This window comes from Leopardus geoffroyi, chromosome E3 (assembly GCF_018350155.1).
Source record: "Leopardus geoffroyi isolate Oge1 chromosome E3, O.geoffroyi_Oge1_pat1.0, whole genome shotgun sequence".
Taxonomy (NCBI): Eukaryota; Metazoa; Chordata; class Mammalia; order Carnivora; family Felidae; genus Leopardus; species Leopardus geoffroyi.
This window is the reverse complement of record NC_059340.1, coordinates 6802901-6871323: the sequence shown is the minus strand read 5'-3', so window position 1 is coordinate 6871323 and position 68423 is coordinate 6802901. Positions and strand designations below refer to the sequence as shown.

General features: G+C 40.5%; 1 protein-coding gene across 1 annotated transcript; it reads right to left on the bottom strand.

Moving 5' to 3' along the window:
• Positions 1 to 22580: 22580 nt before the first annotated feature.
• Positions 22581 to 58448, bottom strand: LOC123589194 (cytochrome P450 3A12-like). Its single transcript, XM_045460943.1, has 13 exons — positions 58269 to 58448; positions 53949 to 54042; positions 51854 to 51906; positions 49516 to 49615; positions 46082 to 46195; positions 45736 to 45824; positions 44261 to 44409; positions 35351 to 35478; positions 34225 to 34291; positions 30880 to 31040; positions 29255 to 29481; positions 26893 to 27055; positions 22581 to 23111 (listed from the first exon to the last, which is right to left on the bottom strand). Exons 1-13 carry the CDS (start codon positions 58337 to 58339, stop codon positions 23016 to 23018), a joined length of 1512 nt encoding a protein of 503 aa, XP_045316899.1. The 5' UTR covers positions 58340 to 58448; the 3' UTR covers positions 22581 to 23015.
• Between the last annotated feature and the right edge of the window lie 9975 nt (positions 58449 to 68423).

Here is a 68423-nt window from a genome sequence, read left to right as displayed (position 1 = left end):
TGATATGTCATTTGCAAATATCTTTTTCCATTCCGTTGGTTGCCTTTTAGTTTTGTTGACTGTTTCCTTTGCTGTGCAGAAGCTTTTTATCTTCATAAGGTCCCAGTAGTTCATTTTTGCTTTTAATTCACTTTCCTTTGGGGATGTGTCAAGTAAGAAATTGCTGCGGCTGAGGTCAGAGAAGTTTTTTCCTGCTTTTTCCTCTAGGGTTTTGATGGTTTCCTGTCTCACATTCAGGTCCTTTATCCATTTTGAGTTTATTTTTGTGAATGGTGTAAGAAAGTGGTCTAGTTTCATCCTTCTGCATGTTGCTGTCCAGTTCTCCCAGCACCATTTGTTAAAGAGACTGTCTTTTTTCCATTGGATGTTCTTTCCTGCTTTGTCAAAGATTAGTTGGCCATATGTTTGTGGGTCTAGTTCTGGGGTTTCTATTCTATTCCATTGGTCTATGTGTCTGTTTTTGTGCCAATACCATGCTGTCTTGATGATGACAGCTTTGTAGTAGAGGCTAAAGTCTGGGATTGTGATGACTCCTGCTTTGGTCTTCTTCTTCAAAATTCCTTTAGCTATTCGGGGCCTTTTGTGGTTCCATATGAATTTTAAGATTGCTTGTTCTAGCTTCGAGAAGAATGCTGGTACAATTTTGATTGGGATTGCATTGAATGTGTAGATAGCTTTGGGTAGTATTGACATTTTGACAATATTTATTCTTCCAATCCATGAGCAGGGAATGTTTTTCCATTTCTTTATATCTTCTTTAATTTCCTTCATAAGCTTTTTATAGTTTTCAGCATACAGATCTTTTACATCTTTGGTCAGGTTTATTCCTAGGTATTTTATGCTTCTTGGTGCAATTGTGAATGGGATCAGTTTCTTTATTTGTCTTTCTGTTGCTAGTGTATAAGAATGCAACTGATTTCTGTACATTGATTATGTATCCTGCGACTTTGCTGAATTCATGTATCAGCTCTAGCAGACTTTTGGTGGAGTCTGTTGGGTTTTCCATTTATAATATCATGTCACCTGCAAAAAGTAAAAGCTTGACTTCATCTTTGCCAATTTGGATGCCTTTGATTTCCTTTTGATGTCTGATTGCTGATGCTAGAACTTCCAACACTATGTTAAACAACAGTGGTGAGAGTGGACATCCTTGTCATGTTCCTGATCTCGGGGGGAAAGCTCTCAGTTTTTCCCCATTGAGGATGATATTAGCTGTGGGCTTTTCATAAATGGCTTTTATCACGTTCAAGTGTGTTCCTTCTGTCCTGACTTTCTCGAGGGTTTTTATTAAGAAAGGATGGTGAATTTTGTCAAATGCCTTTTCTGCATCGATTGACAGGATCATATGGTTCTTATCTTTTCTTTTATTAATGTGATGTATCACGTTGATTGATTTGCGAATGTTGAACCACCCCTGCAGCCCAGGAATGAATCCCACTTGATCATGGTGAATAATTCTTTTTATATGCTGTTGAATTCGATTTGCTAGTATCTTATTGAGAATTTTTGCCTCCATATTCATCAGGGATATTGGCTTGCAGTTCTCTTTTTTTTTACTGGGTCTCTGTCTGGTTTAGGAATCAAAGTAATGGTGGCTTCATAGAATGAGTCTGGAAGTTTTCCTTCCCTTTCTATGTTTTGGAATAGCTTGAGAAGGATAGGTATTATCTCTGTGTTAAATGTCTGGTAGAATTCCCCTGGGAAGCCATCTGGTCCTGGACTCTTATTTGTTGGGAGATTTTTGATAACTGATTCAATTTCTTCGCTGGTTATGGGTCTGTTCAAGCTTTCTATTTCTTCTTATTTGAGTTTTGGAAGCATGTGGGTGCTTAGGAATTTGTCCATTTCTTCCGGGTTGTCCAGTTTGTTGGTATATAATTTTTCATAGTATTCCCTGATAATTGCTTGTATTTCTGAGGGATTGGTTGTAATAATTCCATTTTCATTCATGATTTTATCTATTTGGGTCATCTCCCTTTTCTTTTTGAGAAGCTTGGCTAGAGGTTTGTCAGTTTTGTGTATTTTTTCAAAAAACCAACTCTTGGTTTCATTGATCTGCTCTACACTTTTTTTGATTCTATATTGTTTATTTCTGCTCTGATCTTCATTGTTTCTCTTCTTCTGCTGGGTTTGGGGTGTCTTTGCTGTTCTGCTTCTATTTCCTTTAGGTGTGCTGTTAGATTTTGTATTGGGGATTTTTCTTGTTTCTTGAGATAGGCCTGGATTGCAATGTATTTCCCTCTCAGGACTGCCTTCGCTGCATCCCAAAGCATTTGGATTGTTGTATTTTCATTTTTGTTTGTTTCCATATATTTTTAAATGTCTTCTCTAATTGCTTGGTTGACCCATTCATTCTTTAGTAGGGTGTTCTTTAACCTCCGTGCTTTTGGAGGTTTTCCAGACTTTTTCCTGTGGTTGATTTCAAGCTTCATAGCATTATGGTCTGAAAGTGTGCATGGTATAATTTCAATTCTTGTATACTTATGAAGGGCTGTTTTGTGACCCAGTATGTGATATATCTTGGAGAATGTTTCATGTGCACTCAAGAAGAAAGTATATTCTGTGGCTTTGGGATGCAGAGTTCTAAATATATCTGTCAAGTCCATCTGACCCAATGTATCATTCAGGGCCCTTGCTTCTTTATTGATCCTGTGTCTAGATGATCTATCCATTGCTGTAAGTGGAGTATTAAAGTCCCCTGCAATTACCACATTCCTATCAATAAGGTTGCTTATGTTTGTGAGTAATTGTTTTATATATTTGGGGGCTCCTGTATTCGGCACATAGACATTTATAATTGTTAGCACTTCCTGATGGATAGACTCTGTAATTATCATATAATGCCCTTCTTCATCTCTTGTTACAGCCTTTAATTTAAAGTCTAGTTTGTCTGATATAAGTATGGCTACTCCAGCTTTCTTTTGACTTCCAGTAGCATGATAGGTAGTTCTCCATCCTCTCACTTTCAATCTGAAGGTGTCCTCAGGCCTAAAATGAGTCTCTTGTAGACAACAAATAGATGGGTCTTGTTTTCTTATCCATTCTGATACCCTATGTCTTTTGGTTGGCGCATTTAGTCCATTTACATTCAGTGTTATTATAGGAAGATATGGGTTTAGAGTCATTGTGATGTCTGTAGGTTTCATGCTTGTAGTGATGTTTCTTGTACTTTGTCTCTCAGGATCCCCCTTAGGATCTCTTGTAGGGCTGGTTTAGTGGTGACGAATTCCTTCAGTTTTTGTTTGTTTGGGAAGACCTTTATCCTTCTATTCTAAATGACAGACTTGCTGGATAAAGGATTCTCGGATGCATATTTTTTCTGTTCATCACATTGAAGATTTTCCGCCATTCCTTTCTGGCCTGCCAAGTTTCAGCAGATAGGTCTGCCAGTAGTCTTATGTGTCTACATTTAGAGCCTGTTTATCCCTAGCTGCTTTCAGAATTTTCTCTTTATCCTTGTATTTTGCCAGTTTCACTATGATATATCATGCAGGAGATCGATTCAAGTTACGCCTGAAGGGAGTTCTCTGTGCCTCTTGGATTTCAATGCCGTTTTCCTTCCCCAGATCTGGGAAGTTCTCAGCTATGATTTGTTCAAGTACACCTTCAGCCCTTTTCTCTCTCTCATCTTCTTCTTCTGGAATACCAATGATACGGATATGATTCTGTTTGATTACATCACTTAGTTCTCTAATTCTCCCCTCATACTCCTCGATTTTTTTCTCTCTCTTTTTCTCAGCTTCCTCTTTTTCCATAATTTTGTCTTCTAATTCACCTATTCTCTCCTCTGCCTCTTCAATCCGAGCTGTGGTCCCCTCTATTTTATTTTGCAGCTCATTTATCCCATTTTTTAGGTCCTCCTATTTCTTAGTCTCTTGATCTCTGTAGTAATATATTCTCTGCTGTCCTCTATACTTTTTTCAAGCCCAGCGATTAATTTTATGACTATTATTTTAAATTCATTTTCTGCTATATTGCTTAAATCGTTTTTGATTGGTTTGTTAGATGTCGCTACTTCCTGGAGTTTCTTTTGAGGAGAATTCTTCGGTTTCATCATTTTGGATAGTCCCTGGAGTAGTGGGGAACTGCAGGGCTCTTCCTCTGTGCTGTCTGGAGTAACTTCTGTTGGTGGGTGGGGCCGCAGTCAGACCTGATGTCTGCCCCCAGCCCACCAATGGAGCCAAGTCAGACTGGTGTGTACCTTAAATTCCCCTCTCCAGTGGCAGGACTCACTGTGGAGTGGTGTGGCCTCTGTCTGGGCTACTTGCACACTGCCAGTCTTGTGGTACTGCTTCAATGGGATCTGGTGTATTAGCAGGGGTGGATCCGCAAGGTGCACAGGGGCAGGAGGGGTAGGCTCAGCCCACTTTGCCTTTGGTGATCCGCTTTGGGAGGGGCCCTGTGGCACCGGGTGGGAGGCAGACCTGTGGGAGGGATGGATCCGCAGAAGCACAGTGTTGGGTGTTTGTGCAGTGCAAGCAAGTTCCGTGACGGGAATTGGTTCCCTCTGGGATTTTGGCTGGGGGATGGGCGAGGGAGATGGCGCTTCCCAGCACCTTTGTTCCCCGCCAAGCTGAGCTCTGGCCTCTGGGGCTCAACAACTTCCCCTCCCGCTCTCTGAGCAGAGTTGTCGACTTATAATATTCCAGATGTTAAGTCCCACTGGCTGTCAGAACACACTCCGTCCAGCCCCTCTGCTTTTGCAAGCCAGACTCGGGGCCTCTGCCTTGCCAGGTGGGCTGGCTGCCCCTCCACCGCCCTGACTCCCTCCCGCCAGTCCATGTAGCGCACACTGCCTCTCCACCCTTCCTACCCTCTTCCGTGGGCCTCTCGTCTACACTTGGCTCCAGAGAGTCCGTTCTGCTAGTCTTCTGGTGGTTATCTGGGTAAATTAGGCAGATGTGGGTGGAATCTAAGCAATCAGTAGGACGTGGTGAGCCCAGCGCCCTCCTACGCCACCATCTTCCTACCTATTATGTTTAAATGGCTCTTTTTATCACTTGGTCTGTGAGGAGTCTGAGAACATAAATGTTTAGAGACTTCATTTCCTGTATTCTAATTGGAGCCTGTAGTATCTTTCAGCTGTGTAAATACAGAGCGGGGAACAAGACTACCACACCTCACTTTTCCCTACCCTTGCAGGATGTAAACCTCCACTAGGATGAGATCCCTCTTGTCTTCTTTCTCCTAGTGGGCATAATTTGTCTCTAAACAGTTCCCTAAGTAGAGTGCATGATAGGTCAATAAAAGCTAAACTCTGGGAGGAGCCAAGACAGTGCAACAGCATGGAAATTTTTTTTGCATCTCTCAGCCCTGAAATGCAGCCAGATCAACACTAAACCATCTTGCACACCTAGAAAACTGACTTGAGGATTAACACAACAATCTGCACAACGTGAACCACAGAACTTGGCAGGTATGTGGTGCAAAGAGGTGAGCTGGGGAAGAGAGAAGCTGTGGAGGGCAGGGAGCTGTTTTTGCTTGCAGAGAGGACAGAGCCAGGGGGTAGAGTACAGGAAAGCATCCACACACACACCGCTCCTGAAAGCAAATGGAGAGAAAAGAAAGTATGCAAGGGACTGAACAAAAAAGGGAGAAAGGAGAAAGAAGAGGTTTAAATTCCATTAAGACTATAAACAGGAGAGCACAGAGTCTGAAACTCCACAGCTTGATACCTGGTGGTGCTGTGGTGGAAAGGGAAAATCCTGGGAGCAGAAAGAAGGTTCCAAAGGGTCTTTGGGCCACACAGTGAGAGGTGGTTCCCTGCTGGGAGGACAACTGGTAGAGGCTGTGTGGCCACCGGCAAAGGTCCCAGTGGACCCTGGAGAACAACCACATTTGCTAGTGCTGGAACAAGGAAGTTAAGGGGGAAGCCTGGTGCCAGATGTGTGTTGTGATTTACCATAATCCCTGAAACAGTCCTGTTACATGATCGCGTGCACTTTTTCTGGGGCAGGCTGGCACCCAACCATTGCTCAGTGAGACCCGCCCCTAGAGGGTCAGAACAGGTTAAAGCCACAGTCCCTCAGAAGTGAGGAGTTGGGAAACACAGACACATCTGAGATAAAACTTAGGAGGGAGGTGATGCCTGGCAACTTGATGGCTTGGTCACAGACAGTATAACAGCATGGAGTGGATGGAAGCTGGAGACAAAGGATGGGTGTGTGATTGCTGATTGGGGAAAACAGAGTTCTGATACTAGAGACTGGGTAGCTGGGTGACGCCATTTTAACCATTCCTGCGCATGCACATACACACCTACGGGTGCCACAACAATCCACCCCAGTAAGCTAAGCAGCTCCATCTGGTGAAGAACAGAGCCGTTACACTAAGCCCCACCCACTGGGCCAACCTCGCTCTTCAGGAAAACTACAAGTCTTTTTGCCTGCTTAGTTTACAGATTATAAAGTGCTTCATAGTTTGACGTCAGGTGGAAAACCATGTAATTTCAATATATTTCAGTCTGTTCGCTGGTCCATCTATTCAATTTTTTTCTTTTCTTTCATTCTTGAATACAGAAAGAGAAAAATTTTTTTCCCATTTTTATTAAAAATAATTTCCTTTATTTTTTTCTACTATATTTTTTACTTTTTTGTAAATTTTGTAAATTCTATTTTGCTTCCATCATTTCATTTTATTCTATTTTAGTGTATTCATTTTTTCAAATTTTCAAATGTTTTCCTTTTTTTCTTTTCTTAGCTTTCCCCTTTTTCTCTAATCTCTCAACCTCCTTTCAACACCAGACCACCCTCTTCTCTGGGCCTCTAGTCTACGCTTGGCTCCAGAGAGTCTGTTCTTCTAGTCTTCTGGTGGTTTTCTGGGCTATTTAGGCAGACGTGGGTGGAATCTAACTCATCAGCCGGACGAGGTGAGCCCAGTGTCCTATACTGCCATCTTCCACCTGTCTCTGTGTAAATTTTTTCAAAGTCTATTTTACTCCCATCATTTCATTTTAGTCTACTTCAGTGTATTCATTTTTTCAAATTCTCAAGTGATTTCCCACCCCCCCCCCCTTTTTTCTCTAATCTATCAAACACTTTAAACACCCAGACCAAAACACACCTAGGATTTGGCATCATTTATTCAATTTGTGTGTGTGTGTGTGTGTGTGTGTGTGTGTGTTTAATTTTTTAATTTTAATTTTTTAAAATTTTTTAATTTTAATTTTTCTGCCTCATTAATTCCTCTTCTCCCTTCAAAATGATGAAATGAAGGAATTCACCCCAAAAGAAAGAGCACGAAGAAATGACAGCCAGGGATTTAACCAACACAGATACAAGCAAAATGTCTGAACCAGAATTTAGAATCATGATAATAGGAATACTAGCTGGAGTTGAAAATAGATTAGAATCCCTTTCTGCAGAGATAAAAGAAGTAAAAACTAGTCAGGATGAAATAAAAAATGCTATAACTGAGCTGCAATTTTGAATGGATGCCACGGTGGCAAGGATGGATGAGGTAGAACAGAGAATCAGTGATATAGAGGACAAACTTATGGAGAATAATGAAACAGAAAAACAGAGGGAGATAAAGGCAAAAGAGCACAATTTAAGAATTGGAGAAATCAGTGACTCATTAAAAAGTAACAACATCAGAATCATAGGGGTCCCAGAAGAGGAAGAGAGGTAAAAGGGGTAGAAGGGTTATGCAAGCAAATCATAGTGGAAAACTTTCCTAATGTGGGGAAAGACACAGACATCAAAATCCAGGAAACACAGAGGACTCCATTAGATTCAACAAAAACTGACCATAAACAAGGCATATCATAGTCAAATTCACACAATACTCAGGCAAGGAGAGAATCATGAAAGCAGCAAGGAAAAAAAAAGTCCTTAACCAACAAGGGAAGACAGATCAGGTTTGCCACAGACCTAACCACAGAAACTTGGCAGGCCAGAAAGGAGTGGCAGGATATATTCAATGTGCTGAATCGGAAAAACATGCAGCCAAGAATTCTTTATCCAGCAAGGCTGTCATTCAAAATAGAAGGAGAGATAAAAAGTTTCCCAGACAAACAAAACTTAAAGGACCACTAACCCAGCCCTGCAAAAAATGTTAAGGGGGACTCTCTGAGGGGAGAAGAGATGGAAAAAAAAGACCAAAAGCAAGAAAGACTAGGAAGGACCAGAGAACACCACCAGAAACTCCAATTCTACAGGCAACATAATGGCGATAAACTCATATCTTTTAGTACTCATTATAAAAGTCAATGGACTCAATGCTCCAATCAAGGTACCAGGGTACCAGAATGTAAAAGAAAACAATATCCATCTATATGCTGTTTACAAGAGACTCACTTTAGACCTAAAAACACCTTCAGAGAGAAAGTAAGGGAATGGGGGGACACTTGTGGGGATGAGCACTGGGTGTTGTATGGAAGCCAATTTGACAATAAATTATATTAGATAAACAAACAAACAAACAAAGAAAGTAAGGGGATGAAGAACGATCTATTGTGCTAATGCTAGCCAAAAGAAAGTTGGAGTAGCCATACTTACATCAGACAATCTAGACTTTAAAATAAAGACTGTAATGAGAGATGAAGAAGGGCATTATATCATAATTAAGGGGTCTATCCACCAAGAAGACCTAACAATTGTAAACATGTATGCTCCAAACGTGAAAGCACCCAAATATATAGATCAATTAATCAGAAACACAAAGAAACTAACTGATAATAATACCATAATAGTAGAGGACTTCAACACCCCAGTTACAACAATGGACAGATCATCAAAACAGAAAATCAACAAGGAAACAGTGGCTTTGAATGACACATTGGACCAGATGGACTTAACGGATATATTCAGAACATTTCATCCAAAAGCAGCAGAATACACATTCTTCTCCAGTGCACATGGAACGTTCTCCACAAGAGATCACATACTGGGACACAAATCATCTCTCAACAAGTACAAAAAAAATCGAGATCATGCCATGCATATTTTCAGGCCACAATGCTATGAAACTCAAAATCAACCAGAAGAAATTTTGAAAAGGTAAAAAATATTTGGAGACTAAAGAACATCCTACTAAAAATGAATGGGCTAACCAAGAAATTAAAAAGGAAATTAAAAAGTACATGGAAGCCAATGAAAATGATAACACCACAGCCCCAAACCTCTGGGATGCAGCAAAGGTGGTCATAAGAGGAAAGTATATAGCAATCCAGGCCTTCCTAAAGAAGTAAGAAAGGTCTCAGATACACAACCTAACCTTACACCTTAAAGAGCTGGAAAAAGAACAGCAAATAAAACCCCAAACTAGCAGAAGACAGGAAATAATAAAGACTAGAGCAGAAACTAATGCTATCAAAACCCAAACAAACAAGCAAACAAACAAACAGACAAACAAACCAGAACAGATCAATGAAACCAGAAGCTGGTTCTTTGAAAGAATTAACAAAATCTATAAGCCACTAGCCAGTTTGATCAAAAAGACAAGGAAAGGACCCAAATAAATAAAATCAAGAATGAAAGAGGGGAGATCACAACCAACACAGCAGAAATAAGACCAATAATAAGAGAATATTATGAGCAATTATATGCCAATAAAATGGGCAATCTGGAAGAAACGGACAAATTCCTAGAAATATATACACTACCAAAACTGAAACAGGAAGAAATAGAAAATTTGAACAGACCCATAACCAGTAAGGAACTCGAATTAGTAGTCAAAATTCTCCCAAAAAACAAGAGTCCAGGGATAGATGGCTTTCCAGGGGAATTCTACCAAACATTTAAGGAAGAGTTAACACCTAGTCTCTTGAAGCTGTTCCAAAAAATAGAAATGGAAGGAAAACTTCCAAACTCTTTCTATGAAGCCAGCATTACCTTGATTCCAAAACCACACAGAGACCCCACTAAAAGGGAGAACTATAGACCAATTTCCCTGATGAATATGGATGCAAAAAAATCCTCAAGATGATACTAGCCAACTGGATCCAACAATACGTTAACAGACTTATTCACCATGACCAAGTGGGATTTATACCTGGGATGCAGGGCTGGTTCAAAATCTGCAAAACAATCAATGTGATTCATCACATCAATAGAAAAAAGGACAAGAACCACACGATTCTCTCAAAAGATGCAGAGAAAGCATTTCACAAAATCCAGCATCCTTTCTTGATAAAAACCCGCAAGAAAGTAGGGATAGAAGGATCATACCTGGAGATCATAAAAGCCATATGTGAAAGATCCACCTCTAATATCATCCTCAATGGGGAAAAACTGAGAGCTCTCCCCCTAAGGTCAGGAACAATACAGGGATGTCCACTCTCGCCACTGTTATTCAACATAGTATTGGAAGTCTTAGCCTCAAGCAGTAAGACTACACAAAGAAATAAAGGCAGCCAAAGCATCCAGGAGGAAGTCAAAATACACTCTTTGCATATGACATGATACTCTAAAACCCAAAAGGCTTCACCAAATCCCTGCTAGAACTGATCCATAAATTCAGCAAAGTTGTACAATATAAGATCAATGCACAGAAATCGGTTGCATTCCCATACACCAACAATGAAGCAACAGAAAATCAAGGAATTGATCTCATTTATAATTGCACCAAAAACCATAAAATACCTAAGAATAAACCTAAGCAAAAAGATGAAAAATCACACACTGAAAACTATAGAAAGCTTATGAAAGAAATTGAAGAAGACACAAAAAAGTGGAAAAATATTCCATGCTCCTGGATAGGAAGAACAAATATTGTTAAAATGTCAATACTACCCAAAGCAATCTACATATTCAACGCAATCCCTATCAAAATGACACCAGGATTCTTTAAAGAGCTAGAACAAACAATCCTAAAATTTGTATGGAACCAGAAAAGACCCCAAATAGCCAAAGCAATCTTGAAAAAGAAAACCAAAGCAGGAGGCATCACAATCCCAGACTTCAAGCTGTAATACAAAGCTATAATCATCAGGACAGTATGCTACTGGCACAAAAACAGACACTCAGATCAATGGAACAGAATAGAAACTCCAGAAATGGACCCATAAACGTATGGCCAACTAATCTTTGACAAAGCAGGAAAGAATATCCAATGGAATAAAGACAGTCTCTTTAGCAAGTGGTGCTGGGAAAACTGGACAGTGACATGCAGAAGAATGAACCTGAACCACTTTCTTACACCATACACAAAAAACAAACTCAAAATGGGTGAAAGACCTAAATGTAAGACAGGAAGCCATCAAAATCCTCCAGGAGAAAGCAGGCAAAAACTTCTTTGAACTTGGCTGCAGCAACTTCTTACTCAACACGTCTCCGGAGGCAAGGGAAACAAAAGCAAAAATGAACTATTGGGACTTCAACAAAATAAAAAGTTTTTATACGGTGAAGGAAACAATCAGCAAAACTAAAAGGCAACCGATGGAATGGGAGTAGATATTTGCAAATGACATATCAGATAAAGGGTTAGTATCCAAAATCTATAAAGAGCTTATCAAAGTTAACACCCAAAAAACAAGTAATCCAGTGAAGAAATGGGCAAAAGACATGAATAGACACTTCTCCAAAGAAGACATCCAGATGGCCAACCGACACATGAAAAAATGCTCCACATCACTCATCACCAGGGAAATACAAATCAAGACCACAATGAGATGCCACCTCACACCTGTCAGAATGGCTAACATTAACAACTCAGGCAAAAACAGATGTTGATGAGGATGCAGAGCAGAGGATTTCTTTTGCATTGTTGGTGGGAATGCAAGCTGGTGCAGCCACTCTGGATAACAGTATGGAGGTTCCACAAAAAATTAAAATAGAACCACCCTACGACCCAGTAATTGCACACTAGGCATTTATCCAAGGGATACAAGTGTGCTGTTTCGAAGGGACACATGCACCCCCATGTTTATAGCAGCACTATCAACAATAGCCAAAGGATGGAAAGAGCCCAAATGTCCATCGATGGATGAATGGATAAAGAAGATGTGGTCTATATATACAATGGAGTATTACTCGGCAATAAAAATGAATGAAATCTTGCCATTTGCAACTACGTGGATGGAACTGGAGGGTATTATGCTAAATGAAATTAGTCAGTCAGAGAAAGACAAATGTCATATGACTTCACTCATATGAGAACTTTAAGAGAAAAAACAGATGAACATAAGGGCAGGGAAACAAAAATAATGTAAAAACAGGGAGGGGGACAAAAACTCATAAATATGGAGAACAAACATAGAGTTACTGTAGGGTGTGTGTGAGGAGGGATGGGCTAAATGGGTAAGGGGCACTAAGGAATCTACTCCTGAAATCATTGTTGTACTATAAAGTAACCAATTTGGATGTAAATTTAAAAATATATAATTTAAAAAAGAAAGAAAAAACAAAAACAAAGAATAGCCAAATTATGGAAAAAGCCCAAGTACCCATCCACTGGTGGATGGATAATCAAGAGGTGGTATATATATACACAATAGAATATTACTTGGTGATCACAAAGAATGAAATCTTGTCATTTGCAAAATGTGGATGTAACTAGAGTGTATTATGCTACGTGAAATAAGTCAGTAGATAAAGACAAATATATGATTTCACTCATAGGTGGAATTAGGGATCAAAACATGAACATAGAGTAAGGGAAGGAAAAATAAGATAAAAACAGAGAGGGAGGCAAACCAGAAGATACTCTTAATACAGAGAACAAACTGAGAGTTGCTGGAGGGGAAGTGCAGAGGGGATGGGCTAAAAGGCTGAGTGGCATTAAGGAGGGCATTTGTTGTGATGAGCACCGGGTGTCATATGTAAGTGATGAATCACTAAATTCTACTCCTGACACCACTACTATACTATATGTTAACTAACTAGAATTTAAATAAATGAAATAAAAACATAAAATCAATATTAATGCAAAGAAATCAATAAAGGATAAAATAACGTAATTTAAAATAAAGACATGTTCACTAGGTTAATTTTTTTTAATGTTTATTTATTTTTGAGAGAGAGAGACAGAGTGCGATCAGGGGAGGGGCAGAGAGAGGGAGACACAGAATCCAAAGCAGGTTCCAGGCTCTGAGCTGTCAGAGCCTGATGCAGGGCTTGAACCCACAAACTGAGATCATGAACTGAGCTGAAGTTGGATGCTAAACTGACTGAGCCACCCAAGTGCTCCCTCCTTTTTTTTCACTAGGTTAATTTTGTGTAAGTAATTGGCCCCAACAAATGGGAGAGAAAAAATAAGAAAACCAGAGAATAATGTCAGGAATTCTACCATCTGACCAATAGAGGTTTCAGAACAGAGAATACATACAATGAAATAATTCAAGAAAATTTCCCACAACTGAAGAGCAAAAGTTTCCAGATTGAAAGTCCAATGCACTGCACCACTCACTACAGCCTTTGAACACAATGTAGTGAGTTAGATTTCAGTGCACCCCCATGTGACTGGAGGCAACCATATTGGACAACACGGATACAGAACATTTGCATCATTGCAGAATGGTCTGTTGGACAACTCTGCCTAGAATAATGGATGACAGCAGATCCACGAAGGCACACCATTATGAAATTTCTGTATACCAAGGACAAAAAGAAAACCCCAAATTCTTGCAGAAAGAATGAGGGGAGCAAGACATAGGTTGCATACAATGAATCAGAAACCAGAAGGGCAGGAATATTCTCAGCAGCGATAGTACAGACAAGTCTCTATGCCTACAAGTTCATGGAGAAACATCTAGCCCACCTAGAATTCTATGCTCAAATCATCCATCAAGCATGAGGGTAGAGCAGAGATATATTCAGACATGCACATTCTTAAAAAAATTTCACTCTTCTTCATCATTCTTCTAAAGGCTACAAGGAGATGGTCTCTACAGAAATGAGGGAGAAAACCAAGAAAGATCAGGCTGAGAAAACCAGTTTTGTTAAAACTACCACAGTACTGTTCAACTTTTTAAAGCATGTACATCTATAAATTTGAGTTTTGAATAAGATAAATTTTTAGAAGCCTCCATCAAGTATCAGCTCCTCCCAACCACCACTGGGGACAAGTGCTCCTTCTCTTGAATTAAAGCACTGAGACTGACCTTCTGCCACATTAAATCTGTCTACTCAAGGGTCTAACTTTTCCCCACCAATAGGGCACATCTTGGACTGATCCAGAGCCGTGTCTAGGAAATGTTTGTGTATCTAAAGAAAAGCCAGGACCAGTCCTTCCTGCTGACCTTCTAGGCATGTTTGAGGTTCAGACAAACCTCCTGATAGCAGGTGTTGGGAAATCCCCAAATGACAAAAAAAAAAAAAAAAAAAAGAAAAAAGAAAAAAAAAAAAATGAGAGGTACTGGTGGAGCCCATGTGCTGTTTCCAATACGTGTTTCCCAAACAGCCTCAAGATATTTTACTGAAGGCCTACTGTGTGCTCAGCAGTGTGTAGGCCCTGAGAGGAAGGCAATGGGGCCAACATTATCCTCACAGTCATCTTTGCCTTTTGTGGGCCGGGGGTTCCATCTTATCAGTGGGACTAATGAGCTTGTCTGGATGCAGCACAGCATAAGGAGTGAGGCCACAGGTCATAGGGCTCCACCTTTTCCACCCTCTCATCTTGAGGAAGTCATTAACCTCTCTGTACGTCAGTTTACTCAGAGGGATGTTAAGAAGATTAATGAGAAATCTGTAAAACTAAAGCCTTGGACTCCAACAGTGACAGTCTTTCCATTTCATCTTTGTTAATCAATAGATTGTGTTATGGTTCCAACTGCAGATGTGAGAGACACAGTGCTTTTGAAAATACACAATGCTCAAAGAAAATGTAACTTTTTAATTTTTCAGAGATGACAGCATCAACACCATGAGACCCTTCCTGGAGTAAGATTGGGGAGGGAGAATTTCTTGCCACCATAAAACAACTTCTTGGTCACTTGAGTAACAAGTTTTCTGAGTTCAGTCTCTGACCCTGCTCCCCATAGCCCTTTCTCTGCTCCTCCCAGAATGTGCTCAGGATGTTTGGGGGTGTGACTTCTGGGCTGGGAAAGTAGGCCTCAAACCCTCTCTCTGCCTGGGACTTACCGGTGACACCTGCTCCCTGCCCTGGTTCTACAGAGGGTCCTTGATGGTCTGCAGCTGTGTCCATGCTTCTATCAGGCCTGGGAGTTGCCCCTGATGACCTGGGCCCTTCTCACTGACACCTAGGACCCAGCCCCACCCTCAACCCAGCTTTAATGAGAGTGTACGTTCACTGCTTTCAGCCCGTAGCCCTCCTGTGACAAGCACCTGCAGGCCCACAGGCTCTGTCCACAGATCCTGGTATAGGCTGAATTGTATCCCCTCCAACTCTGTATGTTGAAGTCGTAACTGCCAGCAATTAAAAACATGACCATAGTTGGAAATGTCTTTAAAAAGGAAAAGAATGTTAAATGAGGTCACCAGCATGGGCCTTAATCCAACATGACTGGTGCCCTTATAAGAAGAGGAAATCAGGACACAGACATCCATAGAGGGAAGACAATGTGAAGACACAGGGAGAAGTTGACCATCTGCAATCCATGGAGAGAGGCTGCAGAAGGAACCAAACTTGCTGACCCCTTGATCTTGTATTCCCGGCTTCCTGAATTGTGGAAGAATAAATTTCTGTTGTTGAAGCTCCCCAATCTGTGGTACTTTGGTGCAACAGCCCAGCAAATTAATACTGATCCAATCTCATTGGGCTTGAACAAGGAATCTGGGGCACACTGATTATACAGTAATTATGTTTCTGTCTCTATGTCCAATGCAATTATGAGATCCTCCTGAACGGGAGCCATAACTTCCTTATTTCTATATTTTTGGAGGCTAAGAGGGCTATAGCTGGAGTGATTTTGAAGCAACACAAGAATGATGGAATAATCTTTTTGAACAAACACCTTCAAATTTCAGTAAGGTGGAGAGTGCAAAGTTCATATTACTCTGTAAATAGACCAATTAATTAATCGTGAGCACCAGTTGTTGTGGCATAACACAAAGGGTCATGAGGCTTAATGATGTAAACCCCTTGCAAGTCACTGGAAAAGGAAGGGTCAAGCTTTAGCCAATGTGGCCACAGCCATGACAACATTGACACCTGGAGGAGCTGGCTTTTAGTCCAGTGCTTCCTTCTTGCTCTTAATTCAAGATAAGTCAATTTGCCAAAAAGCAAGATATTAGACCTCACATATTCCATCACTCTCATTTCTCTGTCAGAGACAGACATAGTTCCATAAAAATAGAGAGAACACTAGTGTGGGCTTATGGGAAAGCCACCACAACACCGATGTGCCCGCAGAATCGGGGCAGTGGGGGGAGGGGCAAAGAAAGGACAACGCAGGAGATGGGCAGGTGTCATGGCACAACATAAGTCCTGATAATAAATTAGTGAAGTGTGTTTACAGGAAAACCCTCTTCTTCATATCATAGGGTTAGGGGTAGAGGAAGAACTGAAACTCAGTATCCTCAGGAATCTAGTGACTGAGTCATTCAGCAAGCTGGCTCTTCAGCAAATAGATTCGTGCTAAACTGGGTGATTTCCATCGCTTCTCCAGCTGACAAGAGCCTGCACACCAAGTATGAATCTCAGTGACCTTGGCCAGCACTGTAGGTGGCTCGCCTCATGTCTGGTATCATGTCAGAGCATCATCTGCATTAACATCTTTGATCATTACAAAAACCCCACGGTAGATGCATCACTGCATCACAGGTGGGGAAACTGAGTCTCCCCAGCATTGAATAACTAGATCCTCCAAACTTTAGGTGGCAGAGATGGCTAATGAATCCAGGAGAGTCTGCGCCTCAATCAGCACAGCCTACTGCCAGCAGTAATCTTCAGGCTTCCAGAGAACAACTGCTGGGACCCTGACTCTTTATATATGTATAGACACTCTACATATGTATTCACACAGACACATACACACACACACAGACACATACCTGTATACATAACTGTACACACACACATACACATATGGACACAGACATACTTCCACCACCACTACCACCACCACCACCACCTGCTCCCTGCCCAGCAAACCCAGCTGACAGTCATGCTCCTGGACAGTCTGCAGAGTTTCCTGCTGCAACCATCCAAGATGTTCCAGCTCCTCGATCTCTGTATTAGTTTTGCTCTGTAACAAATTACCCTAAAACACAGTGGCATAAAATGATGATCTCATTATCTTGGAATCTGTGGGTGAGGAATTCAAAAGTGATTTAGCTCAGTGTTTCTGACTTAAGTCTCTCATGAGGCTACAGCCAAGCTGTTGGCTGGGGCTGCCGTCATCTACACATTGGACTGAGCTGGATATCCTACATCAAAGGTAGCTCACTTGTGAGGCTGGCTGGTCAGCACTGATTGTGGCAGGTCTCAGGTCCATGCCACAGGGCCACTTAACAATCCTCACAACATAGCAGCTGGCATTCCCTAGAGAGAGGGGCAAGGTGGAAGCATCTTCATCTATTATGACTCAGCTCCAGAAGCCACACAACCTCAGCCCCACAATATACTCCTGGTTTCATAGGCCAGCCCTGTTCATGGGGGCAGAGACTACACACCAGTAGGAGGGAGATACTGGGGAACTCTTCAAAGCTGGCTACCCCCTACAGCTACAATGTTGCCCTACTGAGAGGCATGCTGGAGGCACAAAGCCTTGGTGCCCAGGAAGCCCAGCATGTGGCAGGGGCTCAGTAAAGTCAGTATTTTCCTTTCTTCCCTTTGTCCTGATCCATGGGACTCCAAGGGCCAGCCCTGCTTAGACCTCATCACTTCTTTCTCTGAGCTCACCCACAACCCCAGAGTTGCCTCCACAATTCATAGGAACTGTAAGATGGTGACTTCCTCTAGATTCCCACAATAGTCATCTCTCTTCCACTGTAGTGAAGGAGGGATATTCCAATGATTTACTGTAGTGTGACAGATCACCCCAAAGGATTAAACAATCTATATTGCCCATGAATCTGGGGTTGACCAGATTCAGGTGGGCAGCTCTTGCTTCGGGGTCTCATGTGGTTGCAGACCGACTGGTGCTGAAGTCATCCTGAAGGCTCTGTTCATATATCTGCATATCTGCATTGGAGAGACTCACACAGCTGAGGGCTGAATACCAGAGGCTCCTCAGACATTTCTTTCTTTATAGATACATTCACAGATGATAGGTAGATAGATAGATATGATTGACAGATGGGATAGATAGATTAGATAGATAGATAGATAGATAGATGGAATAGATAGATACACATGACAGATAAATAGGTACATATGGATAGATGATAAAGAGATATAACAGGTAAATAGATGATAGATAGAATCCTATATACTTACATACAGACTTATAATACTACACTTACAAAAAATGTATTTGCATCTTCACACAAGATTACTTGGATTGAAAAAATTCTTGGCCTAAAGGAGTGAATATGGAAGTTCACATACTCAACAGGGCTTTCCAGCCCCATGGACACTCACCTACTCTGCAGAAGTCAGTCTGTCACAGGAGAGAAAACAAATCTCTAAATTAGCTAATGTTGACTTGGCATTTCCAGGTCCTGCCTATTTTTGACCCCTGAAGAGATAATCACATCTCATCCTAGCTTTTCATGCATCCTGGACACTGAACAGCCCGGACATGACCAGACAGACTGGTCGGAACTCTGGCACCAGAAAAGCAATCTTAAGGGAGGACTGGAGAAAGCCCACTGAACCCAGTGGGAAGGTTTTCCTCCTGTCACTGCAGTGCAGACCTGCCCTCAAGACCATCCATGCTTAGTTGTGATGACTCTTAGCCTTTAAAATGAAAACTGCCAGTTGTTTGACCACATACAAGTGTGTTATTTGGGAAAAAAAGAAAATTGCAATCCAGGACAAACAAGCCGTAGCAAAACTTAGGCCAAGTTTGAAGAATGAAGATGAGGTATACTTTTTTTCAGGAGAAAAGGGGAGGCTGGGAAGGGGGTTATAAACTGAAGTGCATGGAGTAACCTGGGAGTTTGAAGTGTGGTGGCTTCTCATTGGCAGAGTTCTTGTTGGGGAGAAGGGTTGCTGGGTTATAGTGACAAGGAAAGCTCTTCTTCCTGCAGCTGGGATAATAAAGTAGTGCAAGGTCAAGTCCATCTCTTCCAGTTGGGTCTGAGTGGTAGGGTGTGACATTGCCCCCTGCCAAACCTCCCCACTCCTTTTCAGTGGGGGGCACATGATTAATTTTCACATGACAAAGACACTTCTAGAATGGGGTTGTTGATATTGCTCTTTGGAAAATTCCTAAACAGCATCAGCTGACACACCACTAACTTCATAGTTAAAGCTCTCTGAAGGATGTATGTGATTACTTTCTAAAATGGCAGACTGAAGCTGGAGTTGACAAGGCTGGAGTCCAAATGTCAAAGCCAACATGGCCTCCTAAGGACTGAAGATAATACAGCCATGAAGGTAATAGCTGACATTGATTACATGCTCGCTGCGTGCTCCCTGGTCTGTGTCCTAAGTACCTCACACACACACATCATCTGATTCCATCATAACTTCAGATAGGCACTGGCATTACCCTCCTGTTTTACAGACTCTGAGGCACTAAGTACCAAGACAGTAAGGTGTTAAGTAATTAGTTCAAGGTCCCACATATGAGTGTCTTTAGAGGTGGAAGGCCCAAGCCCTGTGGGCCCAGTTATGCAAAGAGGCACCTTTGTCTCATTTACCCAAAGCCATAGATTGGTCAAGACTCAAACTGACTGAGCTGGGATTCAAACCCCAGAGACTCCAGCTTCAGAGCTTCCCATCTCCTAATTACTGTGTGATGCTGCCTCCTGTACTAAATAAGTGTACAAGTGAGACTAAGGCAAGGGAGGGGGAGAGCTGTGTAGCCCAAGGTGTTTTTGTGACCCTCTGTTCTTAAAAACAAGCACAAGCTTCCAGAAGAGTCTGTTTCAAGAACTATGTTCCTGACCAATCTCAGAGTAAATGCTGACGTGATATTTCATAATCTACTGTAATTCCTACAAAAAATTCTCCATCAAAGTCAGGGCATGGACACCGACACATTACTGCCATGTAACTGTTAGAACCCTTAATTCGCCCACTGTTCCCATAATGTCCTTTATAGCAAAGGACCTAACCCATGCATTGATTTTCCATGTCACCCCTCTTTAGTCTCTGTAGTTCAGTCTGGAACACTTCCTTAGTGTGTCTCTGGCTTTTTTTGAAAGCAAAATTCCAGCTAGTCAAGGTGAAGAACTCATTGGTTTTATTAAGCAATTCATTAATTGGTAGCATCCACCTGACAGGCAGATAGATGCTCCCAGGAGGTGTACAAGATGCAGGGTTTTAGACGAAGGAGGGTGGGGCAGGAAGTGCTTGAAAGGAAAATTGTTTCAGGACAGGACCCCTTCTCTGGTGGAAGGACCCACAGGTTTTTATCCTGCACATGACTCACTAGTGCCTGTCAGGAAGTTTCAGCCAGACTGTTAAAAGGTCACCTTCCTAGGATAGGTTGAACTCTTATTAGTCTTGGTTTACTGTGAGTTGGGGTTGGCAGGCAAGTGACTCCAATATGGGCTTGTTTCTCCTCCTCCTCCTCCTTCTCCTCTTCATCTTCCCCCTCCTCCTCCTCCTCCTTCTTCTTTTCTTCTTCTAAGTCACTTTCATGACCTTGACTTTGTTGAAGATTGCACACCAGGTACAGATTAGGAGTAGATATTCCTATTTGGGTTTGTCTGACTTTTTTTAGGATTTCTTTCAGGTTTGTCTCTTTGGCAAGAATATCCCAGAGGTGACACTGAGTTCTTCTTAATGCATCTTATCATGTGACCTGTCATCACTTCTTCCTGTTCCTGATAATGCTCACTCATTCACCAGGTCTCTGCTCTGTGACCTGCTCTTTCCTTCTGGCAACTCATGGGTGTTTGAGCGGTAGTACTTTGAAAACACATCAGTGTCCTCATCAATTGTAATCAATCCTGTATTTATTACACCTGTGGGTACTTGTGTCTTCCTATTTTATTCAATGCATCTTAATCCCTTCCTATTGTTAGCTTTCCTGATGTCTAAATTGTGCCTGACTGGTCGGTGAAGCCCCTCAGGCTGGCTCCTTATCTTGTGGACATGTCCCAATCACTGGGCAGGACAAGATGCTCCAGGCTCATCATGTGCTCCCCCAGCCTGGAATTGGCCATTTCTCTGAAAAGCCCTAGTCTTTTCAGTGGAAAATGATGCTTATAAGCCAAGATCTGGGCACAAATTGTGTTCAATGCTCTAACAGTGTTACTGTTTCTAAGAACTGTCTGTCAGACAGGTAGGAGATATGTGTTTTCATACAGGCACACACATCTATTTATCTTTATATCAATCTACTTATCATCTATCTCCCTAGAAAAGCAGGATTTTTCACTGATACATTCAGTTCCAATCTCTGAATACATAATCTCATTCTGGTTTTCTCCCTTTCCATCAGTGACTCTCCTCTCCAACAGTAAGAAACCTGGCTTCTATTTATCCTTAATATATTTACTCCCTTAATCAATTCCCCTTTATGTAACTAATAGCCATTCCATCCCTAACACTCACGGATACCCCCCTCATATTACTTGGGTTGTCCACACCATATTTAGGCTCTGGCTTTGGACTAGGCTATCCCTCTGTGTGGACACCCTTCTCACTGAGCTTGGGCTTCCACACTCATGGAAGGCTGCTTCTTCATGTGGACACCCTCCCTATGCTATTCTGTCTCTGTCTTGGAGTCACTGTGCCTCCATTCTCTGTCCCTGATGCCCAATGTGTGGCTGCCAATCTGGCTGTTCTTCACCTATTGTCTTTAGGACTGAGTTATCCAGGAAGGACAGGCAATGGAAGAGAAGAGAGAGGAGGGAGGGGCTACTGGGTGGCTCAGTCAGTTAAGCATCCAGCTCCTGATTTTGGCTCAGGTCATGATCTCATGGTTTGTGAGATCAATCCGCGTGTCAGGCTCTGAACTGACAGCTTGGAGCCTGATTGGGATTCTCTTTCTCTCTCTCTCTCTCTCTCTCTCTCTCTCTCTCTCTCTCTCTCCCTCCCCTGTGCATACATTCTCTCTCTCTCAATATAAATAAATTACCTTAAAAAAAAAAAAAGAGAGTGGAGAAGGGAAAGAAGGGTGGGGTGTGGAGGGAAGGAAAAGCAGAATCCTGTGTAGTTTCTGATACCAACTGAAATGGACAAATAATTTTAGCTTTTCTGTCCAATCAACTAACCAATCAACCATCTCTTGTTCAATGTTCATTGTGTCAGGACATTTGAGAACTGAGGCTGGAACATGAAGAGAAAATATGTTCCCTGTCTAACAGAACATCAGGGCAGATGAGATAAAAACATTAAAATAAAACTAATAATAATACTAATTACCTCAACTGAATGCTCTAAAAAAAATGTGCTCTAAAAACAGTAGAACTAAATTATGAATATACTTTCAATATACTTTATGAGCAGTGGGTAAAGTCACAGTGGATCAATTGACTCTCACCTATCTTAACATATTATGTTGGAGTTCTAAACAATCCCACCCACTCAGTGATTGTGATGGTGAAAAACATTCAGTCACTGGCTCTTACGCATCAGTTGTACAATTCCCTCTGTATGTGCAAGAAGGTATCAGTTAATACTTTTGTAAAGAGATGTTTATTGACATGATCAGTGTCATACTTAATATAGAATACTGAAAATGAGACATGTGATATGTCACTAAACAACTACTACAAAAATTCTTGTTTCATGAAAGTTTGTTGATAAAATTGTTGAGAAATTTTTATTATTGATCAGTGATTAGGGCAGTAGATGGTATAACTGGGGGTGGTCTATGGGAGCCAGATAGGCTGAGTTTACATGTCTGGCACTTATTAGTCACCTCCTTTACTCTCCACAAGATATAATGCTCCACACAGAGACTGAGAAAGCTATGGAATCTCTAGTCATCCAACACAGGTACTTCATGAAGCCCATCTTCATTTCTGAGTTGTAGTCACAAAGTAAATGGAGGCCTCTGGTATTCTGGGACACAGGTTCTTGAAGAACAAAGGGGAAGTCCTTAGGGAAAGTCAAGCTCCATTCACACTCCCATCTCTCAGCTCAACCTTGAGAACAATGGGTTTTTCTGGTTGAATAATACTTAGAGCATTTAATTTCAGTGGGATCTGCAAAAGTTAAAAATCATATGAAAACCAACAAATGAAGCCCTACTGACAATAGAAGCAAAGCAGGCAAGATACATGAAGGAGAGTAAGAGTTTAAACATATAAATACTACTTTTATATTAATATATCTCATATTCCTTAAACTTTGTAAGCTGTCAAGACCAGAGTATGGAAACATTCATCTATCATTCACTCAAAAGAATATCTATTGAGTGTCTACTCTGTACCAGGCTGGACACAAACTCATGTTGTTTTGTGTTCTTTTTTGATTTAAATTTTAAGTAAAAGGATGAGCATTTAAAACTTAAAACAGGTTCTTAGCCATTATGGCAACCATTTGAAAAGTGATACAGTTAATTTTGTGTATGTTGAGTTTGCAAGATCATCTTCGATGGATATTACACATTTTATTGTATGGCCATCCTCAATGCTAAATATCCTATCACTTCTCCCAGTAGGAATATCCATTCATGATGGCCCCATTGCCTATAAATGGAGCAAAGCTTGACTGGGGCAGGGCTCATGGAATGTGGTGCCAAGTAGCCAGGATGGTCTGGACCATGGGAGTCCTTCACATCTGGCAGACTTGCTTCCCACCATTGATTCTCAACCTCGCTTGCACATGAGAATCAATGAGGGCACTTTTAAAGCCCACTCTGGGTGAATTACGTTAGAATTTCTGATTTGGCCTGGGCATCAGGATTGTGAAAAGAACCTACTGATTGCAATGTACAAGGAGGGGTTGTGAACCACAGTCACGAGAGCATCTGTAAGTTGTGGTAGAGAACAGCATCATTCAAAAGTCATGTTGTGTTCATCACTGCACATCATTACTGTGCACTACATGTTCCCTTCTTTCAGTGGACTTGAAAGAAGTTTAAAACATCGCTCGATTTTCCCTGAGATCAGGAACACGACAGGGATGTCCACTCTCAGCGCTGTTGTTGAACATAGTGTTGGAAGTGCTAGCATCAGCAATCAGACAACAAAAGGAAATGAAAGGCATCAAAATTGGCAAAGATGAAGTCAAGCTTTCACTTTTTGCAGATGACATGATATTATACATGGAAAATCCGATAGACTCCACCAAAAGTCTGCTAGAACTGATACATGAATTCAGCAAAGTTGCAGGATACAAAAATCAATGTACAGAAATCAGTTGCATTCTTATACACTAACAATGAAGCAACAGAAGACAAATAAAGAAACTGATCCCATTCACAATTGCACCAAGAAGCATAAAATACCTAGGAATAAACCTGACCAAAGATGTAAAAGATCTGTATGCTGAAAACTATAAAAAGCTTATGAAGGAAATTGAAGAGGATACAAGGAAATGGAAAAACATTCCGTGCTCATGGATTGGAAGAATAAATATTGTCAAAATGTCAACACTACCCAAAGCTATCTACACATTCAATGCAATCCCAATCAAAATTGCACCAGCATTCTTCTCGAAGCTAGAACAAGCAATCCTAAAATTCATATGGAACCACATAAGGCCCCGAATAGCTAAAGGAATTTTGAAGAAGAAGACCAAAGCAGGAGGCATCACAATCCCAGACTTTAGCCTCTACTACAAAGCTGTCATCATCAAGACAGCATGGTATTGGCACAAAAACAGACACATAGACAAATGGAATAGAATAGAAACCCCAGAACTAGACCCACAAACGTATGGCCAACTCATCTTTGACAAAGCAGGAAAGAATATCCAATGGAAAAAAGACAGTCTCTTTACCAAATGGTGCTGGGAGAACTGGACAGCAACATGCAGAAGATTGAAACTAGACCACTTTCTTACACCATTCACAAAAATAAACTCAAAATGGATAAAGGACCTGAATGTGAGACAGGAAACCATCAAAACCCTAAAGGAGAAAGCAGGAAAAGACCTCTCTGACCTCTGTCGTAGCAATTTCTTACTTGACACATCCCCAAAGGCAAGTGAATTAAAAGCAAAAATGAACTACTGGGACCTTATGAAGATAAAAAGCTTCTGCACAGCAAAGGAAACAACCAATAAAACTAAAAGGCAACCAACAGAATGGGAAAAGATATTTGCAAATGACATATCAGACAAAGGACTAGTATCCAAAATCTATAAAGAGCTCACCAAACTCCACACCCGAAAAACAAATAACCCACTAAAGAAATGGGCAGAAAACATGAATAGACACTTCTCTAAAGAAGACATCCGGATGGCCAACAGGCACATGAAAAGATGCTCAACGTCGCTCCTCATCAGGGAAATACAAAGCAAAACCACACTCAGATATCACCTCACGCCAGTCAGAGTGGCCAAAATGAACAAATCAGGAGACTATAGATGCTGGCGAGGATGTGGAGAAATGGGAACTCTCTTGCACTGTTGGTGGGAATGCAAATTGGTGCAGCCACTCTGGAAAACAGTGTGGAGGTTCCTCAAAAAATTAAAAATAGACCTACCCTATGACCCAGCAATAACACTGCTAGGAATTTACCCAAGGGATACTGGAGTACTGATGCATAGGGGCCCTTGTACCCCAATGTTTATAGCAGCACTCTCAACAATAGCCAAATTGTGGAAAGAGCCTAAATGTCCATCAACTGATGAATGGATAAAGAAATTGTGGTTTATACACACAATGGAATACTACGTGGCAACGAGAAAGAATGAAATATGGCCCTTTGTAGCAACGTGGATGGAACTGGAGAGTGTGATGCTAAGTGAAATAAGCCATACAGAGAAAGACAGATACCATATGTTTTCACTCTTATGTGGGTCCTGAGAAACTTAACAGAAACCCATGGGGGAGGGGAAGGAAAAAAAAAAGAGGTTAGAGTGGGAGAGAGCCAAAGCATAAGAGACTCTTAAAAACTGAGAACAAACTGAGGGTTGATGGGGGGTGGGAGGGAGGGGAGGGTGGGTGATGGGTAGTGAGGAGGGCACCTTTTGGGATGAGCACTGGGTGTTGTATGGAAACCAATCTGACAATAAATTTCATATATTGAAAAAAAAAGAAAAAAAATAAAGATTTATTCACCAAAAAATAAAAATAAAAAAATAAATAAAACATTGCTCAAGTTCTGGGTATTATGCTAAGCAAAATTAGTCACAGAAAGGCAAATATCATATGACTTCATTCATATGTGGAATTTAAGATACAAAACAGATTAACATAAGGTAAGGGAAGCAAAAATAATATAAAAACAGGGAAGGGGACAAAACGTGAGAGATTCTTAAATATAGAGAACAAACTGAGAATTCCTGGAGGGGTTGTGGGTGGGGGGATGGGCTAAATGGGTAAGGGACATTAAGGAAGACACTTGTTGGGATAAGCACTGGGGGGTGGGGGGCGTGTACATAAAGGGTAAATCACTGGATTCTACTCCTGAAATCATTATTGCACTATATGCTAACTAACTTGGATGTAAATTTTAAAATAAATAAATAATAAAAAATAAAATAGCGCAAAAAAAACCACATTGCTCAAGTCAAAGGTCTGTGCATAATCATATCACACTAACTGCACTGACTCTAGATGGCCCTTATGTTTGAGTGTTAATAACCCATAGACGTGGCACTCAGAGCTGAAGGAAACTTAAAAGTCACAGATGAATCCAAATAGAGATGACCAACAGAACAAATTAGGGACAAAGGAGCCTATACACACACACACACACACACACACACACACACACACGTGTACGCGTGTGCACGCACACACATCCTTTCTGTATCTCTTAGTTTAAAAAAAACCAGTAAAACATTCTTTATGCAGAAAGTTCTCTGTCTGACCTGTGTTTCTTTACAAGGCTTGAAGGAGAAGTTCTGCAGGAGTTTGACAAGGGCAAGTTTCATGTTCATAATCGCGAACCTCATGCCAATGCAGTTTCGGGGTCCAGTTCCAAAAGGTAGGTATATATAAGGATTTATACTATCCTTGTTCTTCTTGCTGAACCTGGTTCCACAAATCAAGTTGGAAACAAGTTAGTGAAACATTAAAACCACAAGAGCCACATGTGTGGGGTTCTCAACCGGGACTACACAGGACACTCTTGGGGGCTGGTCACTGAAATCCTGCCATGCTTATTCTGCGGTGACAACTGTAAGCTACAGATTCTCTGCATTCCCCTTACCCTGTGGGAGTGGTCAGTCTTATTGAGGAGATGAGATGAATGTTGTTAAAAGGAAGGGTTATCTTAAACACTAGAATTACAGTCAGGGTGGGGAGATGTTCACACCCTGAAAGGCAAGCAGGAAATGAGCCTGACTGAAGAAAAGGTAGATTCCTACCTCCATTGACTTACTGTGGTCAAATGCTCAAGAAGGAAGCAGAAGAAATGTCTCCCGTGATTTACATTGTGATTTTTCTCTTCTCTTCCCTCCCCTCCCCACTAGGATCCCCCCAGCCACTTCGACAGAACAGCCTGTCAGAAGATTTACATGAGCACACGCTGCTGCTCACTATAATCACACTGACAGATATGTGTAATCACTGAATTCTTCTCTGTCTGTTACATGAGGCTTCCTATTAAGGAAAAATATAGATTTGCAGAAAGTGATAATGACATCATCAGTAGATATTTTTTAAAAGTGTTCAAAATATGGACAAAATATTTGGGGCTCAGTCAGTTAACCGTTCAACTCTTGATTTTGGCTCAAGTTATGATCTCAGGGTTCATGAGTTCGAGCCCCACATCAGGTTTTCTGCTGACCGTGCAGACTTGCTTGGGATTCTCTTTCTCTCCCTATGCCCCCCTCCTGCTCTCTTTCTCAAAAATAAACAAGCATTTTTAAAAAAATGGACAACGTTCTGGAATGAGATGGTGTGTCTTACAGAGATATGGGCATAAGATGAGGAATTGTTATGGCCTGTGGATGGGGCAGCTGATACAGGTTAGTGGTGTTGGACAGATGATGGGCACACATAAATGCATTAAGAGTATTTCATAGACATGCATCTACAAAATATGCTTGTGCGTGTGTCAAAAATTCTCCATAATAGACATTTTAATATGTGGACTTGGTGCTGCCTGGCATAGTCCTCGACACACAGAGGTAAGCACTTCCTCTCATTGCTGAATGAATCACAGAGAAGAACCAGGAGTCTGTTTTCTGTTTCAGAAAATACAGCACTGGGGACTTCTGAGCTTGTGGGAACCACCAGTTCTCTTGGTCCAGAAAACAGACAACTTGGTTGATTCTGACTTCTTTCAGCAAGTAGTATGTATAGACACAATGCTAGCACTAGAACACCATACAACAAGACAAGGACCCTGCCATCAGGGAGCTTAGAGTCAGAGCTAAAAGTCTAGATACCGACAAATGTACTCCAAATTTTTTCTCACCAATACAATAAACAGGAAAGCAGCAGCTCTTTACAGAATTCAAGCTGTGCCCAAAGCCAGACTATGCTCTGGATTCCCAGAGAGAAAGTTCAAGACCCTTCAAGAAGGATGTCTCAGATAGCTATAGAGCAGATGACTTTGCTTTGGACTAACCCCAGATACCAAGAGAGGCACAGGACTGCAGCCACAGAAATCACAGGATTTGTGTACGCCCCCATGCTCATGAGGTTGCTCCTCCTGCCAGGGATGAGGACTCTCAGCTCCACAGCCTCTCCTTTCCCACTAGGGCTAGTGGAAATGGTGGCCAAGGTTTATAAACATGGAATGTAAGGATATGGGGAGTAAATGTAAGGATGTGGGGAGGACAGAAAAACTTAAAGAAAAAAGTCCCATTTTCTTAAATAAGATATTGGTTAAATAAATTATGATATATGCATATAATCATAAACACAAATCACATAGAATTTACTGATTATAGTTTACTGTTACATTAAGTAATCAAAAAATATAATGCCATTCTAACTTTAAGTAATCTATATATGCATGGAAAATGTCCACAAAGATGTAACATATCATTATTAATAATCTTGACATACTGTACTGATGATGACATTAAGTTTCTTTTTCTCTCAACTACAATCTGTAAAATTTTGACAACAATAATCATTTTATAATTAGAAAAATACTTCTAAATATAAAAAGATATAGAAATAAACAACTGAACAATCAGATATTTGTCATCTATACAAAGAAATATCATAATATCTTCCTATATGAGGGTGGGATCTTTTTTTCAGGGTTCCCCATACCTTTCAGGACAGAATTCCTCAGGCTCTGGCCAGAGATCCAGGTCCCGGTGAAGAATAAAGGTTGGCACCATCACCAATGTCCCTTTGGGAATGAACACACCACTGATTTCCACATCTCTCTTACAGACCCTCTCAAGTCTACCAGCGATTGGATATAATCTGACAGCTTCATTCAACACCATGTCAAGATACTCCATCTGTACAATGGCATCATAAGTGGGAGGTGCCTAGAAGGAAAGAAACAGATTTTGATAAATTGAGATTTGGAATCAACATTCAACTCAGTCTATGCAATACTACTGAACTGTTAGGAATCCCTAAGAAACATGTATTTTGGTAAAGACTATTTATGAGCATTTCAATGTCTACCATGTCCTTTGACCTGCTCAATGGCCCCTGATATGTATACAACAGTAATGACTAGGGGAGAACATTGGGACATTCCCCTAAACAGGACTTGTTCCTAAACAGGAAATCCTTCCCATAGCTATGTGTGGTTTTTTCCCTCATGTGAACAAAGGTGACTGATATATGATGACCCTTACTCTTAAGTGAAAAATGTTGAAGTCACTCTTTCTTTCAAAATAAGGTGACACATCTGTACCAAGGAAGGAGAATATGCAACAGAAAAAAATACCCTAGCCACATAAACTTTTCTACTGGAAATATCCTGCTTCCTAGTTCTTCAAATATATATACAATATGTGGAGAGAGACACTATATTATATAAAAACCATAAATAATTTGGGGAGACACCAGTTCCTTTCAACCCAAAATGGCAAGAGGTAGGTAGGATTGGATGCTACCAATTGTTGACAAACAACTTCAGTTGTAGGGACCGTTGTAAAGGGGATAAGAACCCTACTCTCAGCCCCATTCTCTGCCACTATAAGGGTCTTCTAATTGTCCCTTCAGGATTTCACTATTCACCAAATAAGCCACTCCAGCCCCAGAGGCCAGGTCTCTTCACAAAGAGGGAATTCCAGCTTGGGAAGAGATCTGAGACAGCATGGGCAATATGTACCTATCTCTTGGTGTTATATTTAAGAGCCAACATTGGAGAGACTAAGAGTTCAATCAGAACCCAGGCACCCTGGCTCCTAGCCTGGCTTCTTTAACACTAGTGATACTGTAAGAAAGTTATGTTGTCTCTCCATAGCTAAGTTTCCTGCCTTGTGACATGGAGATAATTTGAGATGACACTTCTTAGGGCATGTAGTAGAGACACTCACTACTTATCCAATATCCATGTAGACCCCCATATTTCCCAGCCTATGTGAACCTATGGGAAACAACTTGCAAATGGACTGTGAACTGAGGAGATGTATGTCAGTTCAGGGCCAAACATTTGAAAAGCAGGTATACAACTCTAGTTCCTGTTCCACAGCCAACATGAAGTTCCAACTAATACAGGTATTAAAAGTGGAGCCTCGATGCCCTGTATTCCCAAGTACCTATATGGAGCAGAGACTCACTCCCATCCTCTACTAAGACCTATGTTGGATATGGGAATGTGAGTTAGAAGTGAACCTTTGCTATGAAAACCCACTAGATTAGAGGGCTAATCTGTCACTGAGGCATATCCAAGCCCATCCTTATTCCCTTTGCAGGTATGACCCGCTCACCTTATCGGGGAAAGTTGCATCAATCTCCTCCTGCAGTTTCTGCTGGATATCAGGGTGAGTGGCCAATTCATACACAAGGAAGGAAAGAGAAGTGCTGGTGGGCTCATAGCCAGCAAAAATAAATATAATAGATTGGGCCACAAGCTCTAGATCAGACAGACCTAAAAGGAGAGGAAATGCATTTTAGCTACACCAGGCAAATGTAAAACATCATAGTAGATGATGAGAAATCCATCTGAAACTCTCAAACCCCTCAGGAGTAAAATATAAAAGCAATTTGGAATCAAACTCTGAAGGGTTTCCACCCTAATGTCTATCTTCCAGAGCCAGAAAGAGCCATAAGTTATCTTGATCTGTTTATTCCCAAGGTATATACTATTCTTAGCCTTCTGTTTCTGATTATGCCACCCTCCCCACCACCACAGGTGGGTAGTTTCATAAGATGACATTTCTGTCTAATGTACACAGTGTTATCAGTTTGTTCACTGGAGAATCATAAAAGTACTTCAGCCATAAGTAACATGAGATAGCACTGTTCCCCATGAAAATTTAAATTCTTCCAGCTAAAATACAATGTAAATTTTTTTGGGAGAGTTTGCAATGCTAAGGCTAGTCAGGAAAATTAAATGATCTTTCATCTTAACATACTAGTGAAGACTTAAGAGAACAATGTTGGGGTACAGATAAACTTGCTACTCAAAGTGTGGTCCATGGACCAGCAGCAGTTGCAGCATCTGGGAGCTTATTATAAATATAGAATCTCAAACCTCACCCTAGAACTGTCAAATCAACATTTGAGCTTCACAAGATGTGGGGAGTTTTGCACACAACCTAGATTGAGAAGCCTGGATTACAACTTTGAGAGGTCTCAGCTAATAGAAGACCTGGGGTACATTCTTCAAGTGGATGATCTCAGATATATACAGAAACTACAACACAGACAAAAAGCTAGAAGAGTTGTGTCTGATGCTAGCCTAATCAACCACATTAAAACAGCAAGAGAAACAATGATCGATAGAAGGACAATGGCTAGCATGAAATATAAACAGAATCCAGTAAGTGGAATTAGCAATGCTTATTCACTCATGGCCTGATTGTAACCTTCCTGAGAAAATGGTCCCACTCTGAATATATGTTGGCCTCCCTTTTGATTTTCTCCTGGCAGAAACTCAGCATGGTCAGGCTTTAATTTCTTTGATCAGCACTGTGTTAAGACCATTAGATACTTAGAGCACTGAAATTAACATGGTACCTGCCACAAATAGATAACTCACAACTAAGAGCAATACAAAACGAGTATAAGAAAGGTCTACAGAGTTCTGATTTCCCAGTCATACTTTCTATGATGCTACTGTGGATAAATTCAACTATCAAATTCTTCCCCTCAATTACCATGAACCCCATGATAATCAAAGTTTAGAGTTGTGCTTTCAAATACAATAGCTACTTGCCAGATGTGACTATTTATACTTAAATCTTAATTAACTAAATTAAATACAATATAAAATTCAGTTCTTCAGTGACTCTAGCCACATGTCAAGTTCTCAATAACCACATGTGTATAGTAGTTCTGTACTGAACTGGGAATATATAGAATATTTCCTTCATCACAAAAAGCAGTAGGACTAGATAGATAGACAGACATAATATAATATAATATAATATAATATAATATAATATAATATATATATATATTTGTACACACACACACATATATATATTAGATAGATGATAGATAGATGGTAGATATAGATATAGGATATATTTTTTTTGTGGTATGATGGAATAAACCATCATTTTTCTCCAAAATCTATGGCTAAATATTCAAGAATTTTGTGAGATTTTTGTCAAACCAGAGATAGCTTGAAATTAAACACAATGGGAATATTTCTGTCATAGAAACAACTACAAATCAAGACTCCTTTTTTCTTTCAGATATATAGAACATAATTACATCAATGGCTATGGATAGATATAGACATACTTACATTTAACACTCCTGTATAAATATATTTCATGTTCTTATCTTGGTCTTCTGAGAGAAAATAGAAGCAAAGAAACCCTAGTAGCAATGAACACTCCTAGACCCCAGATTTGTATTTCTAAATACCATTTCTCACTAATAGGAAACAGATTCATGGGGAAATCGCTGATTCCAACACTCATAAGGGGAAACAAAAGATAAACCTGGAATGTCTCACACCAGAATGCAAGGAAATTCTCAGAAAATGATATGGGAAAAGGATACAGAATACTGTAAAGGTGAATAGACATCATTATACATTTGTTAAAACCTATAGAATGGACAACACCAAGAGTGAACTGTAATGTAAGCCAAGGATTTGGGGTGGCAATAATGTGTCATTGTAGGGACATTGATTATAATAAATATATACACACAATAAATAATATATACACACACCACATTGTGAGCGATTTTGATAATGTGGGATGCTGTCTGTAGGTAGAGCACAGGAATATGGGAAATCTCTGTGTTTTTCACTCAATTTTAGTGAACCTAAAACTGCTATAAAAAATAAACTCTATTGAAAGCCTTAAAAAGAAGAAAGAATAAAAATAATACACAGAAGCCCACTTGAAAGGCCTTCCAGATGACAAATGTGAGAGAATTGAGGATCTAAATTAAAATGATGTAAGAGATTTAGTTATATATGAGATCATACTGACATATATAAATAAATTAATTCATGAGAGATTAATAGCTCCCTAACAATGGAACATTAACTCATAAATATAGAAGAAAGGTTGTATTTAGAAATTCACCATCCTGAAACCATCATAGTATTAATGGTTTCAGTCAAATGCCATCCATGGATACGATAGGTAATAAGTTAAACTTTGAAAAAAAAACCCACAGTATTTACACAGTTGCAAAGTCTTCCTGCACCAGTTATTTATTAATTATGAAGGGGAAAATAAAACTTTACAAGTATATTATGCCAGTGAACACAACTTTAACCAGGTGTCCTAAGTGAAGGTCACCAACAATGGGGCCATGTGCCTCCTTGGTGTGATGAAGCCTTGATGTGAATTTCCAGACAGAGGTTCTGATTCAGTGGGTCTGGAGTAAGCCACAGGATTCACATTGGAAACAAGCTCCCCTGTGGCAGACAACTGACTGCTTAGTCTATCATTGCCAACAGGCTCTGAACAAACCTGAGGCTGTGGGCTTCTGAAAACAGTGCTTCTGCTCCGTTTCTATCTAAACATGTGTTGTTCTTCAATTTGCAGAATTCCACTTGCTAAAAACCTTCCTGCACATCTCAGAACCAACCCTGCCTCTGGGTCTCCCATCACTGGTTCTCTGAAACTCTCCTTGCTTACCTTTATGGGTGTCTGTTTCTTTGGAATTCTGGGAGTTAATCATCAGCTGGAGCAAATCCACTCGGTGCTGGAAGCAGAAAGAGAAGTTTCAATGACAAAAAGTCACTTGTGAAGTCAGAATTAAGTCAGGGGTTTAGGACTTAACTTCTTTCCTGAGAATATGGCCCCTTTATGCACAAAGGTCTCACTAGTTTTGTCAGAGTCATCACTAAACAAAAACATCCAGCTACAAACTTGGAGAACAGGATGCTTACCTGACAGGAATCCAGCTACTGTGTCTCACTGCTTTTCTGCCTTCAGCCTTTCTGGCTTTTGACTACAGCTTCCTGGCCAAAGAATTGCCTGCTCCCTCTCTTGCCATGCCTGCTTGCTCCAGAGAAAGTCCATGATTCCAGTCCTTTTTAACTCTGGCCTTAATTCTTAGTGAATGGTCACAAAGATCAATCCCCTGACCCCTGCAGTGTCAATGAGCAGCTGTGTGTCAGCATCTTCCAGTGCCCCACCCTCTCAGAACTCTGCACAATCTTCAGTGACATCCTGGGGTACCCAGCCCTGTTTCCCTGTGCAGCACACATTCTTTTCTGGCCACCAGACCTCATGAGGCAAAACTGGCTTAGCCATCTTGCAGCCTTAGTGCCCAGAGAAGACTCCTGCCCACTCCAGACAATGGCAAGCTCAAGTTTAACACAGACTATACTCCACCAAGTGCCTAACAGGACATTCCACTAGAGAATGTGTAAAACAAGAGGCTTAGAATTGAAGGCATTCTTTGCCAACGTAAGATCTGGAAAAATTACAATACAGAAAATTATTTTTACACAGTAATTTTTATGCTTCGACAATTTATTGAAGTGAAGTGGTAGTTTTTCTCTCACCAAATTTTGTGCAGTGACATACTAGTTGCCATGCTTATTATTAAATTTTAAACATTCTTTCTCTGACTCATTTTCTTGTCTCCTTCCTTAACTTCCACCTTTTTAATTCTAAAATGTTAGAACTCTCCTGCTCTAAACCCTACAGTGCTCTACCTACCATAAAAACATACATAGAAGTACACACATGAGATGTACACAACTCAATAAAAGATCAAAAGTGAACATCCACATGTAACCACCACTGGATTTACCTTTTGTTTATCTTTGAGGCGACTTTCCTTCATCCTTTTTACAGATTTTGTGAAAAAATCAGTAACTTTTTTTGGAAACATCCAGATATTTAATAGTTCAAAAATTGGGGCAAGGAATGGGAAGAGTACTGTAAGGAAAAAGAACAATGGAAAGCACAGTGAAAATGCAAAATTTACCTGGAGCAATTATAATTTGCTCTTCTAATCAGAGGAGTAAAAGACACCAGGAGTCATTGAAACCAGGAGTCATTCCCTTATGGCCTTTATTGGAAATTTCAAACCAATGGCTGATCCAGGGCAAGTCACACATGAGGACCACCACTACAGCAGTGAGATCACTGTCTACTTCCACAGGTTTGGAGTGACCAAAGCAACAGAATTACATCCCTGGATATCTTAGCTTTTATTTTTAGACTAGAACCTCTTTGTATAAACCAGACCATAATATGCTACTTTAATTAATCATGATGTACCTGCCTCCTTAGCGCAGTAGGCAGCACATCAGTCTCATAATTAATCATGATGTTTAAGAAACTGTTGTCAGGATGCAAATAATACACAGTATGCCCTTCAACCACAATGAAATAAAATTAGAAATTGAGAACATAAACAACATTGGGAAACCCACAAATAAAATATATGGAAATTAAACATTACACTCTTATATAACCAATTGTTCAAAGAAGAAATCAAAAAGGCAATTAAGAATTACTTGGAGGGGGTGCCTGGGTAGCTCAGTAGTTTAAGTGTTGGCTTCAGTTCAGGTCATAATCTCATAGTTAATGAGTTCGAACCAGCATCAGGCTCTGTGCTGACAGCTCAGAGCCTGGAACCTGCTTTGGATTCTGTGTCTCCCTCTCTCTCTGCCCCTCCCCCACTTGCATTCTGTCTCTATGTCTCTCAAAAAATAAATAAATAAACATTAATTTTTTTAATTAAAAAAAAAAGGATTACTTGGAGACTGATAAAAATAAAGACATGAAATACCAACTCTTGGATGTAGCAAAAGCAGTGACCAGGAAGAAATTTATCACTATAAATGTCTACATTTAAAAAGAACCAAGATCCAGAAGATGGCATAACAGCATGGAAGGTGTTTTTTGCATCTTGTGTCCATAAAATACAGCCAGACAACACTAAACCATCCTGCAAACCTAGAAAACTGATTTGAGGATTAACACAACAATCTGTACAACCTGAACCACAGAACTCAGCAGATATGCAGCGTGGAGAGGTGAACTGGTGGAGAGAGAAGTCACAGAGGACAGGGAGCCGTTTTGAGAGGGCAGAGACAGAGGGAGAGTATGGGAAAAGCACTCCCCCTCCAAAAGAAGCTGGAAAGAGAGTGGAAAAGTGGAAACAGCCGCAGGGACTGAACTAAAAGGGAGAAAGAAGAAGGGAGAGGGTTTATATTCCATTAAGACTCTATCAACAGGGAGACTGCAGAGTCTGAAACTCCACAGCTTGACACCTGGAAGTGCTCTGGTAGGAAGGGCGAATCCCCAGGAGCAGAGTGAAGACCAGGGGTCCTTGGGACACATTGGGAGAGGCGGTTCACTGCTGGGAGGACATTTGGTAGAGGTTGTGTGGCCACCCCACGGGCAAACATCACAGCAGACTGGGAGAACAACCACATTTGCTGGTACTAGAACAAGGAAGTTAAGGGGGAAGCCTGGTGCCAGATATGTATTGTGACTTTCCATAATCCCTGAAATGCTGTTTCTACACAATCATGTTAACTTCTTCTGGAGAGGGCTGGCACCCAGCTGCAGTCTCTGGGCATTGGCAGCAGCATGGGCCCGTGAATGTTCCTGGGTGTGGCCGGACCTGGCCATTGCTCAGTGAGACCTTTGTGCAGAGGGTCAGAACAGGTCAAAGCTGCAGTCCCTCAGAAGCGAGGGGTTGGGAAAAAGAGCTGCATCTGGGATAAAACTCAGGAGGAAGGTGCTGCCTGGCAACCCGAGGGCTTGGTCTTGGACAGTATAACAGCAGGGAGTGGACAGGAGCCAGAGACAAAGGATGGATGTGTAATTGCTGATCAAGGAGAACAGAGTTCCGATACCAGGGACTGGGTAGCTGGGTGATGCCATTTTCCCCCCTCCTGTGCATGCACATACACACCTACATGCGCCACAAATATCCACCCCAATAAGCTAAGCAGCACCATCTAGTGGAGAACAGAGACATTATACTAAGCCCCATCCACTGGGCCAACCTCACTCTTCAGGAACACTACGTCTCTCTGCCTACTTAGTTTACAGATTATAAAGTGCTTCATAGTTTGACTTCAATGGGAAAACCATGTAATTTCCATCGTATTTCAGTCTGTTCGCTGTTCTATCCATTCAATTTTCCTTTTTTTTTCTTTTTCATTTCTTTTCTTTTCCTTGAATACAAAAAGAGAAAAAATTTATTTTTATTTTCAATTTTTCCTAAAAATACTTTTCTTTAATTTTTCTATTTTTTTTTAACTTTTTTGTAAAATTTTCAAATTCTATTTTACCTACATCATTTCATTTTATTCTATTTTAGTGTATTCATTTTTTCAAATTTTCAAACCTTTTCCTTTTTTTTCTTTTTCCTTTTATCTCCGATCTATCAAGCTCCTTTCGAACCCAGAACAAAACACACCTAAAATCTAGCATTCTTTATTTGATATTTTTGTGTTTGTTGTTTTAATTTTTTAATTTTAATTTTCTTTACCTTATTAATTCCTTCTCTTCCTTCAAAATGAAAAAATGAAGGAATTCACACCCAAAACAAGGGCAGGAATAAATGACAGCCAGAGACTTAATAACATGGATACAAGCAAGATGTCTGAACCAGAATTTAGAATCATGATAATAAGAATAAGAGCTGGGGTCGAAAATAGATTAGAATCCCTTTCTGCGGACATAAAAGAAGTAAAAGCTAGTCAGAATGAAATACAAAATGCTATAACTGAGCTGCAATTTTGAATGGATGCCACAGCAGCAAGGATGGATGAGGCAGAGCAACGAATAAGCGATATAGAAGACAAACTTATGGAGAATAATGAAGCAGAAAAAAAGAGGGAAACTAAGGCAAAAGAGCATGTTTTAAGAATTAGAGAAATCAGTGACCCATTAAAAAGGAACAACATCAGAATCATAGGGGTCCCAGAAGATGAAGAGAGAGAAAAAGGGGTAGAAGGGTTATGTGAGCAAATCATAGCAGAAAACTTTCCTAACCTGGGGAAAGACACAAACATCAAAATCCAGGAAGCACAGAGGACTCCATTAGATTCAACAAAAACCGACCATCAACAAGGCATATCATAGTCAAATTCACAAAATACTCAGTCAAGGAAAGAATCATGAAAGCAGCAGGGGAAAAAAAGTCCTTAACCTACAAGGGAAGACAGACCAGGTTTGCAGCAGACCTAACCACAGAAACTCGGCAGGCCAGAAAGGAGTGGCAGGATATATTCAATGTGCTAAATCAGAAAAATATGCAGCCAATAATTCTCTCTCCAGCAAGGCTGCCATTCAAAATATAAGGAGAGATTAAAAGGTTCCCAGACAAACAAAACTTAAGGGAGTTTGTGACCACTAACCCAGCCCTGCAAGAAATTTTAAGGGGGACTCTCAGAGGGGAGAAAAGATGAAGATATAGATATAGATATAGATATAGATATAGATATAGATATATATGTGTGTGTATATAGATATATATGTGTGTGTATATAGATATATTTATGTTTATAATATATATATACATATATATCTATATCTATATCTATATCTATATCTATATCTATATCTATATCTATAGATAGATATATATACCAAAAGCAACAAAGATTAGAAAGGACCAGAGAACACCACCAGAAACTCCAACTCTACAAGCATCATAATGGCAATAAATTCATATCTTTCAGTACTCACTCTAAACGTCAGTGGACTCAGTGCTCCAATCAGAAGACAAAGGGTAACAGAATGTATAAGAAAACAAGACCCATCTATATGCTGTTTACAAGAGACCTACTTTAGACCTAAAGTGACCTTCATATTGAAAGCAAGGGGATGGAGAGCCAACTATCATGTTAATGGTTGACAAAAGAAAACCTGAGTAGCCATACTTACATCAGACAATCTAGACTTTAAAATAAAGACTGTAGCAAGAGATGAAGAAGGGAATATATTATAATTAAGGAAACTATCCACCAAGAAGACCTAACAATTGTAAACATGTATGCTCCAAATGTGAAAGCACCCAAATATATAACTAATTAATCAGAAACATAAAGAAACTCATTGATAATAATACCATAATAGTAGAGAACTTCAACACCCCAGTGACAACAATGGACAGATGATCAAAACAGAAAATCAACAAGGAAAAATGACACAGTGTGGCTTTGAATGACACAGTGGAATAGATGGACTTAATGGATATATTCAGAACATTTCATCCAAAAGCAGCAGAATGCACATTCTTCTCCAGTGCACATGGAACGTTTTCCAGAAGAGACCATATACTGGACACAAATCAGCCCTAAGTAAGTACAAAAAAAAAAAAAAATCGAGATCATGCCATGCATATTTTCAGACCACAATGGTATGAAACTCAAAATCAACCAGAAGAAATTTTGAAAAGGTAAAAAATATTTGGAGACTAAAGAACATCCTACTAAAAAATGAATGGGATAACCAAGAAGTTAAAAAGGAAATTAAAAAGTACATGGAGGCCAATGAAAATGATAACACCACAGCCCCAAACCTCTGGGATGCAGCAAAGGTGGTCATAAGAGGAAAGTATATAGCAATCTAGGCCTTCCTAAAGAAGTAAGAAAGGTCTCAGATACACAACCTAACCTTACACCTTAAAGAGCTGGAAAAAGAACAGCAAATAAAACCCCAAACCAGCAGAAGACAGGAAATAATAAAGTATAGAGCAGAAATCAATGCTATAAAAACAAAACAAAAGAAAATAGTAGAAGAGATCAATTAAACCAGAAGCTGATTCTTTGAAAGAATTAACAACATTGATAAACCCCTAGACAATTTGATCAAAAAGAAAAAGTAAAGGTCCCAAATAAATAAAATCAAGAATGAAAGAGAAGAGATCACAACCAGCACAGCAGAAATAAAAACAATAAGATAATATTATCAGCAATTATACTCCAATAAAATGGGCAATCTTGAAGAAATGGACAAATTCCTAGAAACATGTAACTATCAAAACTGAAACAGGAAGAAACAGAAAATTTGAACAGACCCATAACCAGTAAAGAAATAGAATTAGTAATCAAAAATCTCCCAGAAGACAAGAGTCCAGGGCCAGATGGCTTTCCAGGGGAATTCTACCAAACATTTAAGGAAGAGTTAACACCTATTCTCTTGAAACTTTTCCAAAAAATAGAAATAGAAGGAAAACTTCCAAATTCTTTCTATGAAGCCAGGATTACCTTGATTCCAAAACCACACAGAGACCCCACTATAAAGGAGAACTAACTATACACCAATTTCCCTGATGAACATGGATGCAAAAAAATCCTCAAGATGATACTAGCCAACTGGATCCAACAATACATTAACAGACTTATTCACCATGACCAAGTGGGATTTATACCTGGGATGCAGGGCTGATTCAAAATCTGCAAAACAATCAATGTGACTCATCACACCAATAAAAGAAAGGACAAGAACCACATGATCCTCCCAAAAGATTCAGAGAAAGCATTTGACAAATTACAGCATCCTTTCTTGATAAAAACCCTCAAGAAAGTAGGAATAGAAGGATCGTACCTGGAGATCATAAAAGCCATATATGAAAGACCCACCTCTAATATCATCCTCAATGGGGAAAAACTGAGAGCTCTTCCCCTAAGGTCAGGAACAATACAGGGATGTCCACTCTCGCCATTGTTATTCAACATAGTATTGGAAGTCTTAACCTCAGCAGTAAGACTACACAAAGAAATAAAGGCACCCAAAGCATCCAGGAGAAAGTCAAACATACACTCTTTGCAGATGACGTGATACTCTAAAATCCAAAAGGCTTCACCAAATCCCTGCTAGAATTGATCCATAAATTCAGCAAAGTTGTACAATATAAGATCAATGCACAGAAATCGGTTGCATTCCTATACACCAACAATGAAGCAACAGAAAGAGAAATCAAGGAATTGATCCCATTTATAATTGCACCAAAAACCATAAAATACCTAAGAATAAACCTAAGCAAAAAAGATGAAAAATCACACACTGAAAACTATAGAAAGCTTATGAAAGAAATTGAAGAAGTCACAAAAAAGTGGAAAAATATTCCATGCTCCCGGATAGGAAGAACAAATATTGTTAAAATGTCAATACTTCCCAAAGCAATCTACATATTCAATGCAATCCCTATCAAAATGACACCAGGATTCTTCACAGAGCTAAAACAAACAATCCTAAAATTTGTATGGAACCAGAAAAGACTCCAAATATCCAAAGCAATCTTGAAAAAGAAAACCAAAGCAGGAGGCTTTGATCCACTCAGATCATTGGTCCACTCATTGATCCACTCAGATCAATGGAACAGAATAGAAACTCCAGAAATGGACCCATAAACGTATGGCCAACTAATCTTTGACAAAGCAGGAAAGAATATCCAATGGAATAAAGACAGTCTCTTTAGCAAGTGGTGCTGGGAAAACTGGACAGTGACATGCAGAAGAATGAACCTGAACCACTTTCTTACACCATACACAAAAAACAAACTCAAAATGGGTGAAAGACCTAAATGTAAGACAGGAAGCCATCAAAATCCTCCAGGAGAAAGCAGGCAAAAACTTCTTTGAACTTGGCTGCAGCAACTTCTTACTCAACACGTCTCCGGAGGCAAGGGAAACAAAAGCAAAAATGAACTATTGGGACTTCATCAAAATAAAAGCTTCTGCACAGCAAAGGAAACAATCAACAAACCTAAAAGGCAACCAACGTAATGGGAGAAGATATTTGCAAATGACATATCAGATAAAGGGTTAGTATCCAAAATCTATAAAGAACTTATCAAAGTGAACACCCAAAAAACAACCCAGTGAAGAAATGGGCAAAAGACATGAATAGACACTTCTCCAAAGAAGACATCCAGATGACCAACCAACACATGAAAAAATGCTCAACATCACTTGTCACCAGGGAAAGACACATCAAAACCACAATGAGATACGACCTCACACCTGTCAGAATGGCTAACATGAACAACTCAGGCAACAACAGATGTTGGCGAGAATGCAGAGAGAGGATCTCTTTTACATTGCTGGTGGGGATGCAAACTGGTTCAGTCATTCTGGAGAACAGTATGGAGGTTCCTCAAAAATTTAAAAATAAAACTACCCTATGACCCTACAATTGCCTGACTAGGTATTTATCCAAAGGATACAAAAATGCTGATTTGAAAGGGCACATGCACCCCAATGTTTATAGCAGCACTATCTCAATAGCCAAATTATGAATTGTACATTTTAAAAGAGGACCTATATGTTATGTGAAGTTATAGCTCAATAAAATTGTTGTAGAAGCAACATGCAGAAGGTTGAAACTAGACCACTTTCTCACACCATTCACAAAAATAAACTCAAAATGGATAAAGGACCTGAATGTGAGACAGGAAACCATCAAAACCTTAGAGGAGAAAGCAGGAAAAGACCTCTCTGACCTCAGCCGTAGCAATCTCTTACTCGACACATCCCCAAAGGCAAGGGAATTAAAAGCAAAAGTGAATTACTGGGACCTCATGAAGATAAAAAGCTTCTGCACAGCAAAGGAAACAACCAACAAAACTAAAAGGCAACCAACGGAATGGGAAAAGATATTTGCAAATGACATATCAGACAAAGGGCTAGTATCCAAAATCTATAAAGAGCTCACCAAACTCCACACCCAAAAAACAAATAACCCAGTGAAGAAATGGGCAGAAAACATGAATAGACACTTCTCTAAAGAGGACATCCGGATGGCCAACAGGCACATGAAAAGATGTTCAGCGTCGCTCCTTATCAGGGAAATACAAATCAAAACCACACTCAGGTATCACCTCACGCCAGTCAGAGTGGCCAAAATGAACAAATCAGGAGACTATAGATGCTGGAGAGGATGTGGAGAGACGGGAACCCTCTTGCACTGTTGGTGGGAATGCAAATTGGTGCAGCCGCTCTGGAAAGCAGTGTGGAGGTTCCTCAGAAAATTAAAAATAGACCTACCCTATGACCCAGCAATAGCACTGCTAGGAATTTATCCAAGGGATACAGGAGTACTGATGCATAGGGGCACTTGTACCCCAATGTTCATAGCAGCACTCTCAACAATAGCCAAATTATGGAAAGAGCCTAAATGTCCATCAATTGATGAATGGATAAAGAAATTGTGGTTTATATACACAATGGAATACTACGTGGCAATGAGAAAAAATGAAATATGGCCTTTTGTAGCAAAGTGGATGGAACTGGAGAGTGTGATGCTAAGTGAAATAAGCCATACAGAGAAAGACAGATACCATATGGTTTCACTCTTATGTGGATCCTGAGAAACTTAACAGGAACCCATGGGGGAGGGGGAGGAAAAAAGGAAAAAAAAAAAAAAAAAAGAGGTTAGAGTGGGAGAGAGCCAAAGCATAAGAGACTGTTAAAAACTGAGAACAAACTGAGGGTTGATGGGGGGTGGGAGGGAGGAGAGGGTGGGTGAAGGGTATTGAGGAGGGCACCTTTTGGGATGAGCACTGGGTGGTGTATGGAAACCAATTTGACAATAAATTTCATATATTAAAAAAAAATAATAAAATAAAATAAAATAAAATTTATCTCTGGAAAAAAAAATTGTTGTAGAAAGGTAGGGAGGGAGGAAGTGAGGGAGGAAGAAAGAAAAGGAGAAAAGGAAGGGAGGAGAAAAATAGTAATCTACATACATAGTGAGAAGAAAAATGGATCAAGGAAGGAAAATTTTAAGAGATTCTTCGTATTTTCCACAAAGGGATCTTGTGGGTTGTTGAGGGAATCAATGTTCACTCCAAAGGAGGTACCAGTAATCACATCCATGCTGTAGGCCCCAAAAATGCTGAGTAAGGAAAGAAAGACATGGATAATTAAAATCAGAAACTCTTTACTATCCCTATCCAACACATGCAGCGTTAGATTCTGATGCCCAGGCCACATAAGAGCCACACTTTCAGAACCACCTTCTGGATAATCTGAAGAGTCTATATGCCATCACACTCATTCATGAGGTATTCATGAGGAATTCGGCAGAGGCATCATGCTAGTGATACTGCTGGCCTTGTGCTAGGGGTGATGGGGACACTATGGCAAGTTAGACACACGTCTGAACTCAAGGAGCTCTGTCCTGAAGGAACAGAGACCGAAAGTCAAATAAATTACAGTAGTGTGTTTGGAGTATGGGCAATAGAAGGTAGATAAACACTGTGTCTGAACAAGACAAACAGTGGAATAATTAACCTTTCCTAGAAGAGTCAAGAAAGGTAAAATTGATCCGGGCCTTCTCTCACCACAGTATCTATGCTCAGAGCTGATTCCTCTTCAGCACATTAGTGAACAGCAACACCATGTTATGTGCTGAAAGGAATGTTATCTCTTCTTCTCTACACTCCTGCTAAGACTCCTGAAAGATCCTTCTTCCTCAATTCCAGTGATCAGAGCTTTCCCTCAGGACACACTCATATCTGGAAAACGTAAGACCTAATAATGTTCCTAGTTAAAAAATATATAGTAAATCACTACAAAATTGATTTGTGGGTTGCCATAGCTAAGTGATCATATGCCACCAGTTTTTCTAGAACAGTTCCTATGTACATCTGTTCATCGTGTATAATTTAAAAATATCACAGTTTAGATTATATAGTCACCCTCCTTATCCCATGAGCAGGGTTTTTCTCTGCTAAGGTTGAAAGATGGACAAGTGGTCATAAAGTTAATATTTTTTTTTTACTAATATCCTTAACAAAATCAGGAAGGGGTTTAAGTTGTTCTAAGTTCCACACGATAACTTCCCTGCCCCACTCAATGCCCACCAATATGTACAAAGTGCCTTCCCCTCCCACCATTCCATACCCTCTACACTCAACGATTTGATAAATTATGTTTCTTCTTTTGAAACGATGTATTTTTGTCTTCTAGGATATCCAAGGGGACGATCAAGTAGATAAATTAATCCCGCCTCATGTACACAAAAGAAGACCCTTTCTCCTGACTGCCCTGCCTTTTGAGGGGTGCGACCTCTTCTTGGGTGGCCCACTGGACTTGTAGCACCATATGTCTACTTCTGTTTATTCACTGGACTAACTCAACAGTGGGAGTTTGGTTCTGTGTCAGCAGCTGGAAAGTGTCACGACAGAGTCAGAAGCCCAGCAGGTGCAGTTCTACTTACTCTTTCAAGGTGATGGGCTTGCCTTTCTCTGCCTCCTTCCTCAGGTTCCTCACCAACACATCTCCATACTGGCCAATGATGGGGAACATCTACACACAAATACAACACCACCTGACTTAAATCCAAGAATCAAGTCCTAAAATTACACAGCTTTCATAAGCATGAAGCAATAGGGACATCTAATAACAAATCTTGTCATGTCTCTTCCAGGACATGAAGCTAAAAGACCATTTTGAGGAAGCCCAAATTCAGCAAGCTACCCCTAAGAAATGGACTGTGATCTTATTTTCTACCTGCCCACGGATGTATTCCTTAACTTTCTAATTGAAAACCCTCCCTTTCTTACCTCCTTGAGCTTCCCACTGGTGAATGTTGGAGACAGCACTGTTCGTATTCTCTTCCATTCTTCATCCTCAGACAGAGAAATGGCACTTTTCATAAATCCCAATGCACCAAGAGACTAGCATCAAAGCAAAAGACATTTTGCCTTATATAAGTTTTGAAGGTCTCAGGTTGTGGAAAACTTGTCAAATGGATAGAAATTATTCAACAATTATTTAGTGATTATCTATGGAGTAGCAGGCCCTATGTCAGATGTTCAACAGATATTTACACCAAATTCTTACCCCTCTGAGAAGCTGAAAAACACATCCAGCCACTTGATGTGCTTTCCAGCCTTTATATCCCAATCTCCTTTTTAGTGTAAATGTGTTTGGGGAAATATGGTAGGGAATACTCCTCCAGGATAATACACAGTATTAACCCCTAGTCCTACCCTATGCAGAGTATAATTGGATTGGTAGATATAGCCAGATAGCCCTGGCAAGCTGCATGTTGCCTCAGACCATTTCTGTCTTTGCATATGTCTGCAGCAGGAGCAACTCACAAAACAAATGTCTTGTTATGGTGATTAAAAAAAAATACCATAGCTAACACTAAAAAGGTTATGAATCCATTTGCTATTCTGAAGAAACGATGCAGTTATGTGGGTATCTATTCCCCCTGTATTTCCCCAAAGGGACAGAAGGAAAAAGAGAGAGATAATTCTTTCTCAGTTTGGGACTGACCTATCAGCCAACAAACTCGAATCTTTCTTCCATCTTCCAAAACTGTATTTTGTTTTAATACAGATATCTCTACCACCCATTCATATTAAAAACTTACAAACTAGGAATAGACGACATCTTCCTCAACTTCATAAAGAGTATCTAATAACCCTACAGCTAACATCATCTCAATGATGAATGACTGAGGTGCCTGAGGCCAGTCCTGACTCCTTTCACTGGACTACACTACCACAAGGGTCTACAGCTAAATCCTGAAGCTATACACATATACACGGCCAGCATGGACTCTAGTCACAAGCCCTCACTGTCATGCACACACCAGTGGCTAGCCCCTGAAACCACCTGTGTGCTCAAAGTTGGTGATGGACCCCACTGGTGGCCCCAACCCTGTTTTGGGCATGTGCCTGCTTTCAGCACCCCCTCCAATGACCGTGTACATGGCACCAATTCTGGCCACCATTCTGCTTGTCCCCTGGTGCTGGATCTGGTGGAGCTACTGAAAATCCCAACAGCCACTGTTGCCACAAGAATCTTCCACTACTCTTGCCAAGGATCATGCAGTTGCTGATGTTGTGGCCCCCAACTGCCTGAACACATCATGCTCTCATGGATTATTTTCAATTATCCAGTCATACGGGGGAAAAAAATGAAAAGGGCTGGAAAAAAAAATGCGAACAGGACTTATAGGATACCATCAAATGAAACAATATTCATATACAGGAGACCCAGTAGGAGAAGGAAAAAGTGGGAAGAATGCTTACTTAAAGAAACAATGGCTGAAAAGTTCCCAAACCTAGGGAAATATATGGAAATCTTGGGACATGAGCTTAAAAGTCCCCAGTAAGATTGAATCCAAAAAAGACTTCACCAAGACACATTATAATATAATTGTCAAAAATGAAAGACAAAGAAAAGTCTTGAAAGGAGTAAGAGAAAAGGAGCTCATCATATACAAGGAGGACACCCCTGAGTCTATCAGGTGATTCCTCAGCAGAAGTCTTGAAAGCCAGAAGAGAGTGGGTGATTTATTCAAGAATACTTTACCCAGAAAAGAAGACCTTCAGGAACAAGAGATAAAACATTTCCAGACAATCAAAATTGGAAATAATTCGTAACCACTAAGCCTGCTAAAGGGAGTTCTTTAAGCCAAAAAAAAAAAAAAAAAAAAAAAGGACACTTACTAGTTCCTAATGCTTCCCCCAGCATCAGGAACAAGACAAGAATACCCACTCTAACCACTCTTATTCAACATTGTACTAGAAAACCTAGCTAGTGCAATAAGCAACACAAAGAAATAAAAGACATTCAGAATAGAAAGATAAAAATAGGATAAAAATAGGAGTGTCCCTATTTCAAGGGACATAATGTCAATGTAGAAAATCTTGAGGAATATAAAAAAGAACAACTCTGCATCTAATAAATGAACTAAGCTAGGTTGTAGGAAATGAGATCAACACAAAAACCAACCACATTTCTGTATACTAACAAGAACATGTCAAAACCTATTAAAAACACAATAATAATTTTAAGCACTCAAAGAAGGTGAGATACTTTAGGTATACATTTAGGTTTATAAAACATGTATGTTTTTCCTGTGCTAAGAGCTACACGTTGGTGAAAAAAAATCAAAGAAAACCTAAATAAACATATAGTGTGTTCATGAATTGAGAGACATGACTTAGTAAAGACACAAATTTCTCCCAGATGTATCTATGGGTTTGAGGCACATCTTACGAAGTCTCTGCTATTATGTACACATAGATAAGTTCTAAATTTGTATGGAAAGACAAAGCAGCTGGAAATCTAACACAATTCTAACAAAAATAAAATGGGAGGAATCACTGGACATATGTTTAGAGGTACTATATGGCTACAGTAATCAAGATAGCCTGGCACCAGTACAGGAATAGATACAGAGATCAATGAACAGAACAGAGAATGACACACACACACACACACACACACACACACACACAGGCCCCACTGAATTTTGATACTGGTACAAAAGCAATTCAGTGGAAGAAGTACAGCCTTTTCACACTGGTTCTGGAGTCATTAGACAGTCAAGGGCCAAAAACAAAGATCTTTGACCTAAACTTCACATCTCACGATTAACACTAAAATTAACACAAAACAGATCACAGACTTAAATGTAAAATATAAAACTAAATGCTTGGAGAAAATCCTTGGGACTTAGGGCTAGGTGAAGAGTTTTCAAACTTGATGCCAAAGTCATAACCCATAAAAGGAAAAAATGAATAAACTGGTCTTAAGAAAATAAAAAACAATGTTTGCTCTGCTGAACACCCTGATACAACAAAAAGAAAAGCTACACACCATGCCTACAAAAGAATAGTAACAGGGAGACTTTTGGTGCTGGAACAGCTCTGTAACGTGATTGTGGTGGTAGATACACTAATCTACAAGTAAGATAAATGTTCAGACAGCAACACACACACACACACACACACACACACACACAAATGGGTAAACATAAAACTGCTGGAATCTGAATAAGCTCTGTGGCTAGAACCAATGACAAATTCTGCTTTGATACTGTCCTATATAGTTAAGCAAGATATTATCTTAGAGAAAACAGCTTGAAGGCCACATGACATGACACCTCCTGGGACAATTTCCAGTAAATCCATTATTATTTTGAAATAAAAGCTTTATAAATAACTATGCAAATTTAAAATAAATCCATGCCTACCCGCCGGTTTGTGAAGACAGAATAGCATTCTTTCACTAGTACTGTTTTGATCATGTCTGGATCTGTGATCGCCAACACTGGCTGTCGCCCATCATAAAACCTATATCGGGGAAACAGAGCTGATTAAATTTAACGTGCCAGTTTCTGCAGTGGCAGCCACTCTTGGAAGTCCAGACTTTTAACCTGATGTTACCTAATCCATTCTCTGAGACCATGGTCAGAAATAACAATGGAAAATTTATTAAGTCTATGTGTGTACATGGCTGTTTCTGGGACTATTCTCCATAATTTTTTGCATGTTAAAAATATTTCAAATATTTTAGAAGTACTTCAAACATTTTAAATATTTTATATATATTATCAAAAAAAGGTTAGTAAATAACTGAAGGCAAGTAAATTATCTAAGAACAAAAAAATAATGAAAGAGACTCCACCCACTCAGTCACTAATAATTATAATTTTGAAGATATATCAAACACATGAAATGCACATAATACAATATTAGATGAAAATTGTAGGCACAGTGATCACAAACATGTAAGATGTGCCTGCAAATAAAGACATGAAATGCTCAAAAAGTGATGGCAAAATTATGAATCATTTCTTTGCCCTATTCTCTAAAATATGATTTCTAGTTATATTTTAAAGGAAGTATTATTTAAATATTAAAGACATATTCTTGGTAGCATTGACTGAGAAAATTTTGAACAAAAACCACAAAGAGAATAAAGTAATACAGAGAAACATTCACTTTAATGTTACAGAGTAATAATAGAGAGTAAAAATCACGTTACATATATTTACCTTTATTATATTTCTTCTTATAGGTGGGTCCCAAGTGTGAGTCCCTTGGGCTCCATATAGGTGACAACCCTTAGTAGCAGGGCAAGTCCACTTGTGACACATGTATCACACAAAGCTGACTCCTTATATGTGATCCATCCCAATTAACCCTGACCTCCTGACTGTCCATATGACCAGTTAATGGGAACAGCCAGTGGCATGAGGTTTAGATTATGCTTAATTACAGCATCCTCTGGCATTGTGTTTCTACTACAAATCATTTGCATTTGTTAGAACAAAATGGAAGATTTTCCATAAGTCCCCTATTCTCCCTCTGATGTTACAAAGGAACTTCAAATGCTTTGTGATCAGATATAGAAAGGGAGGAGAACCACTGCACTAAATGCTCCCCATCTGCAAAAAGTATTCTAAAACTCAGGTTTCAGTGTGAGTCGAGTATACTTAGTGTTGAAGCAGTAATAGTTGTTACTGAGGTGGCACTTAGATCGGCTCTCCCATCAACCTGATTATCTTTCTTGGGTGATTTCCCACGTCTTATCCTGTTTGTTAAAAAACACAAGCGTGGACAAGGGACAGTGGTTTAAAGTTACCCTCTCTTTTCATGATCTCACAGCCCTAATACGACTTCTACTACCAGTTAAATTCGGATTCTTGCACCCCACCCCACATCCTCCAAATTCTGTGTTAATGGAGGATGGAAACCAAGAATATGCATTTTTAACAAGCCCTCCTAGGTGGTCTTTATCCATAGCCAAGCATGAGAACCATTTACTAAATACAGAACTGGGGCCCACAATGTAACACTGACTCTAGCCAGAGCTGACCAGTACTGAACGTAGGAGGGACACTGGAGATAAACCAGTGGCAATCCAGAGATCTGTGTTCTTTCTATTCCGCCATGTTGCTTATGGGCCACACCAACTCAGCAGAGCCCTATGGATTCTGAGGACTTGACCAGAGAAGATAAAGAGGTACAACACTGGCTGTGAGCAGCCCAGCACCACACTATACCTCTCACACTGCTTCAGCAAACCTCTAGCCAACCTCATTGGGAGCATCCACTGCAAGCCGCTGAGGCCATACTACAAAATCCCAAGTCCATCAGCCCACCAGGGAAATACTGTGCTTTAGAAATTTCCTACATCTCTTCCAGTCTATAGAATTGGAAAAAGAAATACTTGACTATAGTTTTATTGGAAAGTCTTGGCTTAGTACTAAAACACAAAACAAAACAAACTACATACTTTCAGACACAGTAAGAAAGGGCTGAGCAGAAATGGTTTTCCATTCTGTTTACAACAGCCCTTCTACCAAAAACACATATTAATCCAAAATATAAAGGATACCCTGCAGCTCTCCTGACCAGATTCATATTTGGACCTGTACACCTGGTGACACATGCATTCCTGGGAAGGGGAGGTTTCAGGAGCTTTAATTATAGGGCTTCATCCCAAGGGGCTCTCGACTGAGACTGTCCACACCATGAGGGCCTCATCATAAAAAGCCTATCACTGGAAATTTCCAGAATACTCACCCCCACATTCTTCCATATGTTTTAAAACATTTCTCGTCAAATTCACAAAAGCCCTGCGAGAAGAAAGAAAATGTATTATTAATCTAAATGTACTAAGCCTTACCTCTAATGGGCACAAAAAGGACCCAGATCATATGAAATGTGGCTTACTACTTCTCACTGGCAGATACAGGGAAGCTCTTATTCACACGCATCTTACGGGAAAGGAGAGAAAACAGAGACATGAAACGGAGAATTTCAAGTCCTTGAACTGACTAATACTGCTCATACTGAACATCTTACTCGTCTGTGAAGACTATGTAACCCTTGCCTTTCTGACATGTTTGGCTTGTGCATGAGTTGTCTCTACATCTCATAACCATCTGAATTATTAACTTCAGGGCATCAGAAAATGGAAGCTGAGGGAAAGTCAGCATGGCCTGAACAACCCTCAGTTACCACTCTATTCATTGATCTCATGAGCCCTACTAGATTTTCAGTAGATTTAGGAAATTAAGACTCCTGTGCCCTCTTTAAGTCTGGCAGACTTACAAAGTGTAAGACATTTTGTTGAGTGAGAAAGTGAGAGATGAGTGGATGAATGACAAAGTGGACTCGCTTCCAGTTGTCCAGTTCTCACATGGAAAACAGGGGATGATGTCACCCCTCCACAAAGGATGGTGCAAATTAAAACACTTGCTCTGAGCTTTCAATCATGTCACTTCAAAAAAAGAAAACAACAAAACTTCCTGTCTCTATGTTTCAGCTGTGATATTTGATGTTTTCACTTTACAAAGGAAGGTTCCAGAAATGTGCGTCTTGGGATGCATGTACTAAGGAGTTAATCTGGAAAAGTGGAAAGAAGATTATTGCTCTGTTGGAAAGGAAAAAGTCCAGTAAGTTCTTAACAATAACTGGACACTGAGAGCCAGGAGAGGTAGGATCTGAGGAATAAGTCTCAGATCTTCAGGAAAGGAACTCCAAGGCAGAGAGCAGCCTGTAATGTAGACTCTGCCTGCTGGCCTTCAAGACATGAGCTCCTACCTTCTGTTCAGGAGCCAGGCCTTGGGTGAGGCATCAGAGCTGGATTAGACACAGTGGCTCTACCAAAATTCAGTCTGTGTGTCTGCTAGTACATTCCATTCAGGTACATTAAGTCTTTAATAGTTTTGTCAAAGCATCTCTTTTCTAGTGATTTTGTATGAGTGGTTCTACCTTTGTGTGAAAAATAACATACACACACACACACACAACTCATTTAGAATTAAAGTCTGAAAACAATAGATAAGCAATATACTGCCTCAGTTATACTCCCCCCTGCTCAAGTCACCCATAGGATGCCTTCTTTGAAGATACAGAGGTAAAGCCAAGAGCTCTAGTTCAACCTCTCAGATGGCAAAAGATGTCACAGGTGGCAAAGGGTGAGTTAGAGCCATGGAAACAACTATAGGGGTGGGGTGGGTTTTGGCCAGCTCTTGAGATAATTAAATTATGTGCAAATTACCCAAAGTGAATCTTGGGTTGCCTAATAAACTGAAGTTCCAGAGACATCCAGGAAAACAAGGAGGCTACAAAGAGCTCATGCTATGAACAGAAAAGTCTAACTTTAGCATACAGAGCTTAATGAGCCAGTACCAGGGACCCACTTGATGCTTTTCTCCTAATACCAAGTACCATTATGCCTTCCTGGGAATCTGCAACTGCCAGAAAGAAAAGCCTCTTTATGATGCTCACAAGCTGGAACAAAAAGTCCTGGGCTGAAGTGGCCAGAGAGCTGGACTGCCAACTGAGGGAAAACCTGAGGCTCCTAACAGCAGACAAGAGAGCCCTGAGCTATACCTGGCCATGTGCTGGGTAGGGCCTGTAATACCATTTCTGGAGAGTTTGAAACCCAAGACTTCCTCCTGAGGAGGAACATGTTTACTATGGAACTAAGCTGGGATTTGCAACCATAAGAAGCAAAAGAGGAGGCTGGGTGGAGACTATGACACCATTTCTGGAAAGTCTGAAACCTAAGAACTTCCTGCTGAGGAGGAGTATTTTTAATATGGAACTAAGCTGGGATTTGCAACCATAAGAAGCAAAAGAGGGAGCTGGGAGCTCAAACAGAACCCACCTGACGGTACCCCAGAGCAGTTCCCACAAAAGGCAGAGGTTTTGGCCCAGGAATTCCGAGCTTCTTAAAAAGTCCATGTGTGTAGGTCCCATATCTGTAAAGTGAAAATGAAAGCAATGGTGAAATAGGTGTGGAGAGTGGCCAGTCACTGATACAACTAGAACAGGTAAGAGAGGAGGTAACATGTAGTCAAGAAATAGTAACAGCAATCCAAACAGCAATAATTACATTCACTCATCATCTCCTTTCCCATCTCCACTGTGAGACCCACAAAGAATGATGATGATTAGCTAAAAGCAGCTGGAAACTTCACCATCCCAAATCCTAGACTGAACATTTGATAAATGCTTCCATATTGAGAGCTCCTACAAGGTTCATGCTGAATTCTTCCAGAAAATTCACTCATGCCTATTTAGTAAGTGACACTGCCATGACTTTGGAGCTTGTCACTCTCCAAAGAATGAGAAAGAGAAAATTTTTTTCCTGCTCTGATGAATGATGATATTTTACTAAATATATCCACTCAATACCAGATGGTTACTGAGAGTCTACCAATAAAATGTTCTTAGCAGTTTCCTCAGAGACACCTTTCTGCTTTTCCTTCATTGTAGTCCCTGTTAGTGTTTTGGATCAGGTCCTTCTTTTTAAAATTTTTTTAAACGTTTTATTTTATATTTGAGAGAGAGAGAGAGAGACAGAGCATGAGCAGGGGAGGGGCAGAGAGATGGAGAAAGAATCTGAAGCAGGCTCCAGGCTCTGAGCTATCAGCACAGAGCTCAACACAGGGGCTTGAACACACAAGCAGTGAGATCATAACCTGAGCCAAAGTCAGACGCTCAACTAACTTAGCCACCCAGGCGCCCCTGGATCAGGCCCTTCTTAAGTCTATCTTCATAGAAGTCTTGAGCAACCACAGTGTTCTTATTTCTGTACAATGAAAACTGTGTCAAAGACTCAACTGGCCTCACTAAAAAGTGAGATCCCATCAGGTCCACCCAAGTCTCTGTTGTCAGGCATTCTGGTTCTCTTCAGCTACAGAGAAGGGGGATTGACCCATATATGCCCAAATGAATGCCATATTAAAGGATCAGTAAGTAAACAATCCATCCCCAGGCTATTCTTTCCCCTGTGGAATCTGGTCCTCTGACCTGAGATACTCATCTGTTCAGCACACTGCAAGGCCCACTCAATTTTTCAAGATGGTCACTAAGTTTACTGACTCTGTGCATCAACTATCTCAAAAGTCCATTACAGATGGTGCTCCCTAATACAGGCCTACCTGCAATTCATTCTTCAGGAGTTGCCTGTGGAATCCCACAACTGGGGGTTCTGGATCCTTGCAAGCCTTACTGTTAGGTGTTGCTGAGAAATAGCAGAGTGGAGGAAGGAGAGGCTGCCAGCACCGTTTTAACCATAAACTTGCTAGGCCTACAGGGCTAACCCCATAGAGGCAAATTAAGAAAGTGGTGGGAAAGGATGCTAAGTAGAAATGGTTATATACCCTGCAAGTGCTTTCACCTAACAGATAGGGAGCCTTCCAAAGTTCACATACCTACAGTTCATAGCAGAATACGTGTTATGCAACATAAAATGAATAAGGACAAAATGTTCCAGAGATATTCCTCATCTCCTCTTCTAAGCTAGCATTTTAGACAGTACAGGTACCAAGTATTTTGTGCACATCCAGCATTTCTAATATTACGTGATTAAATAAACCCCCAAATTGCAGGAAAGGACATGTTTGAGGGACCCGGCAGAGAGACCTCAACCCGACCCAGCTGGATATTTAGATCCTTCCTCTAGAACACTTTGACACATGTGCACCAGATGTCAGAAGTACCGGTGGCCATCACCAACACAAAAAAATCAATTCTGGGAGCACCTGGGTGGCTCAGTTGGTTGAGTGTCTGACTTTGGCTCAGGTCATGATCTCATGGTTGTGGGTTTGAGGCCCGCATCGGGCTCTGTGCTGACAGCTCAGAGCCTGCAGCCTGCTTCAGATCCTGTCTCTGGCTTTCTCTGCCCCTCCCCCACTTGTGCTCTGTCTCTCTTGTCTCCAAAATAAATAAACGTTAAAATTTTTTTTTAAAAATCAATTCTGGGGGCGCCTGGGTGGCGCAGTCGGTTAAGCGTCCGACTTCAGCCAGGTCACGATCTCGCGGTCCGTGAGTTCGAGCCCCGCGTCAGGCTCCGGGCTGATGGCTCAGAGCCTGGAGCCTGTTTCCAATTCTGTGTCTCCCTCTCTCTCTGCCCCTCCCCCGTTCATGCTCTGTCTCTCTCTGTCCCAAAAATAAATAAACGTTGAAAAAAAAATTAAAAAAAAAAAAAGAAAAAAAAAATCAATTCTGGCTTCTGGACCATCAACATGCTAATTCAACTCCCAAGTGAGGCCAAACAATTGAGTGAATGCGTCAGCAACACTGGTCACAAGGCAAGATCTGGTCTAAACTCACAGGGCTCCAATACAATGCAGAGGTGGAGCTAGATGAATTTTTCTGATTCATTCCAGCTTCTCTCTTTTTGGTAGAGTAATGCTGTTGTTGGTACAAATGAAGGGGCTAACAGTAAAGTGACTCATTTTTAGTGCCTTTACATTGCACTGATAGACAGAGGGCCCTGTCTACAGCTACTGACTCTTGACTACACCAGTGTCTTTTAAGTATAACATACTGTTTGCCTAGTGGCAAAGGTATCCAGTGACAGCCCCACTGCCAGATAGACCAGACACAGTATGACTCACATGGTATCACTGTTCCCTGGCCCCAAGCAGATGAGATGCTAATCCTGTGGTCCTGTGATGACCTCCTGTGGGACCAGAACCAAGGAGTATCTCTGGAAGGTCTGCTATGAGAGAGGAATACTCTCCCACTCCATCCTGAGCCCTGGATGCCTCTCACATCAGCACTGTCTCAGTGTCTTACTACTCGCCTGTGATGAGAGGTTAAAATAACCTGCTGGGCATTTGTAAACATATACACAACCTATATCATAGAAGTATGCATGTATACACTAAATTCATATTCCCAACATGACTCTAGAAGGCTGAAGTTATTTATGCACCATTATAATCACAAAGGCTAAACTAACAGCCTCCTTGTAGACTTCAGAAAGAACAAGCTGGAAATAGTCTTATCTCAGTAAAAACCCTAGTATTAAAAAGAATGAAATTAAACCATATCAATTACATTTAAATGTCATTGGGACAGAATATGTTGTCACACCCAGCATTCCTAACCTTTCTCTCAGAAAATGAAAATCAGGCTTATATGTCCTATGTTCACATCCTCATGCCTTTCTATTCCTAAAGAAAGCGAAATTGAGATAGAGGTCAAATGTGACATAGAGGGGACCATCCCTACCCACAACTGGAAACTAAGTCCTTTCCCAACCTGCTTCAGGATACTGGGAAACCCACCACTGAAAGGAATTCCTCTGCTAATGATTTTGATTTTCCTCCTGTACTGTAACATAGAGGGAAAAAACATATTTAATATCCAAATTTGCTTTCAGGGCTATGTCTTTGCAGCCTGCTGGCAGATTTCATATTGAGGGAGGAAGAAATCTCTATACGGATGCTAACCTTCCCAGACACTAGAAGGAAAACCTGAAATGAATAGAATTTCAGGATTTCTGCCAAGTCTCTTCAGCTCTAAAGGTACTCATTTAGGGTAAGGAGTTCTGCATATTACAAGGTCAGGGAGTGGCCAGGAGAGGGGCACAGAAAAGAGGGAAGAGTCCATTCTGAAGAGGAAGGTTAGGCACATCCAGCACCCCTGGAAGTCTGGGTATACCAGTGATTTGTGTACATGATGCTTGGTGGTGGGAGGGAGGGGAGCAGGAGCCACCTGAGAGACACAGGCCCAATCCTTTTACACACGTCCTGCAGCAGACAAAGACCAGGAAGGTGAAGATAATGAGACCAGACCCAAGTTACTCCCTCTGCCTCCAGAATCCCCAGATCTTGGGATGGGGTGAGGACTCCATAGCACAGGGGTCTGTTGATCTTAATCTTCCTCAGGTGAATTTTGCTTGATAGGTTTACGTCCCAACTGGTAGTGAAACAGAAGATCATCCCAGGAGCAAATAAAGTCTCTCAGCCCTCCTAACTACAGAAATTGGAGTTGGGGTATGGGGGTACTCCTTTTGCAGATCTGGGTGAGGTCAATAATAACCCCTTATGTGTTTCTAGTTTGTTTGAAGCACCCAACACTTAAGGAACTTCCTTTTGTTAACTCTTCATCCACAGAACAGACAAGAAAAAGGGGTAGAGGTTGCTGATTAGCAAGGTTCCAGAGGCGATGAGCCTGAACAGTTACTCACAGATAGAGGAGCACCAGGCTGGTAGCCAGGAGAAGCCAGGTTTCTATGGAAAAGCTTGGGATCAGGTCCATGGCCACTTTCCCTCTGCCAATCTCCTCTACTCTCTTTCAGCAGTGTGCACCAGTCTGTGCTGGCCTGTGCGTGTGGAGCTTTCCTTCCCACCAGCGGTGATTCAGTGAGGCTGGAATATATATAGTGAAGAGGGGGCGGGGCTGGAGCTACAGCCAGTAGAAGGGCCACTGGTGCTCCACCTGTAGGTGCTCTACACCCATGAGTGTTGGCAAAGCATCATGGACATTCCCAGTTTGACCTCCTTTGAGTCAATATTTTGCGGGAAATCAATAAGCAACTCAATCAGTGTTATCAGTAATCTCAAAGGTTACAGAAGTTCACGTAAAACCATTGTCCTTAAATCTCTAAGTTGCCCTTGTCACCATGACTGTCTGTACCCTTAAACACTTGAAACCCTTCACACAAGCTGGGTCTACTCATGTTTACCCATGTAGTTTCCTCTGCCTAAAAATGTCCCTGGGCTGCCTAGAAGGATCCTACTCATCCTTCAAACCCAGCTCTAACAGAATCTCCTCTGTTAGAGTCTGTCCTCACCAACCTCCTGCCCTGGGAAATTTCTGTCCCATGAGCCCCAGTTCTATTCTTGTTCTCTGTACCCTCCATCCCTATCATTGGTCTCTACGCCCATTTACCTTACAGAGAGAGAGCTTCTCAAGGGCACAGTCTGGGTACTTATCAACATTATGTCCCTAGTCTCCAGAAAAGTATATATGCTCAGGGGGGCATCCAGAAAGTTGGTGGATTTGAGTTGGTAGAAGTGAAATTACTGGGCTTCCTAATATCCCTTGTGGGAAGATCACTGATGACCTTGCCACTTACCTGCTGGGAGAGGTATGAGGACATAGCCTCTGGAAATTATATCAGCTCATTTTCATCACTCTGACCGATGTTCTGTGTCTGCATGTCCTGAGAAAACATGGATTGCATGGCATACCTCTGGAATCTCTGGGACAATGGAGCCCTGCTCCATTTAAGAAAGAAGTGGCTCCAAGCTGGAATACCAACACAGGACAGACATGGGAAGCTGGAAGATGATCCCCAGGAAAAGTAGAAGAGAAAGTCCCAGGAATTCTGAAATATTTCTGCCCCCTTTTGGTGCCTTCACTGGGCACCATTCCATAGGGCCATGCTATTACCCTGTTTACAGATGTTAGACTGAGATTCAGTGACTGCAATTGTATTTCCAACAGCCATTGATCACAAAAACATATTGTAAATAAGTGAACATAAAGGGAGACTGTGCTCAGCAATACTGATATTCAACGTTTGCCCTTCCCTGATAAGGGTCCCTACTTGGAAAACAGACCCAAGTCTGCAACAGTGAACTGGTTAAATTTCTGTCCCTATATCCTTGGCTTTCTGCACAGCAGCTTCCTCATAATTCCAGAACAAAGGACTCTGCTTCATCTTAGCAGGGAATACAGATGCTAGCCAAGATGGTACTAAGAGTATTGTTCCCCAGCAGAGAGGTACACAGAATCAAGGAACAATTCCTGTCATTTGATAATTCTTTGCAACTTAATGCTTTCAACTAAACACAAAGCCTTTTTTATTGTACTTGGAAGCCAAGCCTCTGTGGAAACTAATAGACTTTTATCCTTCTCCAAACCCCATGCTCAGCTATGATTGTTTCATAACTAAGCTTAAAATGAGCATCCGCCTACCCTCTTCACCTCAGAGTCTGCTGCAGCTGGTTGAAATCTATCCCAAAAGTGATAGGCTTGTCATTGCTGGGGACTACAATGCAGCCAGCACTGAACCAATGCAGATGGCTTTGTCTGCAAGGGAGAATAATAGAGGCATGAGCTTTGTGCCCCATTCTTCTCCACAAAGGAACACCTGCCATGACAAGACTCGCATCCTCAGAGTTTGAAGCATGTATGAAAGAATACACTGTGTGTCAGAAGAACACCCCATAGACCCCATGGCTCTCATCTACTCCTTCCTATACTAATACGCTCATCATGAACTTTCCAAACTCTGTTCCAAATGCATGCGGTAAAAACAGATCTCAGACTCAGATATCATTCAAGTTCAAGATAGAGAAAACTAAGATAATTATAGTACAGCCAAGTAAGAATAACTATGCATCCTCCTTAACACTGAAAGATTTGTCGGCTTCCTTAGTCTCTTTAGCTACTGGTCAAAATTGAATTGAATAATATTTAGGGAAGACTTAGGCTCAGATATCAGTGTAGGTGAATAAGTTGTCAGGACTCAGGGATGCAGGGAGCCCAGCTGTCTAATATTCTCATCCCTTTGTATTGTTAGTTCACATGACATCTCCTTGGGGAAGCATGGCCTGACTTCCACAGGCCAAGAGAAGTGCTCACAGTAGGGGAAGCAGTGTTGCCCTGGAATGATCTGTGCATCACATTCAAATTTCGCAGATCATAGTCTCAAGTGTGCAAAAATGAAGGAAAGGTTAAGTGTCTGTTCCTAACTGAGAAAACTCCCATTCTTCTCAGTAAGGCCAAACTTGATCTTGCCAATTCCAGGTAACCAGGTGGTATTTAAGTGTGGGTGTCTGGGCCCTACAGTTTGTGTGGGAGTGGTGAGAAAGTGACAGGTTGTGAACATCCTGGCATTGGAGGAGGTGGGCACCTCTCCCATTGTCATTAGATGTTGGGTGGGCTCTACACTTGCTGCATTCAGTCACTGGGCCAAGACTATATAGACTATATGAACCCAACACTCTAACAGGGAGAGAGACTAAACCAATAACCACACAAACATTGAGCTAAAATCAAGACACCTGCAAGAAAGTAATAGTATTTGGTATATCTGGTGACTTTGCTAAGCCAGATACCAGACCCTCTGCAGGCCTTTTAGAAATGGTCACTCCACATGAACCCTTAAAATAGTTTAGTCCAAGGGTGAGAGAGGACAAGAGTTATAAAATAACTCTAAATAATGTAACATATTTTCTTTCAGCAAGAGGAGGACACTTGACTTCAAGTTTTAATTAGAACATACTTAAAAGGTTGGGTGTTTGGTGGATGTGGACTGTTTACTTTTTTCCTTCTTACTAATTATGTTTAAATGGCTCTTTTTACCTCCTTGCCTGTGAGGAGCTACCGAGAGTGTTAATGTTTAGAGACTTCATTTCCTGGACTTCATTGAGCCTACAGTGCCTGTCCAGTTGTGTAAACACAGGGGTTGGAGCAGAACCACCACACCTCGTATTTTCTCACCCTTATAGGATCTAAAGCCCAACTGGGATGAGATTCCTCTCATCCCCTATCTCCTAGTGGGCAGAATTTGTCTCTAAACAGTTCCCTAAGTAGAGTGCCTTGTAGGTAAATAAAAGCTAACCCCCAAAAAGAACCAAACAAAAGGAGTAAGGAGATCTCATTCCCTCCTTAGCAACACAGTATTTTTTATAAAATTCAGTTTGGATTTCCAGGCAGAACTATGACCAGAGCAATTTGAGTGAGGCATTCCACTTGAGCACAAATTGCCCAAAATCTCACTAATCATATAAGTTTTAAACTGTATTCAAACATAATATTTTTAAAAATAATATTAATGCAAAGAGATCAATAAAGGATAAAATATCATACTTTAAATAAACACATGTTCACTAGGTTAGTTTTATGTAACTAATTCACTCCAAAAAATGGGAGGGAAAATACAGAACAATTAGAGAATAATACCATGAGTTCTATCATCTAGCCAATAGAGGTTTTAGAACAGAGACTACATACAATGAAAGAATTCAAGAAAATTTCCCAGAACTGAAGAGCAGAAGTCTCCAGATTGAAAGTCCAATGCACTGCACCACCCGCTATAGCCCTTGAACACAATGTGGTTAGATTTTAATATAAATTTATTTAAAAACAGAAAAATAAGAAATGCAATTCCTCACCACTCCAGCCACACTTCAAGTGCACAATACCCCCATGTGGCTAGAGACAACCATATTGGACAACACAGATACAGAACATTTACATCACTGCAGAAAGGTCTCTTGGACAGCTCTGCCTAGAATAACGGATGACAGCAGATTCATGAAGGCACACTGTCATGAACTTTCAGACACCGGGGAGAAAAAGAAAATCCCAAATGTTTGCAGAAAGAGTAAGGGGAGCAAGACCCAGGTCAAGTACAAGGAATCAGAAACCAGAAGGGCAGGAATCTTCTCAACAGCAATAGTAGAGACAAGTCCCTATGTCTACAAGGTCATGGAGAAACTTCTAGCCCACCTAGAATTCTATGCTCAAATCATCCATCAAGCATGAGGGTAGAGCAGAGATATATTCAGAAATGCACATTCTTTAACAAAAATTAACTCCTCTTCATTATTCTTCTGAAAGCTACAAGGAGATGGCCTCTAGAGATATGAGGGAAAAAACCAAGAAAGATATCAGGTGGAGAAAGATGCCACTGGTTTTGTTAAAACTACAATTAGCACTGTTCAACTTTTTAAAGAATGTACATCTATACATTTGATTTTTTAAGTAAAATAATTTTTTTTCAATATATGAAATTTATTGTCAAATTGGTTTCCATACAACACCCAGTGCTCATCCCAAAAGGTGCCCTCCTCACTACCCATTCCCCACCCTCCCCTCCCTCCCACCCCCCATCAACCCTCAGTTTGTTCTCAGTTTTTAACAGTCTCTTATGCTTTGGCTCTCTCCCACTCTAACCTCTTTTTTTTTTTTTTTTCCTTCCCCTCCCCATGGGTTTCTGTTAAGTTTCTCAGGATCCACGTAAGAGTGAAAACATATGGTATCTGTCTTTCTCTGTATGGCTTATTTCACTTAGCATCACACTCTCCAGTTCCATTCACGTTGCTACAAAGGACCATATTCATTCTTTCTCGTTGCCACGTAGTATTCCATTGTGTGTATAAACCACAATTTCTTTATCCATTCATCAGTTGATGGACATTTAGGCTCTTTCCATAATTTGGCTATTGTTGAGAGTGCTGCTATAAACATTGGAGTACAAATGCCCCTATGCATCAGTACTCCTGTATCCCTTGGGTAAATTCCTAGTGGTGCTATTGGTGGGTCATAGGGTAAATCTATTTTTAATTTTTTGAGGAACCTCCACACTGTTTTCCAGGGTGGCTGCACCAGTTTGCATTCCCACCAACAGTGCAAGAGGTTCCCGTTTCTCCACATCCTCGCCAGCATCTATAGTCTCCTGATTTGTTCATTTTGGCCACTCTGACTGGTGTGAGGTGATATCTGAGTGTGGTTTTCATTTGTATTTCCCTGATGAGGAGCAACGTTGAGCATCTTTTCATGTGCCTGTTGGCCATCCGGATGTCTTCTTTAGAGAAGTGTCTATTCATGTTTTCTGCCCATTTCTTCACTGGGTTGTTTTTCGGGTGTGGAGTTTGGTGAGCTCTTTATAGATTTTGGATACTAGTCCTTTGTCTGATATGTCATTTGCAAATATCTTTTCCCATTCCGTTGGTTGCCTTTTAGTTTTGTTGACTGTTTCCTTTGCTGTGCAGAAGCTTTTTATCTTCATAAGGTCCCAGTAGTTCATTTTTGCTTTTAATTCACTTGCCTTTGGGGATGTGTCAAGTAAGAAATTGCTGCAGCTGAGGTCAGAGAGGTCTTTTCCTGCTTTCTCCTCTAGGGTTTTGATAGTTTCCTGTCTCACATTCAGGTCCTTTATCCATTTTGAGTTTATTTTTGTGAATGGTGTAAGAAAGTGGTCTAGTTTCAATCTTCTGCATGTTGCTGTCCAGTTCTCCCAGCACCATTTGGTAAAGAGACTGTCTTTTTTCCATTGGATGTTCTTTCCTGCTTTGTCAAAGATGAGTTGGCCATACGTTTGTGGGTCTAGTTCTGGGGTTTCTATTCTATTCCATTGGTCTATGTGTCTGTTTTTGTGCCAATACCATGCTGTCTTGATGATTACAGCTTTGTAATAGAGGCTAAAGTCTGGGATTGTGATGCCTCCTGCTTTGGTCTTCTTCTTCAAAATTCCTTTGGCTATTCGGGGCCTTTTGTGGTTCCATATGAATTTTAGGATTGCTTGTTCTAGCTTCAAGAAGAATGCTGGTGCAATTTTGATTGGGATTGCATTGAATGTGTAGATAGCTTTGGGTAGTATTGACATTTTGACAATGTTTATTCTTCCAACCCATGAGCACGGAATGTTTTTCCATTTCTTTATATCTTCTTCATTTCCTTCATAAGCTTTCTATAGTTTTCAGCATACAGATCATTTATATCTTTGGTTAGACTTATTTCTAGGTATTTTATGCTTCTTGGTGCAATTGTGAATGGGATCAGTTTCTTTATTTGTCTTTCTGTTGTTTCATTGTTAGTGTATAAGAATGCAACTGATTTCTGTACATTGATTTTGTATCCTGCAACTTTGCTGAATTCATGTATCAGTTCTAGCAGACTTTTGGTGGAGTCTATCGGATTTTCCATGTATAATATCATGTCATCTGCAAAAAGTGAAAGCTTGACTTCATCTTTGCCAATTTTGATGCCTTTCATTTCCTTTTGTTGTCTGATTGCTGATGCTAGCACTTCCAACACTATGTTAAACAACAGCGATGAGAGTGGGCATCCCTGTCGTGTACCTGATCTCAGGGGGAAAGCTCTAAATTTTTCCCCATTGAGGATGATGTTAGCTGTGGGCTTTTCCTAAATGGCTTTTATGATCTTTAAGTATGTTCCTTCTATCCCGACTTTCTCGAGGGTTTTCATTAAGAAAGGATGCTGAATTTTGTCAAAGGCCTTTCTGCATCGATTAACAGGATCATATGGTTCTTATCTTTTCTTTTATTAATGTGATGTATCATGTTGATTGATTTGCAAATGTTGAACCAGCCCTGCATCCCAGGAATGAATCCCACTTGATCATGGTGAATAATTCTTTTTATATGCTGTTGAATTTGATTTGCTAGCATCTTATTGAGAATTTTTGCCTCCATATTCATCAGGGATATTGGCCTGTAGTTCTCTTTTTTTACTGGGTCTCTGTCTGGTTTAGGAATCAAAGTAATACTGGTTTCATAGAATGAGTCAGGAAGTTTTCCTTCCCTTTCTAGTTCTTGAAATAGCTTGAGGAGGATAGGTATTATCTCTGCTTTGGGAAGCCATCTGGTCCTGGACTCTTATTTGTTGGGAGATTTTTGATAACTGATTCAATTTCTTCACTGGTTATGGGTCTGTTCAAGCTTTCTATTTCCTCCTGATTGAGGTTGGAAGTGTGTGGGTGTTTAGGAATTTGTCCATTTCTCCCAGGTTGTCCAATTTGTTGGCATATAATTTTTCATAGTATTCCCTGATAAGTGCTTGTATCTCTGAGGGATTGGTTGTAATCATTCCATTTTCATTCACGATTTTATCTATTTGGGTCATCTCCCTTTTCTTTTTGAGAAGCCTGGGTAGAGGTTTGTCAATTTTGTTTATTTTTTCAAAAAACCAACTCTTGGTTTCGTTGATCTGCTCTACAGTTTTTTTAGATTCTATATTGTTTATTTCTGCTCTGATCTTTATTATTTCTCTTCTTCTGCTGGGTTTAGGCTGTTTTGCTGTTCTGCTTCTATTTCCTTTTGGTGTGCTGTTAGATTTTGTATTGGGGATTTTTCTTGTTTCTTGAGATAGGCCTGGATTGCAATGTATTTTCCTCTCAGGACTGCCTTCGCTGCATCCCAAAGCGTTTGGATTGTTGGACTTTCATTTTCATTTGTTTCCACATATTTTTAAATTTCTTCTCTAATTGCCTGGTTGACCCACTCATTCTTTAGTAGGGTGTTCTTTAACCTCCATGCTTTTGGAGGTTTTCCAGACTTTTTCCTGTGGTTGATTTCAAGCTTCATAGCATTGTGGTCTGAAAGTATGCATGGTATGATTTCAATTCTTGTATACTTATGAAGGGCTGTTTTGTGACCCAGTATGTGATCTATCTTGGAGAATGTTCCATGTGCACTCGAGAAGAAAGTATATCTGATGCTATGGGATGTAGAGTTCTAAATATATCTGTCAAACCCATATGATCCAATGTATCATTCAGGGCCCTTGTTTCTTTTTTTTTTTTTTTTTCAATATATGAAGTTTATTGTCAAATTGGTTTCCATACAACACCCAGTACTCATCCCAAAAGGTGCCCTCTTCAATACCCATCACCCACCCTCCATCCCTCCCACCCCCATCAACCCTCAGTTTGTTCTTAGTTTTTAAGAGTCCCTTATGCTTTGGCTCTCTTCCACTCTAACCTCTTTTTTTTTTTTCCTTCCCCTCACCCATGGGTTTCTGTTAATTTTCTCAGGATCCACATAAGAGTGAAAACATATGGTATCTGTCTTTCTCTGTATGGCTTATTTCACTTAGCATCACACTCTCCAGTTCCATCCACGTTGCTACAAAGGGCCACATTTCATTCTTTCTCGTTGCCACGTAGTACTCCATTGTGTATATTAACCACAATTTCTGTATCCATTCATCAGTTGATCGACATTTAGGTTCTTTCCATAATCTGGCTATTGTTGAGAGTTCTGCTATAAACATTGGGGTACAAGGGCCCCTATGCATCAGTACTCCTGTATCCCTTGGGTAAATTCCTAGCAGTGCTATTGCTGGGTCATAGGGTAGGTCTATTTTTAATTTTTTGAGGAACCTCCACACTGTTTTCCAGAGTGGCTGCACCAATTTGCATTCCCACCAACAGTGCAAGAGGGTTCCCGTTTCTCCACATCCTCTCCAGCGTCTATAGTCTCCTGTTTTGTTCATTTTGAGGGCCCTTGTTTCTTTATTGACCATGTGTCTAGATGATCTATCCATTTCTGTAAGTGGAGTGTTAAAGTCCCCTGCAATTACCACATTCTTATCAATAAGGTTGCTTATGTTTGTGAGTAATTGTTTTATATATTTGGGGGCTCCCATATTCGGTGCATAGACATTTATAATTGTTAGCTCTTCTTGATGGATAGACCCTGTAATTATTATATAATGCCCTTCTTCATCTATTGTTACAGCCTTTAATTTAAAGTCTAGTTTGTCTGATATAAGTATGGCTACTCCAGCTTTCTTTTGACTTCCAGTAGCATGATAAATAGTTCTCCATCCCCTCACTCTCAATCTCAAGGTGTCCTCAGGTCTAAAATGAGTCTCTTGTAGACAGCAAATAGATGGGTCTTGTTTTTTTATCCATTCTGATACCCTATGTCTTTTGGTTGGCACATTTACATTCAGTGTTATTATAGAAAGATATGGGTTTAGAGTCATTGTGATGTCTGTAGGTTTCATGCTTGTAGCGGTCTCTGGTACTTTGTCTCACAGGATCCCCCTTAGGATCTCCTGTAGGGCTGGTTTAGTGGTGACGAATTCCTTCAGTTTTTGTTTGTTTGGGAAGACCTTTATCTCTCCTTCTATTCTAAATGACAGACTTGCTGGATAAAGGATTTTTGGCTGCATATTTTTCCTGTTCATCACATTGAATATCTCCTGCCATTCCTTTCTGTCCTGCCAAGTTTCAGAAGAGAGATCGGTCATGAGTCTTATTGGTCTCCCTTTATAAGTTAGAGCATGTTTATCCCTCGCTGCTTTCAGAACTTTCTCTTTATCCTTCTATTTTGCCAGTTTCACTATGATATGTCATGCAGAAGATCGATTCAAGTTACGTCTGAAAGGAGTTCTCTGTGCCTCTTGGATTTCAATGCCTTTTTCCTTCCCCAGATCAGGGAAGTTCTCAGCTATTATTTCTTCAAGTACACCTTCAGCACCTTTCCCTCTGCTTCCTCCTCTGGAATAACAATTATGCGTAGATTATTTCTCTTTAGTGCATCACTTAATTCTCTAATTTTCCCCCCTCATACTCCTGGATTTTTTTCTCTCTCTTTTTCTCAGCTTCCTCTTTTTCCATAACTTTATCTTCTAGTTCACCTATTCTCTCCTCTGCCTCTTCAATCTGAGCCGTGGTCGTTTCCATTTTATTTTGCAGCTCGTTTATCGCATTTTTTAGCTCCTCCTGACTGTTCCTGAGTCCCTTGATCTCTGTAGCAATAGATTCTCTGCTGTCCTCTATGCTTTTTTCAATCCCAGCGATTAATTTTATGACTATTATTCTAAATTCACTTTCTGTTATATTGTTTAAATCCTT

What these genes read in the sequence shown, in the direction of transcription:
- LOC123589194 (XM_045460943.1), bottom strand. Translation starts at nt 58,339, where the DNA reads ATGGACCTGATCCCAAGCTTTTCCATAGAAACCTGGCTTCTCCTGGCT. An exon ending in CTGTCTTCACAAACCGGCGG is followed by an intron (nt 46,196 to 49,515) that starts GTAGGCATGGAT and finishes CTTTGATGCTAG; the next exon opens with TCTCTTGGTGCATTGGGATT. An exon ending in GAGGAATTCTGTCCTGAAAG is followed by an intron (nt 27,056 to 29,254) that starts GTATGGGGAACC and finishes TTGTGGAACCAG; the next exon opens with GTTCAGCAAGAAGAACAAGG.